General features: G+C 41.2%; 2 protein-coding genes across 4 annotated transcripts; one reads left to right on the forward strand and one right to left on the reverse strand.

Annotated features, from left to right (window-relative positions):
* Positions 1-500: 500 nt before the first annotated feature.
* KLF3 (KLF transcription factor 3) lies at positions 501-37,022 on the reverse strand. 3 transcript variants are annotated; one of them, XM_060148357.1, is made up of 7 exons: positions 36,895-36,961; positions 27,134-27,195; positions 21,204-21,299; positions 12,541-13,030; positions 11,706-11,856; positions 6,643-6,803; positions 501-4,486 (listed from the first exon to the last, which is right to left on the reverse strand). In XM_060148357.1, exons 3-7 carry the CDS (start codon positions 21,258-21,260, stop codon positions 4,305-4,307), a joined length of 1,041 nt encoding a protein of 346 aa, XP_060004340.1. In that variant the 5' UTR covers positions 21,261-21,299; positions 27,134-27,195; positions 36,895-36,961; the 3' UTR covers positions 501-4,304. The 3 variants fall into 3 exon arrangements, with proteins under 3 accessions (XP_060004340.1, XP_060004341.1, XP_060004339.1); XM_060148358.1 differs by lacking the exon at positions 36,895-36,961 and adding an exon at positions 27,735-27,749; XM_060148356.1 differs by lacking the exon at positions 27,134-27,195 and having other exon boundaries at positions 36,895-37,022.
* On the forward strand, positions 36,968-37,991 carry LOC132519099 (basic proline-rich protein-like). The gene is made up of 2 exons (XM_060147048.1): positions 36,968-37,159; positions 37,314-37,991. The coding sequence occupies exons 1-2, from the start codon at positions 36,968-36,970 to the stop codon at positions 37,989-37,991; spliced, it is 870 nt and encodes a 289-aa protein (XP_060003031.1).
* The last annotated feature ends 26,827 nt before the right edge of the window (positions 37,992-64,818 follow it).

Below are 64,818 nucleotides of genomic sequence, written 5' to 3' on the forward strand. Positions count from 1 at the left end.
TCCTGTGATGCTACGGACACAGCAGTGTCCAGGGACATGGCTTCCTGAAGGCTTGAAAAATCATGTTTTTATTTACCAGAATTATTTACCTTAATTCCTGATTCCCCACTGCCCAAGCTACGAATCCTGATCTTTATTTAAAAACTTAAAGTACTACACATAAGAAACTGAAAATTGTTTTTGGAAGCAGATAGGGTCATAAACAATAAAATATTGCAAGAATGCACTAGGTGAGTTTGTAGGTTTATGCTGGGTTGTCTACAAGTTTATGGTTTGTACTTAGAAAACTTCTTATCAGAAAACCAGGGACATAGCTTTAGGGCTGAGTTAACTCCTATAGTGCATTTTCCAGTTAGATCTGTTTTTCTTTCCTTCCATTAATGATTGCCTATCAAAGGGTGATTCACTTTGCAATTTCTAAGTAAGGGCCTCTTACATGTTACTTTGCTAAGGTTTGTTCCTAGTGATCACTGCATACATAGTAATCACATGAGCGCATGTAATATTCTGATGGTTTTATTAACAAGTATATAATACATATATTGCATACTGTATATAGTATATGAGGACTGTACAGTACAAATTTATGTTCACAGTTTGACATGACAAAATGTCATTACTGAATTCCCATTGGACTACCGAGTAGAAACAGAGAAAGAACATTAAACATTCACATCTTTAGTAAGAAAGATTACCAAAATGTTTCAGTATTTGCAAGTATACTAATGCATGCTAAAAACCTTTACCCATTCAGTCTTATTAGCTTATAAAATATATTACACTTTATTAAAAATTTCTGCATAGTTTATACAAGTATTAAAGTACTGTAAATGTAATAATCCTGCTATACTTGCAGGTATGGTTTAAGAGATGCTAAGCAGAAAGATTATTTTGACCCTCTAACACTAAGTACATAACAGCAAAAAAAAAAAAAAAAGTGCTAGTATTTGTAAAACATAATATTGTTGTAGCCCTCGTTTAATTCATGTAAAATGGCTTTGTAAATGTATTATTTAAGTGAATTTGCAATCATTTAGAACTTGTTAACCTTGACCAACAAGAGAATAAAGGCCACTCTGAGCAACTTCATGTATGACAGCAATTCCTTCAAGATGACTGTATATTTTCAAACCAATCAAATTATTTTAAAACATTAGAACTTTGAGATTGTCTTTAAAACAATCTAATCAGGAATGATGTGTAGATATACAGTATCAGCAATATAGTTTTTCAAATTCCACATTAGTGCAACACTGATAGTGCAGATGGGTATTTAATAAAATATACACATTCATATATAGTTCCCCTGTAAATCTGTTCTAAGGCTCTTGAAACTTCTGATATTTACCATTTCCTTAGTTGAACATAGCTATGCTAACACATTCTCAAAACCAGGCGATTTAGAATGTTAATGCCCATTTGCGATATAGATTCACACTTTAGAACTCTAAAATATGATGGTTACAGATTTAATTTTTCTGACTTCTCCCCCAAGATGACACTTGGATAATAATCAAAGAAATTCTATAATAAACAGAATTTACACAACACTAACTTCATGTTTACAAATCATTCTCATCAATTTAAAATATTGCAATTAAAATCACCATTGATAGTAACATGGCATATCATTAAAACCACACGTTCAAGGGTACCTTATCTTGTATTGGAGGTCTTCCACAATAACAGCTAAAAATTACTAAGAGACTAAATTTCTCAACTATCATAGTAAAATACAAATATATATAAAAAAGGAAAATTTGGTTAAGAGCCAATTGGTAACTAAAGTATATAGACCAGCATGGGAACAGAGACTAGCTTCCTGGGTTGCTTTTCTTTGAGTTGAAATGTATCTTTGTTAGTGAACTGTTAGTATAATCTAAGCAAGCTGAAGAGTAATGTACGTCTTCGCAGGGTATTGCTTGCTTTTCTGAAAAAAAAAAAGTCAATATGCCATAGCGCACACATCAAATTTCATGAGAACCCACGAAGCTTTCTATCAGCTGGACTTAGACTCACAGCTAATTATTCCAAGATCAATTCTATCCTTTCTTGCCCCTTTTCCCACCTTCAAGATGGGTTAGAACACACACAAACTGGTTATCTCCATTAAAACAAAAATGTTCTTTGCACTCCAACTTAATTCTTCGGTGCGTTGTGGAAGAACCATTTCAAGCAATAAACATTTTGGCATGAATGGGACTAAGCATCTACAATACAGACAATACCTACTTTTCCAAGAGCCATTCTTTTTTTATCCCTCGATTCATGTCATAGTTGCAAAAAAAAAAAAGCCTCATAAGGATGTTTTAATAGTCTAAACAAATTTTGCAGTGCTTAAAAAAAAAAAAGGAAAACCAAGTGCCCCCGTGACAAATTACTTTGCATTTCTCAACTACATCTCCTTTCAGTTGGATCCGAGGGCTTACGAGCGGGATCTCTTAGGTGTGCAGTCCTTACAACTAACTTTTATTAACACGGCGCCGTCGAAGTACGCTCCCCACACAATTCGCAGGCCTCCAGAATCACTCACGCACTGTCTTAAAAAAAAACAACTGAACAGTGTATTCCTCCCAGTTAAGGTCGTGTTGGATCCTGAGTTGTGGCTGGGATGAATCTTCAGGATTCCATTCTTCTCTCTGCTCCTCCATCCTTTATCGAGGGATGAAGGTGCATTTGCTTAAATGCACCCACACTACACCACCGTCGCCCACTTTCTTAAAATTTAGGACCAATGGCATTTCCACGCACAAATTATTTTTACTGGCATTTACACCATGGTGCTCAAAAGCCTGCTTTTGCAAAACTTCCCCTAAATAATGGTGCTATTAATCTTCAACATAAACACGAGTCATTTTCAGTTTGTTCTTCTGACAGGATACTTGATAGTGATAGGAGAGTGCCGGCTCCAACAGTAAACATCTGGGAATTTGAGCTACATTTATGAATCCCTGAACTGTGGTTTTCTAGATTTTTCAGAAATCTGTCCCCCAGGAAAGGTATGTGTGCTTCACAACTATTTATATTTACAAATAGTGTCTCTCAGGTCTTAAACTGAAGGAATCTACTAAAGCGTTAGCAGATGCTTATTTACGGTATGTGTCATGTACACAGATGACAGCCAATTTGGCACCTTACAGCTCACACAGAAAGTCTCCATATGAAGCCTCCATGATTAATTTGATAGGGGGATACAATTACCACTCAACGTTTCCCTGTTTGCAAAAAAAAGCTGTTAAGTAGGTGGGGTAAAAGAAGGCCATTAAAGAAAACCATTCATACCCTTATCCAAAAGATTTTTTCCCATTACTGAGCAAATAGTTTTGTGGCATCCCTATCAATGCTTGGTAATCGACATTAAGGACATTGTAGAAACAGAGACAGGTGCATGGAGAACCCCATCAGTATCTGGCTTTGCAGTAGGGTTCCGCACAGCTGAATGTGCATAGAGACTGAAGCTCTGGGAATGTACTGCCCAGCGAACCAAATGATGAATTGTCTCCAAAAAGCCCTAGGCGAGCAGGAACGGCTGGCTTCCTCCTTTGCCCGCCTTGCTCTGCCCCTGCTGCATGCCCCTTTGCTCCGACTCCACGCTAGCAAGTACAGTATCCACCCCCTCAATGGACAGACATCATCCACCTAAATCAGCAGCTCTGGCTCACCTCCCTGGTGGCAAAGACCTCCTTAGTAGCTGCAGGCACAAAGGAGGGTAACGGACATACATTTAGATGAAGTGCTAAATCCAAATTGACCAGCCAGATCTGTGAAGGACAATGGAAGAGTTGACTGTACTAGTCTGAAAGCCTGTTGCATGTCTAGCTAATCTGTGAAAGGTTCCACCCTTCTTTTTGCTGTGGAGCACCAAACTCGATCACAGAGCACAGAGGTCTGGATGCCTCTGGCAAGGACTAGCAGGCTGGATACTGTATTTCTAATACATTTACTTTGACATTCTTTTGAGGATTACATGGAGAAACAATTGGTTATGTTAGTTTACATGTTCCCTTGCTTTCATTACATTAAACGTATCTCTAAGAAGGGTTTGCTTAGCATCCCCGGAAAAAAAAAAAAAGAAAAAAAAAAACTGTTCACATTCTTTAGGTCTGACCCGTGGCAAGGAGAGGGAAGATTAGAGAATATTTACTACTGACCATATGGAAGTTTGAATGATATAAATTCAGAGATTCAGACCAGCTGAATCAAAATTAAAATGTACATGTAAAAAGATGAGTTAGATAATGGGAGGGAGGACAGAGAGAGAGCTGGGAGAGTGGGAGCCACGCTGAGGCGGGAGATAGAGGCATTCAAACGAGCATGTGGCGTTTCCTATGGAGGGCAAGGTGGTCGGAGCGGGAGAAGCTGCGGTCACAGTCTGGACACTGGAAGGGTTTGATTCCAGTATGTTTTCGGAAATGTCTCGTGAGTTCATCAGACCGAGCGAATTTCCATGTGCATCCTTCCCATGTACATTTGTAGGGTTTTTCTCCTGCAGAAAGGTGGGGAAAAAAGAGCTGATTTTTTCTAAGAGCAAAATGATATTAATCATTAAAGACAGTAAATATTTCTGAGCTACAGCTCTTGACAAACATTATTTCCAAGATAGGATCATACATTTGTCCCTTGAACCACTAGGTGACAAATGAGAAACACAGATTAATTGTCTTAATATGAAACTGGCTTTCTGCCCAAAAAAGGGGGGGAGGGGGATTTTAGGAGTTCCTAAAGCATATTTATGGCACTGAAATCCACTCTGAGGGGCTATCAAAGAATTTTGGTTTTGCCCTCAAAGGAGGCAATGAGCAAGTTTTTAATACCCGGTGATCCGTATTTGTTGACCTCCAAGGCGTAAACTTACTTAGGAGCTTAGCTACATGCAGCGCTATCCATTCAAAGAGAAGTCCAAACTGAAAGTTATGGGATTTGCTTATTCTTCTCAATAGTTTTCTAAAAATGTGAAGTCCCTAAGTCCCTAGCAACAAATATTCATCAGGGATTTCAACATTTTATTTTTTGTTTAGTCAAGAACAACAACGCCTAAGTATAATGCTTTAATTCAGACGTACGGAAAATATAGTAAACTCCTCCCCACTCTGTCAGAAGTCAGGTCTCTACAACCCTCTCCTGTGAGACGATAACTTACAGGTGAGAAAAAGAAGAACTTCGTGGGAAAGTCACGAGGACAGCAGTATGAAGGCCTTTACAAATAAAAAGGCAGTTAACGGTAATTTTACATGTTTAAATCAGTAATATTGGGTAATGGGCATGACAGATTCATTCCCATTTACTATCCCTTGTTTTCTAGAAACCTTAAAGGACTGTAATTCCTTGGCATTTCAATGACATATTCAGAATTTATACTCTCTGCTTTGTTGCACAGAATATACATGTTAAGAGTCCTTTTTCTTACATCTGAATCGTTACCCAAATATCCAATGTCTTTTTACTCTTAGGCTGGCCTTTGGTAACATCCACCTCTCAGGTCCCGTTCGTGCCCTGAGGAGGCTTTCATGAGTCTATCTGGCACTGCCCATTGGGTGGTCCTCTAACTGCAAGGCTGTCACCCTCAGCTCTCTCCGTGGCAACACTGTGAGGAGGCCAAGGAACACTGTATGCGGCTGGACCCCCTCGGCTTCCTTTGCCTCCTTCCCAGGATGCACGGCAAACCTTCACTTCCACTCTGCCAGACACTTTACTTCCTCTCCTCTTCCAAACCCCGGATTCTTCTCTTTGTAAATGTTCCTAACAAGAATGACTCACAAACCTCCAAATATTCTACATTCTGAGGTTAAGGAAATGTACAGAGAGGGAAATTGCTGTTACACTAGAATTTCACATCCAAGAGTATGAGGTCAGCTCAGATGAGGCTTTCCATAAACATTCATCACCAATACCAACTGCAATTCATCAGGTTTGTTTAAAACATTTTTGTACGAATTTCTTAAGATGTGTTGCTACAAAATGTTCTTGAGCACAGGGGACAATTTTATGTTTTCCTCACCTATTTAACAATTTTTATAAGACCTGTCTGTACCTGTCTGTCTATATGCAACGCCTGGCAAACTGGAAATATCCTACAACAAATATGGCAGGCAATCGCCTACAAGTTCCCTCAGTTTTAGAAGACGATAATTACCCAAATATCTTCACTTTTCTGTCCTTCGATGACTGTCTTCCGTTTGAATTCCATTTCTAGAAACTGCTGCATTTACTTGTTCTGTATAAAGAACTTTTTTCTTCTTTTTTTGCCATCGTGAATTTGATAACGTACATTTACTAAGTGACAGCCTATATGAAGGCCACATCTTTGATGAAACAGGCCCATGGTTAAGGGCAATTTCCCCCCCCTGTTCTCAGTGGAGGTTTCATGCCCTTCTCTCTCTCTTACTACAGAGACCACAGAACTGCAAGTGGTTGCAAGGGGCCTTGAACAGATAACCCTGAATCTATTCTATTATAAAAACCAATCATTATCGAAAACTTCATCTTTCACAACTGACAAGCGACATCTGTAGCTATGGTAACTTTCAAGATGCCTGAAAACATTTTATTACAATAATCTCTGAAAGCTAGAACGTTTGTCTTAACATTCCATGCTAGTACTTCTTAAGAAGAAAGATGAAGCGAGTCTTGTATTTCTAATACCTGTATGTGTTCTTCTGTGTGCTTTCAAGTGAGAGCTTTTAGTGTATACTTTGTTGCATCCATCATAATCACATCTGTGTATCCGCCGCTTCCTCTGGGTGTCTGGAGATTCCACAGGTAAAGGTCTCTTCCCGGGCTGCACGATGACTGAAGGGTGATTCCTAGGAAAGCCGATGCCAAATGCAAAATGGTGAGTGAAAGGCTCTTCCTTTCCTTCAGGGTACCAAAAGCATTAACAACACTGGGCAAAAACAAACAAACAAAAAACCCAACAAAATAAACAAAAAGAAATTAGCGGATCAACCCAAGAAGCACTGCTATATTCATTCAACAAACATGGAGTGAGCACCTACCATGAGCCAGGCACTGTGCTTGGCACCGGGACACAAAGATGAATAAAAACAGGGTTCCTGCCCTGGAGGAGCTCACACTCTAGGGGGAGACAGACATGTAGATAAGTAATGACAGTAAGAAGGGTTAGGGGCTACACTAGAGGGAGGTGCAAAGTGCTAGGAGAGTCTCTTTCCCTTAATAGAAATTTGCTTTCTTGTAGAATTCTGTGGCACTAGGCTGAACGCTATACTATGTTTTCTCACATTTATTATTCTTTAGGGGAAAATGTAAGAGGTCAAACTCCTAAGTCTCAGGCAACCACGCTGTCGGATGTATCTACAGTTTATCCTTTACATAATTGGCATTTAGTTTGAGTCTCTTAAAGAGGCTCAACTTACATTTGATTTTTATCTCCCCCCCCCAAAAAAAGTTGGCACTACTGTCTTCACAAACTCAAACCTTTCCTGTCACTATTATTCCTCCTCGAGAGAGAACTTCAGGCAGTGCTAGTGGCCAGGCGAGGAAGCCCCTCACTCAGGACTCAAGACCCAGGCTCCAGGTGCAGCACCGGCTCCCTCACTGGCTGCCCGCCATCCTCCCTACCTTCCTGGCTCCTCACCCAGACTCCCCTTCCTGCACCTGCACACCTTTCCGGGGGGAGGGGGGTTGAAATCAAATCAGGTTACACACCATTACTATGAACTTTCTCTTTTTCAGAAAGGAAGTTGGTGGAGAGAAATGGCAGGTGGGAAGAGCTAGGAAAAATCTGTAGTTTTTTCAGGCTTCCCCCGCTGATTGATGTAATTAACAAGTTCTAATCCATCCATTTGCTCTCCTAATAACTAATTCCTTGATACATTACAAGCTTATGTATCGACGGTTGGCCTCTAACTGCAATGAAAGACTTCTTTGTCTTTTAAATTTGAATCTAAAGTTCTTAAAATATTCCAAATAACATGTGAATGTTTTATACAAGAGTGTATGGGGGAAAAAAGATTGGTGAAAAGAATTTGATGAGGGTAAACAGTCTTGTGAGATAAAGAATAATAAAATTTAGACATAAAAATCAAGAGAGTCACTGAATGAAGCTTGTTTTTTATCTTGGTAAAAATGTAAATACATGTCCCTTATCAACAACTCTTTCAAGCACCCAAAGAAGTGACTAGGAAGAGAATAAAAAGGTGCATTTTATCTTGAGTGACTTCACTAATTTCTCACTTATGATTAGCAAAGAAAACTGTCAGTTTTGAGTATCACTTTACCTTCCTACCCTGATGCTTAGAGGGACGATATGAAAGAATAAAGTTTAGATACATGGAAAAGGGAACATGAACTAGTGGAGGGGGGAGAACAAGAACTTCAATTATATAAACGTACAAACAAATAGCAGAGAAAATGGAGAAGTGAGAGAGTTTTTATAAAGCTCGATTATTAAGACCCTTTAATAAAAAGAAAACAGTTTATCAGTTTATTTTAAACTTTCAACTTTCATGCCATTGACTGAAAATTTTCATCTGCATTAAGGGAACTTCAGGAAGTAAAATGTTGAGGGGAAAAAAAAATGAACAGTTCAATATATCTCATGTGCCTCTGGGACCCTGGGAGAGAATCCCAGATAACTTTAGAAGTCTCTCCCAGTTATTCCATTTTATGAGTTGGGATTCTAATGGTTTCTGTGTAGTAGTTATGACTGCTGTTCCAGCTGCTCATTTTGTGAAAATGTTACCCTAAAAAGAGGTACCCTAAAAGGCTGTGCGCTCCAGCTCTGTCCCGATAGTCCCTATAACCCTCGGCAAAGTATTCATGCTCTCCGGGCCTCAGTTTCTTCTCTGTAAAAGGGGATGATAGTCATGCGATCTCAGAAAGCTGTTGTGAGTAATGCACACAAAACGCTTAAGAACAACACCTGTTCCAGATGCAAATCTGCTAAACAGTAGCTGTTACTATTTCAAGGTGCAGAAACCCATGAGCAAACTTTGCCCCTACAGTGGTTGAATTTCATGAGGAGTTTTTTTGGGATGTCCTAACACCAGCTCAGGAAATCTCTACTCTAGCCAACGTCTCCCTTGGAAGGCAGCATCACTCTGAGAGGGGTCAGCAGTCTATCTCTAAAGAGCCGGATATTGGTACAGGCTGAGGTTCAGGATCTTGGGATCTCACTCACTCTTCTTGGTCTCCTCACTGCTCATTTTTTAGGAGGTTGTTTGGGATCATTATAACCAAGAAGTTAGAATGCCTAGTAAATATCAGAGACCTGGTCATTGTTTTGAGTTAAGCTGATCCCTCTTATGTTTGCTACAGTTTCCTGTTCACAACTCAATGGGGGAAATCTGATCCTCAAACTTTTTGTTCTAAATAAATTTTCACACATGTAAATAACAAAAGAAATCTGATGTACTTTTGAGTGCCTTTAAAAATAATCCTAAAGCTATAACTTTATGATCAAACAAATGGATTTCAAAGCTGTATCTTAAAGTCCGCCCCTGTAAAGGAAGGGTTTCCTAAGGCAAATATTATTGGGGCTGCCTCATGGACATGGTACCAGGTGCTTGGTATTCCAGTGATTCTTTCCTGGCTAGCTGGTTTCCTATGTGGGCTGCTACTGGGCACACTCCAAGACATTACTTAATCACATCTGTGAGAGAATTACTTGAAGGGTACATGTCCCAGTTGTGGCTAATCGGTTCAATTTTCTGAGAGGCAAATGCATTCTTAGGTCAGCATTAGAATAAGCACATTACTCATTAATCATTAAAAGCCACTGAGCTTGAGATCATCAAAAGAACGTTACTTAAAATAAGCAAGAAAAGAGAAAAGCTGTTTTCTTTCCAGCAGCATTCAGAGCACAGAATATTGCTTTCAATTATTCTTCCGTAATGTGTTACACTGTTAATTTATAATAACCTAGACTTTGGAATAACCCCTTTTCAGTCAATGGATCCCTTGCTATGTGGGCAGTTGGCTTTATAGCATCTTTTTCATCACCTGTGCAGGTACAAGCTATGTTGCCAGTTACCTCACCAAAGACATCTGACATCCTAAAAAAAAGGTAATTCAGCCTACAAGATGTGTCCATTTTGGTTAGTCTATTTTTCCTTTCCCTTAGTGCAGCAGCAGATGCAATCAGCTAGATAGGGCCTAAAAATAGCAGGAAGACCACTCGTCTGGAAGCAGGGGATCAGCCCAGGCCCCCTCTGCTGTTAATGGTGTGATTACAGGCAAGTTATTTATGTCTTGGCTCATCAGTTGTTTGCTCTGACTCCCACCTGCTTGTTTTGGGAGAATGAAATAACTCCTTTGAAAACACTTGGAAAAGTTCCTTTCTGGGGGTAAGGAGGCACTATGCAATTGTGAAGGGCAATAATGTACAAGACCATCAGACAGTCTGCCTACTGATGTGGCTGCGGAAGAAGATTGATTCTCTTCTTCAGCTATCAAGGAGTAGATGACGACCCCCCGCCGCCCCACCCCCCGCAAAAAAAGCGGACGGATTTGATGCAAATGACAATTGATACATGAGCTATTACGAAGGCACCTCCTTGGGTTGAATGTGGATACAACCAGAATACATGTTAAGATCCAGAAAATAGCTGTTCTAAAACCAGAGGATTCATATTCTGTTACAGAATTCATTACATAAGGGAGAAGAGTGCAGTAGATAAAGCAGAAAGGGCAGAAATGCTGGAGAAAAGGGTATGTGGGGAGGAAGGTGATAGAAGGGACCCTGAGGAGACAGTAATTGTTGAACTTCCTTTGTACTAGGAAGCTGGCCATTAAATCCAATGTTGTAAAGACCATAACACAAGAAAAATAATTACAACCAATAATGAAAATAAAGAGGAAGCAGGAGCAACGAGATTAAGTGACTAGGCCAAGGTCATACACATGGTGGAGAGCAGAGCTGGGATCCAAGATGTTGGATCCGAAGGCCACGTTTGTACCTACTGCAGACACAGCCTCCAGTGTAATCACTGGTAGAAGTCAAGGGCATCTCTAGTGGCAAATCTCAGTAATGATGTTATTTAGACTGTGTGTGACACCGCCACACACAGCAAGTTAAACCACCGTTCAGGTGCCTGGATGTCGACCAGTAGTGTAAACTTCCTACTGGATGGCGGTTCTAAAGCAAACCGAACATTCTAGGGCAGTCACAATTAGAAAGACAGGAGACTAAACAGTTCTTTCAACGCCAAGCTTCTCTGAGCAACATGGTTGCTTTCTGTTGCCATGGGACTGGTTTTGGAGTATCTTTCTTGGATTTGTGGTTGGCCCAGAAAATTCTGACTAAAAGCCATTCCCCACCACAGAAACACTATACTTTATGAGAACTGACAATGGGAAGGACGATATGTGATCCCATGAAGCATTTCCAGGATCCAACCTTAAGTAGAATATCTAGAACACCAAATTCAATCCATGTTGGGCTAAAGATGATGGGAGAACTATATACACATAGTCTGGAAGGATGGAAAAAAACAAGATAAAAATGATTTCTGGGGTAAAGTGGCAAAATCATGTGTGACCAAATCATTGAGAACGTGACATAACACGTGTAACAGAGCACATAGTTTTTGGAGAGATTCTCCCATCTGGCCCAGGGGCTGCCCCGAACGACAAGGCAGTCCCGGCTGGCAATCCACACCACATCCTGAGCGGGAAGCTCCAGCTTCCATTCCAGTTCCGAGATGCACGCCGCTACGTAAATGCCAGGCAGACCTCAATATACTTACTCTTGTAACAGTGCTTGCGGGGGGGACACTGAGTTCATTAAAGGGGGTGACATTTCTTCAGGATAATAATCTGTCCTCTGTGGTTCGATCCCAGGTTCTATTTTAATTTTTTTCTGTAATAGAGGCTTCTCATATGATTCAATTACAGGGACTACAAAATAAAAATAGAAAAGTTACTCTATGTACCATTTACCGATTTCAGCCTTTAAAAGCTCATTGCACGGCTTCTAGCTACCACACTGATGTGTATCTATTTGCCTTTGGCAAAATGACAGCAGAAATGAATCGGTGGGCCCTTCTTGTTCCTCCTAACGATTACTTTGTCAGCAAGCACCGTATGGAGGAAGCTGGACTTTTAAGACATCAGTCCCCAAAGGATTTCTTCCTTATGACATTTGGTTATCTCCTTGTTACCCCAGCCTTCTGCCTCTGACCAGTCAGTAAACAAGGTGGCTTTTAATAGCCATTAGTTATCACATGGTCTAAAGGTATTTCTTAAATGCCTTTTTGTACCTAAAACCATGTTGGTATTCAATAAAGCAAAATATAAAGTCAAGATTCTTATTATCCCCAAGTTGACAAGTATATAGTGAAACTAACCATTTCATGGCATTTAACAGCCTGATTCTTGGGAGATCTTCCAGTGTCAACACTTAAAAAAAAAAAAAAAAAAGCAAATGCCTTAGGCAGACTCTAACTCGAATATTTCCTTTTCAGAGTGCAACAGCTCTTGGCCCCTTGCCTCCTTTGCTCCCTCACCCAGACTATCTGGTGAAGACCCGGTAAGTCCGGACTAAGCAGGGGGGCGGCAGTGTGGGCGAGTGGCAGAATTTACCTTGCATGCTACTACTGGAATTTTCCATCTCGTCCGACAGGGAGACCATGAGCGGCTGCTGGAGGTGGCTGGTGTACATGAAGGGGACGGGCTGCACGACAACAGGCTGGATGACGGGCAGGATGCCGGGGCTCCGGATGCCGTGGCGGGAGAGGGCCGCAGCCATCACAGGCGGCATGGACAGCGGCACGCTGAAGGGCTGCACGCCGGGCGGCGGCGGCGGTGAGTACTTCTTCCCCGGTGGGCTGGACGAGGTCAGGCTCAGCCCTGGCGAGGCTCTCCGGTGCAAGGACTGGAATTTCAGGGAGGAGGGGGAGTTCCCGGCAGAGGGCGGCGAGCTCCGCTTGTTCACGGTGAGGTCCACCGGCTCCATCTGCATTCCATGCGACAGGCCTTCTGGGGTCTGGAAGAACTTATCAGATAACGGTGTGGAGTAGATGACGCCATACTTGTTGGGCTTCATCGACTCCATGTAATTAGACGGGTATGACTATTGGAAAAGAAAGACGGAAACGTGTCAATAGCCAAGTAAGTGTGTTTGCTTGAAACACGAACTAAGATGAAAAAATACAACAAGCACCTTCAATCACATGGACTTAATAAGTGGTTTGGGTTTAGATACATGCTTGACCCTAAAACAATGCTATGAAAGACAGCTGGTCTAATAAACGTAAGTACTAAAGTTAATGTGGTGAGCTTCCCTGGTGTCGCAGTGGTTGAAAGTCCGCCTGCCGATACAGGGGACACGGGTTCGTGCCCGGGTCCGGGAAGATCCCACATGCCGCGGAGCGGCTGCGCCCGTGAGCCATGGCCGCTGAGCCTGTGCATCCGGAGCCTGCGCTCCGCAACGGGAGAGGCCACAACAGTGAGAGGCCCGTGTACCGCAATCAATCAATCAATCAATCAATCAATAAAGTTAATGTGGTAACTGTGTCACACGAAAAATCTCAAATTTAATTCTACCGTTATGGCCATGTCCAATGTTAAGGCAGAGGATGGTACCTGGAAAAATTCTAAAATAGATTATGAAACAGAAGGCTTATGGGCGTTTATCATTAGGAGTTGGCATTGAGGTTCACCAAGAATCAGCCAAGCCAGCTAACCTTGTTGATTTTCTGCTGGGGTTTCCTACTTGGCAGGAAATACTCTCCCTGCCTTTAGTGTCCTCCAGCCCAGCAGAAAGACACTGACCGTTTCTCATATGCTGTGTATACCAGGGACAAGCAGAGCTGCATGGCAGTACCTTAGGATGGTCTTCAGCCACTGACACATCCATGCTACGAGTCCCGGCCTTAGCACTGAAAGTCCTACATCCCAGGAAATGCCTCAATCTCAGGCACGCCAGGATGGCCAGTCACCCTACACACCTATACACGGTAGAAGGCCACCCACAGGAGGGTGATTACGTTCTTGGCTCCAACTTGTGTGATGGACTTATTCACAGTTTGAATGAAACTGTAGAAGATGACTTAATCTCCAAATGTGTGGATGACACAGAACTGTGAGAATGAGCTAATGTAACAGGACTCAAAGACACGTGATGCTGGAAGGGACCTGCCCACGGGCCGAGGTCCTGCCTTGTCTCCTTTCCACCTTGCTACCTCCCTCATCAAAAGAGGCTGCAGGACAACCTAACAAGATACTGGAGGAGATACCAAGGGTTTTCCTCCCAAATCTAAGATCTGTTCCACAACTGACCTAATTTATCTTCAAGTTCATTTCTCTCTTATAATACCAAGGTAATCTAACTCATGTACCAGCTTTAAATATAAATCAATCATAATTGCACACTATGGGTTCTGTCCTTGGCCATGGAATTCCCTAAAATTACTTCTGTACCTTAACTAAAATTAAAAAATAGAGAACTCTGTTGTAGAATGCTTTAAAAAAATTAAACTCAACATAAGTCATTTTCTTTACTTGTAGGCATTTTAGGGAAACTGAAATTTTTAGTGGTAACATGTCAAGTCTGCCTGCAGAACATTACTTGTATTTGAATGTTTTACAGTGAAAGTGAAAAGTAACATACTGTGCCTCTCTTCCAGCTCTAAAATCCGATGTGTTTGTGATTCTGAGGCAACACTAGCTCATGATGCAAGTGAGAAAACCCACCAGTGGGGCCTTATAATGAAACAGCTTAAATGCACTATTAATTTCTGAGCCTCCCCAGCCCCTCCAATGGCCACTAATTTGAGTTATAAATAACTGTGGAATAGCAGTGTTTTTGACTGGGATTGCCACTGAGATCACACCCTTTTCCTCTCTGGGCCTCACTGGGTAAATCTCCACCTGACTATGCATCAGAATCAGCTGTGCTGCTTTAAAATTCCAGATGCCCGATTCCTTCTCTGGGCCAACTGAGCATCAGAGTATTGGAAAGTAAGGGGACAGGCAAGTACTTATCTTAATCTGGTTTTGATGTCAGTTTCTCATCGTTAAGATGCACTTTGTTCTTTTGTCCTTTCTTTCTTTACCTGTATCCTCATTCGTAACCTACATAACCACATGGAACAGTGACTCCTGCAGTCTGGTGTACATCTCTCTGACAGACACAGAGCTTTAGAATAGTTATGTGTTTATTTAAGTGCATTAAGAAAAAACTATGTTTCTCAGTAGTAGTGACAAAAAGTTCCCTTTTAAAATAACTTTTACAGTAGTGATACAAAGTTCCCTCTTAAAATAACTTTATTATGTTAAAAAGCAATTCTATCTCTAGGGCAAGAAAAATTACTAAATAAATATTAGGAGTGCAGGAGCCATGAGGATATGGCAAAATCTGTCAAGGTGGTATCGGATACCCACCTTCCAGGAGGTTGTGAGGTTATGATTAAAACTGGACTCAATGAGATACCTATGTGATGAACTTTAACACACACCGTCGTCCTGGGAGTCCCTTGTCTTCCTTCCTTATACAAGAGGTGTGCGCTGCAATGGGCTTTGATGCTCCCTATCAGGGCTTCTCAAACTTTACTGAGCACACAGATTCACCTGGGAATCTTGTTAAAAGGCAGGTTCTGAATTACTGGGGAGTGACCTAAGGTGCCACAGACCACCCTTGGAACAGCCTGGCTCTAAATGACAGAGATACAGAATAAAAATACTAATTTTTATTATTAAAATGGTATACTGTTTAAATGCAATTTAAAGACGGGGGCGGGGAGAATTTTCACTAATAATACTGCTTAAAAACAAGGACATGAGGATATAAAATCAGGAAACATGAATTTGTAAAAATATACAAATTGTTTTTTTAAAATAGCTTTGAATTACATATTAAGGATCAAATGAGGTAAAGACTGTTTCTACCTTTCTTTAGAACTAGACACACACAGGTGCAACACAAGGTGAGAGGCCCAAAATATACAGTAATATTAATATGAAATGGATTTAAATTTAAATATTGAAATAGGCAAAAGAAAAAGAGGCACAAGGTTTGCTAACAAAACATTACAAACTTTGTACAATGAGGGTTTAAGGAAGTAATTAACTATAGGACAAAAAAAAGATTTCTCCTGGTTCTAAAGTTTAACCATCTTGATATAATTTTCTAAAGGGCAAAAGTTCTGGTATGAGAAACAAAAACTCCAGGAAATGGGAGGCAGTATTCATTGTTTCTACTCATGGAATTGTAGCTTCTCCCTTATTTTCAGCCCTAGTCTTCAAAGACATTCCTATGACCTAGATTTTAATGCCAACTTATTGGCAGCTACATAGGATGCAAAATGAGGACATACTTTTATTGCTGTCATTGTTGGATTTTTCTATCTGTGGGGTGAGTTTAAGGAAAGCAGGAATTTAGAACCTGGGAGAGTTGCAAATTTAATAACAGTCTCAGGTTTCTCAAGCCATAAAGAAAGAAACATCCACACATAGAGCTAAGTTTTACAAACATTGTGCACAGTTCTGCAGAGAGCTTGCCCTCCCGTGAACACCCCCTGCCAGCTATACTGGACATGTGGTTTTTGTAAGACTCTAGGGCTAAAAGCAGGGGGACTGCTGGGACCTGGGCACACGACTGAGTACACTATTAACAACTTCCAGTCCGACTGCCTTGCTAAAGGGTGAAAAAATGTGGTTCTTCAAACTGTCTCACTAGCAAATTTCATAGCAATGTTTACCAGAACCTTCTATGAGACATGTTTATTTGGGTGGAGCATATAAGCCACTGCAATCAGCTTGCAACAGTCTGGTTCTCCACAGTGTAAGGACTGATACCGGGCTTGCTTCGGGTGTGTACCTTGGGTGGATACACCCTGGTAATAGTTGCTTCTTCTCTGTTCCAGACCATTCCTGTCTTCTAACAAAGCAATGCAGATAAGTGTGGCTGCACCAGTGAAATCCAAATCAGAGGCAAGTACTGATGAGGCAGAAAGAGGGCCTCCGGCCACCGCCAGGCATCCACTGGCTCGTATGCATACTGCTTACTCAAGGAGCCCTGTTCCCGGGAACAGAGCAGCCTGCAGACAAGACTCACGCAGGGCTTCCCCACTCCTGACCCCCACTAGCGGCAGCAATGGGTTTACTTTTCCAGAAGATCTGCTGTTAAGAAAAGTTCTCTCCCTCTGCTGTAACACGCATTCAAGTGTTCACACCTCCGCGCTGTGGGTTATTTCTTTGCTGGCGGCTTCCTGTCACTGGATTGGGAGATGAGGGTCCAGCCCAGGTGCTCAAAGAACACCGGATGAATGGATGATGTGAATCAACAGGCTCTCCCTGCAAGGTTTTACTACTGACAAGGCTCAGGATAATACCAATTCTTTGATTCTCAAAAACATGATTTTTTTAAGTGTGGTGAGGAAAAAGGCACAGGGGTTGGATAATTTTCCAGTGCTATCACTTCATATGAAAGTGAGAATTAATAGTTTCTCATTTTATTGGAAATAGTTTTGGTGGGTTTTCCACTACAAGATGGTTTAAGTGGATGGAGTGACTCCATGAAACGTGGACGAGTCTCTGTTTCACTGTTCATTCATATGAAAAACATGTGCCCTCCGTTACAGGGCGATGGCAGGTCAAAGGAATCTTCATACCAAGGGTGGGCTTCCAAGTGCAGGAAGGCATGGTGCATTTATAAACAAACTCGCTGGAAACAGCAAATGTCATGCCCCTCTATGCAAACAAAAGCAGAAAGCTCTCTTTCTACCAGGCTCAGAAAAGTCATGACAAGTTTCTGTCAGAACACAGCAGAGGGACTACTGATTTCTAAGTACTTCTCAATCTTTAAGGAGTCCGTTAGATGATAATTTTCATTAAAGGAAAAGAAAAAAATACACGTTCTTCAAAAGTAATCTTCCTGTAGGAAAAGAATATGAGGGAATACTTTTAAAAATTCTTTCTCACTTCCTGAATTAAGTTCTAATTTTCAAACTTCTTTGGCAGTATCGGTAAAAACAACTCCTTTATGGGCATATTTTATATACACCTGCCATTTCACATTTTACAAATAAAAAATCTCCAATTTCACAAATAAGAAAAAAAAAAATTGGAGGCTCAGGGAGCTGCTGATGGTTTTGCCAGCATCGCACTGATATTAGGTAACAGAGATCCATGGCACAGAGGCAGGTGTACTCTGCTCCCCATTCTTGCAAATCTTAACAGGACTGACAGTCCAAAGTCTAATGTGCCTCAAGGCACAAGGTTTAGTGGGAAGTATGAAGGCTTATACTTCAGCAAGAGAAAAATGACATTTCCTCACTTTCTCTAAACTATAGCAAAATACCAAATAGGCAGACTGCTTCTGCTCTTCTCACTTTTTAAGAAAAACGAGTGGGGGAGGGGAATAAGTCACTGTAAAACATTTTTATTCATATGTGGAATTAAAACAAAAAGAATCTTACACATGTCTACGGCTTAATGTTTAGAACACTGACTTGAATAAACAAAGACCTCAACCTTCAGGTCAAAGGCAGAATTAAAAAGGAAAAAGGAAAAAAGGCACAATAAATCAGGTTTCATATACTCCACCTATGAAGGCAGGAAAGATAAAATATGAAGATTTAAGAGTGGAAACAAAAGCTTTTAATTTTGTCATGTAAAATAATCACAATGCCCTACTCCCCAAATGTTTTAGTTAACTGAGGTTTTGCTGAATTAAGAAAAAGAAACTTTATTATAAGGACTGAAACTACCTTTTGGTGAGACAATGTAATTAAATCCTATAAGCATCTGCAGAAGTTGAAAACTAGAGCATGAAGGAGAAAAAGACCATTAATTGCAAAAATACTTCTACATATTTTAACTCCATATATTAATATAAGTTCCAGCATTACAAGTATAACCGGTACTTCAAATTAATCTTATTTCCATTTTTTCGGCAAAGTGTATTTCCTTGCACTTCACTGTATTGTGCCAACTTCATTTTAGCTTTAAATTAGGCTCTCGTGACACATTCTCATGCTTGATTACAAAATGCATCACTGATGGTCCTGCATCATTTATCAAATTAATCATATTCTTCAGTACTAAAAACCTATTCATATTTCAAGGATATAATTAACGGGGAAATTTTATACCTTCATATTCCTTCAATATGATCATGCAGTAGTTGGGGGAAGGGGTTGATGACAAAACGAGTAACATTAGAAGTCAATTTAGTTTTTGATTAATATAATTCTTATTGCTCTGTTATTATCATATTCAGACACGCAGTTATCCAGTTATCATGCAGGAAGGTGAATGTTATTTCCTGACAACTTTTCACTGTACACAGTGGTAAACACTTCACTGGCACAGGAATCTCCATGGCAACTCAGTTCCAAGGGCCTCGGAGTGACCCCTGTGTCTTGTATAAACAGTTTTGGCAGGAACCTCCACAGCCAGTGCATAAGGATGATCTAATTTTTGCAAGTGTGTCATTACCAACCTTCAGATACACAACTCAGGCCAAGTTTTTCCCTTTGTGAGTATTTTCCAAGCCCATGGAAGAAAAGAGCAGGACAGAATTGGGAGCGTGGCCTTGTTATATTCACTAAACCAGATCTCCTCAAGTCTCAGCCACTCCCTGCTTTGCAGTCATGGACACCTTTCTGTTGTCACCCATGTCTCACCTCCATAGCACTGGTGTTGCACCTCTATAAACACCTGGACTAATTACTTGTTCCCTGGTGGCCGAGAAGCATGTAGAGGCGCCTGGCTCACAGGAGGGGCTAGCTTAGCACTAAGGTGTTGAAAAAAACAGTGAACGTAATTCCCTCCCAGTCACAGACTTTTCTGAGTGATACGAAATTCCATCATCAGGGTCAAGTTCATTCTTTCCCTAGCTTCTCCCCTGTCACAGCTCCATATGGCTGCTAGAAGTTTAAGCAAATCACTTTATTCTTAATATATTTTTACATGCAAAAGGACCAAGGAGTTCCCCCATCCCCCAGTTTTCATCTTTTTAATCAGCTCCTTGAAGGACAGCCTAAACACTACATGAGATAAAATGGAGTACTTTTTTTTCTCCCAGTATTAAAAAAAACGACATTCACAAACATGTTTAAGAAACTCTTCTATATAGTCTGGGTGGTGATTTCAAGTGAAAAACACCTCTAAGTAAACGCTTCTTTTTTTTTAAACATCTTTATTGGAGTATAATTGCTTTACAATGGTGCGTTAGTTGCTGCTGTATAACAAAGTGAATCAGCTATACATATACATATATCCCCATATCCCCTCCCTCTTGCGTCTCCCTCCCACCCTCTCTATCCCACACCTCTGGGTGGTCACAAAGCACCGAGCTGATCTCCCTGTGCTATGCGGCTGCTTCCCACTAGCTATCTATTTCACATTTGGTAGTGTATATATGTCCATGCCACTCTCACTTCATCCCAGCTTACCTTCCCCCTCCCCGTGTCCTAAAGTCCGTTCTCCACGTCTGTGTTTTTATTCCTGTCCTGCCCCTAGGTTCTTCAGAACCATTTTTTTTTTTTTAAGATTCCATACATATGTGTTAGCATACAGTATTTGTTTTTCTCCTGACTTACTTCATTCTGTATGACAGACTCTGGGTCCATCCACCTCACTACAAATAACTCAATTTCGTTTCTTTTTATGGCTGAGTAATATTCCATTGTATCTATGTGCCACATCTTCTTTATCCATTCATCTGTCGATGGACACTTAGGTTGCCTCCGTGTCCTGGCTATTGTAAACAGAGCTGCAATGAACATTGCGGTACACGACTCCTTTTGAATTATGGGTAAACTCGTTCTTGATGCAGATTTCGTGTAGGTACATTTGGAAACTGCTTCCTAAACATGATAAACATTGCATACCAGTTTTTTTTTAATATCCCTAAATACACGTTAATTTAAAAAAATTAATCTGGCCAAACTTATTTTTGCCAAAACCAATAATCCTGAGAACTCAAACTAAAAAACTGGTAATGGAGGGGGTTTTGTAAAACTACTTCTATTGTGAGCAGATGCTCCTGTGGCCCAAGTTCTGCGCTGATCACATCTTGGGGGCTGGTGGGGGTTTGGGGCACAGGGCTTAAGGAAACATGGATCCCAGCACAGTTGCTAGGAGGGTATTTACCTCACTTACTACCAGGGGCTTTCAGAAAAGTTTGCCTATCAAATGCCTGTCCAGTAACGAGTGGCTTTAAGGAATAACACAACACACAGTAGAGTTATTACCACTTGGAATAAGTAAGAAGAGGTGTTCGGTTTTGGAAAACTTACCACCGAGACAGGATCCATGGCCTCTTGCTTGACAGGGACTGGGTCAAACATGAGCATTCTTTTAATTATGCTTTCTAGGGTGCTCTGGTGTTTGGCCTAGAAAACAAAACAAAGTGTTTCTCTGAATCCCAAGGTTACTTTCAATATAAATCAGTAAAAAGAAAAATATATATAATATTCCCCACCCTTCCCCCGTCTCTGCTCCTTCCCCTCCCCTGCCCCCGGAATGGCTGGAATTTGTTTCCCTTACCTATGAAAGATGCCATTTTATATAATTAAAACCAGACTCCATGGTCATAACCGGGTGAGAGCCAACGGGCATTTCTAACTCAAATACATAAACCCTGATGTTTCTGGAACAATAGGTACAGCCTCTTCTGAGCAGCCATGCTTGTTCAAGATTACTGTGCAGCTCACTAGAAGTTAACATCATATATGAATGTTAAACGCCTTTCCTTTCCCCCTTTTGTTTGTTACAGAAAAATCAGAAAAAACCAAGGCAGGCAAAAAGACAACTTAGAACCAACCATCGTGAATATATTTGTCTTTATCCCTCCAAACTCTCTTTTAAAGTGGATTGTAATATGCATACTACATAGTACCCGTAATTTCACTTAACAGTTTACTGGGAAAATGTTTCTTTTTCGGTAAGTGTGGTTCCATACCATCAAGTTCAGTGTGCCACTGTGTGAACCAATCAGATATTTGCGGCTTGCGGGATCTTAGTTCCCCCACCAGGGATGAAACCCAGGCCCCCGGTAGAGGAAGCACAGAGTCTTAACCACTGGACCGCCAGGGAAGTCCCCAATCAGATTTTTAAAAATTCCTTTTATTGGGCACTTAAGTTGCTTCTACATTTTCACCATTACAGATAGCAATGAGCACTTTTATACTTACATCCTCCTGCACATCCTTAATTTTTAGGATAAATTTTATGAAGGGGAATTCTAGAGTGAGAAGCATGTACTTTTACCAAAGCATTTGCTGTATCATCCAGCAAAGATACTCTATAATTTCCATCAGTAAAATAGAACCTGTTTCCCAAAATTCCTACCAGCAATGTGCATGATCATTTAAAAAAAATGAAAACTTTGCTAATTTGTTAATATCAAAATGACAAACGATTTTTATTCTCTATTGATTTAATTATTGAAGCTGAGTCTTTTTCATCTTTATTTACCATTTACATTTCTTCTTTTACAAGTTGATTTTTTTTTTTTTTTGGGCCGCGCTGCACGGCACGCAGGATCTTAGTTCCCTGACCAGGGATCGAAGCAGTACCCCCTGCGGTGAAAGCGCAGAGTCCTAACCACGGGACCACCAGGGAATTCCCCACATTTCTTCTTTTGAGAAATGCCTATATTCAGGTCTTGAGTTCCCGGTCCCTGCTTATGGCTTCCTAAGTACTTTTTTTTTTTTTTTTTTTTGCGGTACGCGGGCCTCTCACTGCTGTGGCCTCTCCCGTTGCGGAGCACAGGCTCCGGACGCGCAGGCTCAGCGGCCATGGCTCACGGGCCCAGCCGCTCCGCGGCATGTGGGATCTTCCCAGACCGGGGCACGAACCCGTGTCTCCTGCATCGGCAGGCGAACTCTCAACCACTGCGCCACCAGGGAAGCCCTCTAAGCACTTTTTTAATATGAAGACTATTACCTTGTATTTACTCTAATTTCTCCTCATAAGGAAATAAGCCAATCTTTAGCCTAATGTAAAGAAAATGTCCATCTTGATTCGCTGGATCTTTCTCTTCGTCTTTTGTGATGCTCGCGTTATCCCTTTCCTCCTGTGTTCTACACTGTCCACTTCTAGCACTAAAATACATCAAATCAATCACTTCCTCACAAGACAAAATATTCAGTCTGCTGAACATTTAACTGCGTTTCATACGTTATAGAACCACCACCCGCATACTACCCAGAACATCAACAACTTTCTTCAGGCACCTCCTATCCAAATTTGGTTAGAAGTGAGGTCTTTATGTATTACTTTGGTTTGGGTGGGAACGTAAACAAGTTCTAGATTGAGTTCTACCAGAAAAAGGTATAGAAATCCCTGGTTTAGATTACTTCCTGTATTTCAGTATTTAAACATCCCATCCCCACCTCCACGATAGCAATTCTGTAGCCAGTGGTGTCCATGCTCTATGGGTTAAACTAAGATATCATCACACACACTTATAAAAGTAATACTGTGTAGTTCTTGTGCTTCACTGCTTCATTGAAGAAAGACCGTCCTGGGTCTTGTGACAACACGTGAATATCATCATTAACTCAACATAAGGCCCTGACTTCAAAATTATATTTTCCTACATCACAGGACGTATTATAATCTGTGAACACAATTTGATACCAGGCTGCTCAAATCAATGGTGCTACCACCCTCTTCTGTATCCCAGCAAGAACAAACCCCACAGCCAGTGAAAAATGGATGATTTCATAATGAAGGATGAAAACCCCTTTTGTGTCTTTGGATCTATTATTAACCAGTTCCCAGGCTAGCAGCTGTACAGATGGATATGGTTCTAAGAATTGCTGTCCAGGGCCCTACAGCGGACCGTAAACAAAAGACGTGAGATAGCCTCCTTATATCAATGAGGTCAGATAATTCAGCAGCCTCGTCCCACAGCTGGTCATCCTCCCCCAAGCCTTTTAAATTTAATTTACTCTTACAGATTCATCCACTCCACTAGACAGTATCTTGCTGCAAATCCTTCTAAACAAAAGTACTCACATTCTCAGGAGTGTAAGCAAAGAGTCCTGATCTGTAGACTCAAGCAGGAGATCTGCACCTGACCCCTGACATGAGGGACAGGAGGAGGGAGACCCTTTTTCACATGTAAAATGCAGAGGACACCTCCTTTGCCTACTTCCTAAAACACTTACCTTCAAGGTTTTGGGAAAAATCAAATGAGATGAAAACAAAACAAAACAAAAAACCTCTTTTTGCCCTCTTAAGTCGTTTATATCACTGAATATGCACACAATTTTTGGATCTATATACTGTACAAACAGCACTAAATTTGTTAGTTCCGATTTCGGAAATGCCAGGTACTTGTCTCTTTGCCAAGATACCTAGCCTTAGAGGTCAATCCCCTCCACCCTTGAAAAACCCAGACTAAATTCAGTTTCAAAGGTAAGAGCTGCCTACACCCTGTATGAGATCTTACATAGGGCCTTGTCACTTACTTGACTGCTGTACCATCGCAATAGCTTCCTAGCATCTCCACACCTCGCCTTACCTGGAATCCTTTCCTACAAGCAGGAGCAGCGCGGTGGAATTAAGATGATGGGCTCTGTAGCTCATTTTGGCTCAAATTTTAACACCATCATTTAGCTCATAAAGCCTTCAATAACTTTTTCAAACGCCTATAGCCATAAGAACTGAACCCATTTAGAAATGAATTACACATTAACCTGCTATAGCTTGGGTCATTTTAAGACGTTACCTAAATTACTTTCATTCTTTAATTTTTGTGTTTTATCTAAATTTAGGGAAATTAGTGCTTTGAAAGACTTATAAGAGAAAAAATCGTCTAACATAAAGCATCCCTTCTAACAAAACCTGATTCATTTTTATTAAAAAAAAATTGTAAAGGTATGTTTATTTGTTCAGAACTGTACCTCAAAGAGTAACTCAATCACTGATGAAGGGATATTTCTCATACACAAGTATTAATAAATGAAGAAGCAAGATACAATTGAGAATACCTCATTTTGAAACTCCTAGCTAAATAATGTATCACTGGACAATAAAAAGTCTGTGCAAAATTCAAATATCACTATGAACAGAACCAAACTCACTGTCCACTCACATGCTTAACAGCACTTTGGTCTGAATTTGGTAGCTTCTAAAATGACTGATTATACTTTTAATGATAGTCACAGGATATGGAGGAGGTCACGTGGTGAAAAAAAAAAGAAAAGAAAAAGACACACCCTAACCCTTAACAAGAGCTTCTTGGGAGGGGTGGGGCAGCAGCTTTATACACACCTGTGTGCCCGTTTTTAAATTTATTACTTCTATAATTAAAACTTTTAATAAAAATAAGACGGAAGCTAAGCTAGAAAGAAACCAAATTTAGGAAGGGAATCAAACACATTAACACAAATCAGGCTTTTGTTAATTTACTGCAGAAAACGTCTAGACTCTGTACCTACTGTTTCCGTCTCTGAACAGACCACTTTTGGCCACGAGCATTGATCTTGTCTTTGGGTTCTGATCTAGAATCAGAAAAGAGTGACCGCAGTGTCTCCAAAGGGCCTTCCATATAACTGGGAAGTAACTCACGCACTGGAAGAACTGGGGTTCCTAAACTTAGTGGCTTTTGTGAACGCGTGGGCGACTCAGTGCTCTGGGGCTATTACCATCATGTTAAAAGAATGTTGAGTAAACTACAAATGCTGTAGAACTATTACTACACAACCCTGACAGCAGTCCCAAGTAGGACCATTAGGTGGCGCACTAAAACAAGTATAAAGACTAGGACAGAGGCGGTAAATTGAGTTTGCCAACATCAAGGTCTTTAAACGTGGTGGGGTTTTAAGTAGGCTCAGGAATTCTTATCACAGAGATGAGAAGGCCCCCCAAAATGGTTCTGTTTTTTCTTACAACTATTTCCCAAACATTAACACATTTACATCTTAGTTGTGTTTAACTAGCTTAGGAAACATACATTCTAAACTAGCAATCCCAGGATAACACAACTGCATTTACAAGAGGAAAAAAAGTGGCAAAACTGGTTTAAAAAAACTTCTAAGTTATCAAGTTGCTTAAAAGCAAAAATATAGGAACATCACCATTGCCAAAATAATCTTCCATCACTGGAACAAATGTCATCTTCCCCTAACCGTGTTCTTTTGCTGGGAAGGGCCAATACAACTGAATTTTCCTCCAAAAGGAAGAAACAGATTTCCCTTCACACTCTCTCTACTTATATTTCTGACTTCTCAGATGTCAAAAGAAGGCTCAGAATTTTGCCAAAATGCACAACCGCATGTTTACGTCTTAAAAAGCTTTGGTGAATCGCTTACATGAAGTTTCACAAGCAATATAGTTTCGTCTCCTTTCCAGCCCTCCAAGAGACCTACTCAACAATTGCTTTATGAGGGTACAAATAAGCCGCAGAGCTTAGAAATACAGACAGGCCCTAATGTAAGAGGAGGTTATGTTGCCAGCCTCCTTTGAAAGTAGCTCGTCTTGAAGCTACAGCTCATTTTATTACAGAAACAACCTTATAAATAACTGCCCCTTCCTTAGAAGCATGACACAGAGAGAGAGAGGTGTGAGGCGGGGGACGGAAGGGGGTCTGGAGAGAGAATGTGCGCATCTCAAGTCAATTTCTTGGTGATGTATCAGGATTTGCTTCTGACATTGTCTCTTCTCATCTCCTGTTTAATGCACTCAAAGGGTCCCTGTATTCTTCTCCCCCAGCCCAGCCTGACCCTAAGGCTCCAGATTACCTGCCTCCCTCAAAGCTAATCTGTTTCCTAGCCGACCTCAGCCAGGTGTAAGGAGAAAAACAGGATGGTCAAACCAACACACCGTCTGTAAGCGCCCCTTTCAATTCTCCCAAGTGTTTGGATGTTAAAGGAGGGAAGCATGTTGCCTTCCCTCACCCCTTCCTCCCCAAAGGAGCTTCAGGGAAAAAAATTAAGAAAAGAGTTCAAACAAACAAACAAAAAATGTGTGTGTGTGTGTAATTCTTGGTCAGGAGGAGGACCAGGGCAGGCAGGCAACATCCCTGTAGCTAAACTTCCTTTCCAAAGAAATTTTCTTTGTTTACTTTTGTACCCAAACTCTTCCAAGAGCTCCCAGGAGTTGAAAATTTAAAGGCAGCTGCTCTGGCCAGAAATACAAGAGGCCAGACAACAGATGTAAGCAGGCATTTCTAAGTCAGAGCCTCCTTTCAGGACAGCCAAATGCTGGCACCTACCTGGAAAGGCGTCTCGTTTTCACGTCACTCGGTGATCTGTCTCCTAGCTCAGTCTTCTATTGCTGGTGCGAAAGGAAAAACTCCATGGAACACTTCTGAATCTTTGCCCCTCATAAATTAGTTATTTTACATGAAAATGTTTTGTAAATGGGGAAGAAGTTAATTACTTAGTTTCAGATTAACTGTAATGACCCATGAGCAAACAATCCGCCCTCTCCCCTCTCGGCTAACGAGCCACCCAACTTTACTTTCCTGCATCCGCCCATCTGCTCCACCCTATGGAGAGTTGCCAAGGCAGTCTGACTTGTCCAAACAGGACATGGCTTCAGATAAGATTCTGCCCACACCCTGTACTTCGGAAAGACCAAGTGAAGCAATTGCCTTTGCATGTAAATAAGGACAGGTGCAAAGGTAACAACCAAGCAACCTCCCTACACATTTCCAGCTGGAGCCCAGCAGAGCAGGGGTGGGGGAGGGGAAACCCAAGCCCATACCCTTTAGTAAACTCTCAAGTTCAAGGCCACCTAGTTAGTGGCCTACAACATCTTTCTTAAAGAAATTTTAGCGAACACTCATCATTTTCCCTACTGAGGTTACATACTCAGTTTCGTCCTTCACGCTCTCGGACAATTTTGTATTTTAGTTTTAAGGGCGAGCCACCTCAACTCAATTGAAAAGCACCTCGAATGTGTACTCCTGCTGTGTACACATCTTACAAGGTCTGCCTCAGCCCTCAGTTTTCTTCTGTGAAGTGTTATATAATCAGACCCAGAAGGGCTGCGTGAGGCCACTGCCTCCGTCTGCCTCTCCGCTGGGTGCCCTATCACTGGAGACCCACCCAACTCCACCCTAAGGGGCCTCCACCCATGGGGCCCCGCCCTGCCGGGGGGGAGGGCACTGGGAGGGACCAATTGGCTCAGGTCAGCTGACAGTTCCTGGAAATTCCAGTCTGAGCGGAGATGGCTGGAACCTTGCAAATAACCAGAAAGAAGTGGTGGTATTTCCCCCGGCTCCTGAGGATGCTCCATTAAACGTTTATTTCAGAGCCACAGAACCTCTGGATGTGGAACTGAGCTAATACTGCCCTCTTCCTTCAAAAGTAAACAAACAAAAAAGCATTTTGCACCAGTGCTATGTAAGAGAATTCAACCCCTCCCAGACGGAAACGCTCCTCCTCCTTGCTCCCCTCCCCCATTTGCCTTATCTTCTCGTCACTCACCGTGGAAGCCTAGAGGTCATCTTTTAAGCCTTCCTCCCCAACTTTTCTCTCCACACCTACCGCTGCCGCCAGGGGGCCAGGCCCTCAGTACCTCAAGACTGTGTTACTGGGGTCTCACCTCCACTAGTCCATCCCAGGATGGAGAATCCATCCTGACGCCCCTGCCACCTACACTTCTCAAAGCCCTCTTCTCAGCTGGTCTTTCCCAAGCTCCCAAACCTTCCTCCGACGGGACCCCCAGGGCTTGCAGAGTCAGTTCAAGCACCACGCTCAGCGTCCCCTCTCCTACCAGCTGCCCCAGCTCCACCAGGAACCCTCCACGCTGGTTGCCCTGTCCCCCCACCCCCGCCTCCCTACCCCGCCTTTGTTCATTTTCGGCCCTGACGCTGGGCAACCAGGGTGGAATGCCCGTCCCCTTCCGGCTTATCTAAATCCTCCTAATTCTTCAAAGACCAGCTCAAGGCCCTCGCCGCTTGGCGCAGCCAGCTGATCGCTCCCTGACCAATCTGAGGCCACCTCTTCTTACCTAGATAGGCTGCGCCTTTCTACTTTACAAATGGTCTGCCCAGGACCACCACCCGGACTGGCAGCACCTGAGGACAGGAGTGCTTTACATCCCCTTAGAGGGGCTCCCTCCCTGCTCCCCAGAGGAGATCGGGAACGTCCACTAAGTTTTTTGCCAGGCCCAAAGGAGTGAATATAAAAGCACTGAGCCGGTATGAGGAGTCCCACAGTCACTTCCCTTTCCCTTCGAATGCACTTGAAATCTCCCTTAAATAAAAACAAACCAACCAACCTCCCTTAAATAAGTAATAGGAGTAAGGGGACCTAACCTAAAGGAAACCTATTAAACCAAACTTCCTCAAAAAAAAGGTATGCTCCTAACCTTAACCTTGCCTGTTCCGGGTCCTCCAGAGACCTTATCAGCATCATCCTGATTTTTTTTTTTTACCCACCCACAGATCTTCTAAACAAGTCTAGTGTCAAGGTCTCTATTCTGTTTTAAAACCTAAGATAGGTTGGGGCTTCCCTGGTGGCGCAGTGGTTGAGAGTCTGCCTGCCGATGCAGGGGACACGGGTTCATGCCCCCGTCTGGGAAGATCCCACATGCCACGGAGCGGCTGGGCCCGTGAGCCATGGCCGCTGAGCCTGCGCGTCCGGAGCCTGTGCCCCGCAACGGGAGAGGCCACAGCAGTGAGAGGCCCGCGTACCGCAAAACGAACAAACAAACAAAAAAAACACCTAATATAAGGGAAAAAAAAAAATGACAGCAAGAGAGAAGAGAAAGAGGCGACTTCAAGGTGTGTGTGTGTGTGTGTGTGTGTAACGGGGAAAAAAAATGACAGCAAGAGAGAAGAGAAAGAGGCGACTTCAAGGTGTGTGTGTAACAAACACTCGGTTTGTTTTGTTTTAAGCCTCTTCTATTGACCAAGGAAAGCCAGGGGCTCAGTGATGTCACAGGTTTCCTACTGGCACTCTCTGGGTGCTGTTCTTTACATGGACTGTGTCATTTCATTCCTATGAGGTGGGGAGGTACTACCTTCCCATTTTACTGATAACACCGAAACAGAGAGGTAAATTAATCTGCCCAAGATGACACAGCTGGTAAAGTGGTAGAGCTGGGATTTGAACCCCAAGTAGTCAGACTTCAAGGCTGGTGGTGGACCTGGCACTCCACCCTGCTGTCTCCCTGGCAGGGGACAACACACATCAAGAGTGGGATGGAGAGTTCTGCAGACAGGTCTGTCATTAGGGGATCTGGAACCAGGGGCAGTGTATTTACAGCAGTGGTGACTGCAACTCCTTCCCGCTGGTCCCTGATGCCTCTCCTGTCTCAGCGCATGCCTGGACGCAACATCAAAAGACACACTCTGAAGGCCCCAAATTAGCCGATTATTAGGCAGTGCATCCATAAAACTGTTCAGAAAAAACTGGCAGCTTCACCCAAGTAAATACGGAAATCCTCATAATAACTGTACAAAGGTGGAAGGGTCAGGTCCTCGTCCCCATTTTAGAAATGAGGAAATGGAGGAACAGAGGTGAAAAGACTCGCCCAAATTCACAGAGCTGGCTGGAGCTGCAGCCAGAAGCCAAGTCTGTCCACTGCAGACTCGCGGCTCTTGCTGTTCTGCTCTACTCTGTGCTATGGGACTCACTCTCAAGGAGAATCATCTTATAGTTGGGGCACTCCCCTGGGGCCACGGGCGTGGGGGGGGGGTGTGCCACACTGGCCCATGGAAGGCAGTGCCATGGGGAGGTTCCAGCAGACAATTACGATTTCCAAGTGACTTTTCAGGTTAGATCACTCTGGACCTACTCCATTTTGTGGCATAACTGAGAAAAATGACTGCAATCTTAGATTAGCTCTAATGAGTAGGTGCTCAGTAAATACTTGTGAGATGAATACATGAATGGATGTCAAACTACCCTTCTTACATGCTAGGATAAAATGAAGGGCAAGGGCCTCAGAGTGACTGTACACAAGGGGTTCACACAAGGAAAATCTGCCCAGGGGCCAGTGCAGCGAGCCTTAAAATCATCTTCTAAAACCCGAAACGCAAAGTAAATGTGAAAACTTTACTCAGGAGGCTTGGGAGACAAAACACCCTTGTCTGGAGAACTAAGTGGAACAGGAACTTGAACTTCCTAATGTTAGCGGTTTGGAGGTGCAAAGCTTTGGAAGGTACCAGGGTGTAAAGTGCAAGAACAAACAGAAGAGTGGATTTCAGTGATTAGACTCGGAGAACAGTAGTTAGAATGAAGAGCATATGGGACAAAGGAGAAAAACCCCACACTGGATCACAGGTCGCTCTCCAGGGTAGAAGGCGCTGACCTCAGTGTCTGCTGGACCTCTTCTGTCTAGATTTGACCAAACTCCACTGATCTGGGTTGAGACTAGCTCCAGGCCATCTCTGGAGAGCCCCAGGCCTTCTAGAGATTGGCAACCATCTTAAGCATGTCCCAGGTTAAGCTGGGCTCCTTCAGGGTCCTCTTGGAAGGGGGCTGTCTCAGGAGGCACCCCCTTCCGGGAAGAGGGTAAGAGCTAGACCCAGGGTTACACGGAATGCACGGGCTGAAGGGCCACTTAGCTTACTACATTCAGTCTCCAGCTCCCCTTAATAATGAGATGGGGGAAGTGATAATGTATTCGGCCTGCCAACACAAAGGAATGAGTTTCCAATAGCTCTAGGAATCTGCTTTGCTAGAGAAAGAAACTTACTATTAAATACTCTGACCAATAGATACAAAATACACTGATAATTTTTTCTAATGTGCCATTTAACTATGGTGATATTCTAGAAAACACACAGAGCCAGTTAAAAGGATATACATAGAGACGTACATGTGTGTGTGTGTGTGTGTGTGTGTGTGTGTGTGTGTGTATATATGTATGCGTATATATGTATATACATACATATATTTGCTGTGGGAAAAAACAGTCCTAGTTCTGGTTCAAAACCTGTGTCTATAGCATTGTGTCTCTTATTACTACTAAATTTCAAGGAAGGAGAGTTGAGGAGGGGAAAGCAGGGCTACCTTCCTTAGACAATGCCCTCTCTTATCAGGGCAGACTGCTGTCTGGTTTCCTGTCTCGAGCTCTGGCATTACTGCTTCAGATGAGAAACGGGGTCTAAGAAAGGGACAGATCAGGCTTGAAAATGAGAATGCTAAAAGCCATCCTAATCCTTCCCTTCCAACTCACTCCATCATGAGTTTTGGCTGGAATACTACATATTAGCAAACCAGATATCAATTGTTTTATGTCTCTAGGATTTTTTTTTTAAAGCTATAACCAATGATAACTGAGGCACTTCAGAAAGAAACCCAATTTCCAGAAAAATGTAATTCCTGATACTTAAAGGATGAGGTTGCCTGTATTTATTTTTCTTAAACACAACTGGGTGTGAAAACAGAGTAAGAACCACTTAAGAAAGCTGTTCATTTTATAGCAGAAATGTTGATTTGGACAAATTAAGAAAGCAAGTATCTAAAAAGGGGGGGGATGGAGATAAATGATTTACATGGTTTAGAGATGAAACTATTGTGTTCACCTCCCTCACTTTTTTGGTAATTATAATAACTATCAGACTGGTACAATTTTTCCCAACTGTTTAGCTTACATTTAAAAGCTTGCAGAATTTTTCCTGACAGAACATATTAGATCCTAATCACCTCTATTAACCAACTCCCTCTCCCAACAAATAGGGAGGAAAGAATGATTTGGGGTAAGCCAAATAAAGACTCAGTCTACCAAATCTAGTTGAATTGTTCACAACTTTGGAACTAAACCAAAAAAACTTACTTCAATTTGTGTTACTTATGAATTTAGTTTAAAGGCCTCTTGTCCTACAAGCAGCTTAGTATTTCAAGTTTGCTTCCTCCAAAGAAGAAAGGAAAAATCTTATTGAAACTTTCCAAACTCCCATCTTTTTTCTTGGAAGGTTGTCAATATCCTACTATTTGACTCTAGTAGCTTTCTTAATAGCATATTGTGCATTTCTCTTTTATCTATCAAAGAAAAACGTGATGGGAAGAGATGTTAAAACCAAAGCATTATTATTATTATTATTATTATTATTACCGATTTGGGGAAGAATAGGTAGGGCCTGATGTGCTTCCTCAGCAACTCATTCCATTAATTCCATTAGAGAACACTGCAGATAATTCCTTTAGATTTTAGAGAAAATCCCCAAATAAGATATTTAAGGGGGAAACTTGTCAAAAGTTTTCTTTTCCAACCTTGTTTTTAAAACTTCATTTCTAGAGAACAGAAAAATAGTTTGTTAAAGTCGGTTTTAAATGGTTAACCCAGAAATTTGCTAACTCACAACTGACAGAATATACCAAAAAAAAGGGGGGGGGTGGATTATGAGAAAGTTGTTACTGTAAAACAATAAAAACAAGAGCATTCTCCTTCTGTCTTCAAAATATAAGGTTAAAAATTTCCAAACTATCATTAAATGAACTTATTCCAGTTCTCCTTTTTTTTGAGCTTTTTATTCTTAGAACAGTTTGGAAATCAGATGTAGCATACAGTCAAATCTTTGTCCTTAAAAAGAAATAATCCTGTAGTACTCTCAATACATCTTATGTTTTGCTTCAATAGAAGATTTCTCCCTTAAAACATAAGCAAGACTTCCAAGTCTGTCCAAGCTGCCAAGGCTGCTTGAGTTCTCCATCCCATGAAGCCTCCTGTGCCTTGAATGTCCTGTGTGAAATGCAAGGGTGAGCCACATCCTCAGATCATGCTAGATCTTCTTAAACTGTAAGGTGGTAACCCCATCCAAAATTGACAGCTTCAGGGCAAAATGCCTATCTCAAAACAAGAATGAAAAACAAACAAACAAAACAACCTCCTTTAGATTTCTAGCCAACATGCACACACATTTCTTAAAATCACAAGCTGGCAATGATAAACTAAAAAAGGTAAAAGCATTTATTCACCCATACAAACACATGGGAGCAAAGGGTGTATGTGAAAAGGTTAACTGACTTCTCATTATGACATAACACAGGCGTCTTAGGCAATCGTAAGTGTGTAGAGACATGATAACTCCCTGGGTGGGGATAGGGAGTTTAGGGGCAGGGACCATGGCCTGGTCTGGGCTACTGATCTACCAGAAAACAGCCTGAAACAGGAAAGAGCACACATATGCCACTTGGAATGTATGACGCAAACCCCAGCCTTGAAACAAAGAACAGGAAACAGCTCTGCTGGCTGTGCTGGAGAGAAAGCACAGAGAAACATTTAGCCGGCCCTCCCTGACCCTATATTCATGAGCAGCTGGAGTTTTTTAAGACAACAACAGGGGGGTGGAGGTGTTTGTTCTATGGGTGTGAATAATAACACCAGCTTTATACAGGGGACCTGCCCTATTTACAAATAGGAGCTTACACATACAGTAAACACCGTAAGTGAACACGTGATTTTATCATATTCAAGCAGCAGAAACCTTCCTAATTAACACCAGCCTCCCTACCAATTTCTTTTGTCTCTTTCTCCCCCATCCTAATGGATGGTCTCTAGTCACGATCAAATTCTGGGTTAAGGTAATAGGGTAATGATCACTGTTCAGCCTCAGAGCATCAAGAGGAAAATGAGACAGCACAGCTGCTGAGAATTCAGTTGACACTGGGGTCATCCCGCATAACCGAAGTGGGACCAACTGTAAGTGTCCCTGAGCCACAGAACTAAATTCTAAGATGAAGAGTGTGGGACATCTAGAGTCACCCCAAATTTTCACTGTCTTTTTCAACTGCATAGTTACAAAGATACTTCCACACAGCTGCACATCTGTTCTACATGTACACACATTTACAAAAATCCACCTTTTGAGAATCTGATTCTGTTCCTGATATTTCATTTAATCCAAAATTGTTATACAATCTGCAGAATAGAGTATCAATTTGTATAAGATATCCTAAAATGTCTATTTTTCCTTTAGGTATTTTTAAGGTAGCAAAATCCACTCACTAGTCCTTTTCTGATTTTTTTCTTTATTTTGTTAGCCAGTACTGTTTAACTCAGGTTTCTATTAGCAGAGATTTAAGAATCTGTGTGCAGACATAACTACAGGTAAAAAAAAAAAAAAAAGAAAAAAAGAAGAAAAAAAAGGCATCACTGTGTCCATAGCAACCAGAAGATTGGGTTTTAATTTAGAAACTTTGCAGTGAAAAAAACAATAGCTCTCTCCAAAGCTATGTTGTCATGTTTTACCTCTGACAAGGTTCTGTGGTCTAAGCAGTTACTTTTGTTGTTCTCACGTTAGGATTTTCATACTTGCATTCCTCATGCAAACAGAATGCTCCTTACAGCCTATCTTCACTGACCTCACCCACAGTACATTAGGCTGCTTTCTTCTAACAGTTTTGCAGCAAACCCCACTGACTGTAGAAACTGAGATATCAGTTTCTCTAGGGAGCTAAATGAAATTAATCAAACATCCCATTTCAGGTTCTGTTACCAGAATAAGGGCAACTCCCATAATCCATGTTTCAAGTCAGAAGAAACTCATCCACTCTTTTAAAGATACTACTAACTCTTTTAAAGATACTAACTCACAAAATTTTGAAGATGTTAGTGTTATTAAATTGTTTTTTCCCTAGAAGCAAGTCTTCTCTTGGGCTAGACAGATTATCATCCAGATGGATTTCTCTCTTAAAAATGCTCCTCAAATTCATACATAAAGCACTCAGCAAAGGACAGCACAAAATTGTTCTGTGGAATAACCTATAGTGAACAACTGCCCTATTCCCCACTTGATTTTGCTTAATAATTACAGATACTAAATCTAAATGAACTCAGAATACTACTTCATACTTTTCTCCATATACTAGATTCTTGTGAGAATATAAATACATTTAAGTGTCTTGGATGACATTAATGGAAAAATACATTCTGAGTAAAAAAAAAATTCAGTGTAAAATGTTTATTTTAGTGAAATACAAGAAGGTGAGCAATTACCAATTTCCGTTTAACCTGACTTTAAAAATAGTCCCATTCACACGTTCTTCATCTAGTATTATTGTATATTGCTGTAAAATTTAAAGCAGCGTAGAGTGTTCTCTCTTTTATCTGCCAAAGAAGTAGCTATGACAATTCCAGGTATTGTCTGCCATCTCCAAAAAAGCCACTCGGAAAGGTAGGTCCCAAGGGTGCGGGTCCAGGGATCCGTCCCTCAGTCCCCACCCGGCTCGGGTCCCTAACACTGCGTGCAGTTGCCTAAGGCGTTCTCCGCCTCCAGCCACGCTGCAATCCTTGCTCCAGACACTGCGGCAGGTTCTCCTTGCACCGGAGGAGGACTCTCCAAACCCGGCCAGCTCTTTCTCCTGCCCTCGGGAATCCAGACGCCCTGGCAGCTCCTGGGCTCCAGCACCGAGACTGGGATGTTTGCCTTCACTCCCAATCGCCCCAAGTTTCTTCCCAGAAGGCCCGCGAAGCTGCTCCAAGTTTGCTCCGCCGGCGGGTGAGCGACAGCACGCCCCGTCCGAGGAGGGGGGCTGCTGGGGGCGCAGGCGGAGGGCGGGGAGGGGGAGGGGGAGAGCGCGGGGGGTGGGGGAACAGGAGGGGGAGGAGCGGGAGCGCGCGGCCTCTGCGCTACCTTTCTCCAAACAACGTTGCCACACGCGGAGGGAACTGAGATTTCTGGAGCTTTGGAGGGAATCGCGGGCGGGCGGGCGGGCGGCTGTCGGGGGACCACACAGGTGAGCCCCCGCCCGCGCCCTAACTGGGGCCGCGGCAGGCGCCGCCAGCCTCGCTCCCCGCACCCGCCGATCCGCACGGTGGCTCTCCCCAATCCCACACTTTCCACCGCTGAACCCGGGGGCCCCCTCCTCCTCGCCTCCTCCTCCACCCCAACCCCCGGCTGCCTGGAGCTGTTGCACTTTCCCAAGCCCAGGAGCGCCCCAACCTCCGCGCTGCACCCCCAACCCATTCACTGCGCGCCCCCCCTTGGGGGGAAAAAAAAGGAAACCGGACGAGCCGGAAAGGGGGGCAGCGGGAGTCGGGGCGAGAAGGAAAGGTGAGGGAGAGGGGACTTACTTTTCGAGGCGCGGTGCTGAGCGCTGCAGGCGAGAAATAAAGGCCCGGATCCGGGCTGCCTGGAAACCCGCGGATGCAGTGGTGTCAGCGCTCCAGTCCCGGCGGCGTTGGCGGTGGCGGCCGCAGGGGACGGGGACTGGCGCGCGTGCGGCGGGCGCGGCTCGGCTCGGTTCGGCGGGCGCTCGCGCTGCGCTCCAGCTCGGGCCCCGGCTCCGCGCGGCTCCGCTCCTGGCTCCCCTCTGGCTCCTGGCACCAACTCCGGGCAGTCACATGACGCCGGCGCCGCTCGCTCTGCGAGCCTCCCAGGGCTGGCGGGGTAAGTAGAGGCTGGGACCCGGGGTGGGAGGGTCAGGGAGGGGAGAGGGAGCCGCCGCGGCCGCCCGGGCTGGGCGGGTCCCCACCCACTTGGGTGGAGGCAGCCGCCGGAGGGGTCGGCCGAGTCACTAGCGCAAACACGCACCCCGCCCTGCGCCCTTCCCCCGCCACCCTCGCCTCCCGCGCCGCCTCCGCCCCGCCCCGCCCAGTCACCCGGGGACGGCCTGACAGACACTCATTATTCCCCGGAGCCGGGCGCCGCCCCGCCTGCCCAACCTGTCCCGCGAAGCGCGGTGCAGCCGTGGGGCTGGGCGTGCGCGGCCTCCGCCCTCCGCCCGGCCCCGCGCCCCCGCCCTGGAGCCCCCGCCCCGAAGTCCCCTCCCTGTAGCCCTCCGCCCGGGAGCCCGCGGCCCCGCCCGGCCCGGACCCGCCGCCGCGCCGCCGCCCGAGCCCGGGGGGAAGGAAGGGCGGCGCTGGCCGCTCCGGGCGTCACAGCGCTGCAGCCCGCTGCGCCGCTTCCAAAACACACAGCCGGGCTCGCGGGCGAGCCGAGGCGGGGGACCCGGGACGGTCGGGGCCATCAATCAGCCGACTCCGGCGGGAAGGGCGGCCCCGGGGCGTGGCGGGAAGGGCTGGGCCCCGCGCCCAGCGCGGCCCCTCCTGGGCCCAGCGCAGACAACTCTCTTAAAGAAAAAGCAGAAAAAGGCACCGCTGGTGAAGCAGCGGGTGGACGGGGGCGGATTCGGGAGAGAAAGAGCGGCGAGGAAAGGGAGGGCAGTTAGGGTGACTTAAACCCTAAAATGGTCCGGAGTTTCCAAGGTCGTTAGCCATCCTCTGGCGCGCTTTCTTTGTGCCCGGGGGCGCCGGGGCCCCCTTGTCGCCCGCTACACGGGGGTGCGGCCCGGCAGGGTGGTGCCCCCAACTCCCGGGACTTTTCTTTGAAGGCCGGGAGACCCTCGAACAAACTTCTCACGGCCGGGCCTGCCGCTGGAGCGTAACGGCGACGGGCGCAGCGGCATTTGCTCAGCCAGGCCTGTCGGAAAACTTGGCAAAGTTCGGTCCAGATCCTCCCGCCCAGAGGGAGAACTCGGGTCGAGCTGAGGGCTCGGAGCGGCGACCTTTCCTTTCGTGTCGCCTCCCTGGGACCGAGCGCGAGCGTCCTCGGGGGAGTTCACAGGAGCCGGGAGGCGGAAACTCGCTTTCTGTCCCAGCCAGGCCCCTGGAAGGACTTTGGAGAGCTTGGTACCCAAGTTTAAATGCTTTTCGAGTTTCTTTTTCAGCAGTACTAATGTAATAAAGAATGCAATAAAGAGAACAAAGGACAAATTGGTTCAATTGTTTTAGTCTTGTGCACTGTTTTAAAATGCCCCAGCTGCAGTCTATGGCTTGTTATTGCTTCAAGATGTTTTAAAGTCCCTTTAAGTTCACTATTCTCTCTTTGATGCTTCATCCAGGCATGGTACTACTTAAAACGTAGAGATAGAGTATATTCGGAGCCCCGGCATGTAACTACACAGTATTATAAAATTAGTACCGGGAAACCTCAAATAGTGAAATTGCTTGTTGTAAAAAAAAATGCGTATACATAAAAGACCACGTGGAAAACACCCAGAATGGACACCGGTTTATGTGCCATCATACTGTCCCATAAGATTAATCTTTAAAATGTCAAGGGATGAAGTTGTTTGTTTGTTTGTTTGTTTTAGTGAATAAAGACAAATACAAGGGAAAAAGTTGGATTCGGGTCAATTACTAATTGCAACCCATTGATCACTGACACCGTTAAATGTCTGTTTAGACGACTTAGCTGAGAAAAAACGACAACATATTAGTGATGACTGGTGAAATTGTTTTGCATTTCTGTGCCTCGCTCATAGTGGGGTCTCAAAAACTACAGGCTTCACTCAGGGGACACAGAGTAATGAAAACCTGAAGAGAAGATTGAAGTAGGTCTATCTGATAGGGAGGGGCTTTGATATGAAAGATGCGGGAGGGAGGAGAGAAGTCATAAAAAAGATTAATTAATGAACACAACTGTGTTCAGTGCCCTGTGGGAGACAGCTCAACATAACTTGTCCAAAAATGAATCCATCCAGTGAAGGACACCACCATCCCTCCAGGTGCCCCAACCAGAACTGCCTGAAGTCATCCTTAACTCCTCCCCCCTCCCTCGGTGGTCACAGTCCTGTGGTTCACTGAATCCCTGACCTCCTCAATCAACACCCACTCCTTGGCCACCACCCTGGCCCAGCCTATTGCCACAGTGTCTTGTTGGTCATCCTGTTTGCAGCGTGGCTGAAGTGTGGGTAAGGGATTGGAGCAAAGGATTAAGAATGCCTTTTTCTAAAATGCAAACCTAAACGTGTCAAACCCTTCAATGGCTTCTCTCTGGACAAAGTCCAAGAGTTTAGCCCCAATGTTGACCTGACCTTCACCTGTCATAAACTCATCTCTACCTGGGCTCCCCTCCCACTCTTTTCTCCAGCAACAATGAGCTTCTTTCCTTTGCTTTCCTCCAACTCTCTGTCTCCACCTCTGGCCCTTTGCACACGCTCATTTTTCTAGATGGACTAGCCTCCTTGGCTTTCTCCCCAACTCCTGACCTCCACTCTCATTTCCCTAAATTCTATTCATCCTTTAAATGACATCTTCAATGAAATTTATCTTTTCTTACTACCATCCCTCACCCCACCTTTGGATGAGTGGAGGTGCTCCTTCTTGGTACCCTGATAGCACCCAGGCTTCACCTCTTTTTATTCTTTCTTGTAATTGACTCTTTACCTCTCTATGTCACTGAAATAGAAACTCTGTGAAGGCACGGACCTTGTCTTTTTAGCAAAATTGTATCCTTATGGCTCAGATGTTCAATGAATGTTTGTAAAATGAGTAAGTGTGAACTATGAATTGAGAAGAAGTCATTCAGACCAAAAAGATAAGAGGGGGCTTCAGGGTGGCAAGTGGCCATGAACTGTACCTTTGAAATAGTGAGGGAGAGGGAAGAAGGAGTTCCCCTCACTGTTTTTAAGGAGATGGTACAAAGTGGTGTCTAGGTCTTCTTTTTATTCCTAATACTAGTACAGTGCCTGGCACAAGCTTTGGTACTGGATAAATCCATATATCCTGGGTAAATGAAATATCTCAAGCTTGGTCCTTCCAGTAGCTGCTTCACTGCTGCTCTTTGAGGATAGCAGGCTAGTCTGGTTTAGGTTTGGGGCAGCATGTGCTCAGGGAAGGGTACCCCTCCCTGGAGCCAGCATCATTCCTCCCAACCAATCATTGCAATCGTTTTTGCTGGTGAGTGGAGAGAACCATATCTATGTGACCTGGTTCTGGCCAGTGGGACCTGTAGGGAAGTGTGCTGGGGCTTATGGAAAATGTTTCTTCTGATGAATGGAAACTCTTGTAAGGATAAACCCCCAGACCTGCTTTGGAAGTTATGTGAGGGTGTGATGCTTGAAGCTATGGCAGCCATCTTGTAGTCATGAGGGGAAAGCAAGATTTCAGATTTCCATACAGATAGTTCTTTTTTTCAACATTAGTTTTCAGATCGAATATTACATCTTTAGGAATGACCACACAATCTAAAATATCCCTCCCTTCCTCATTCAATGTCTAGTTCTCCTTGCTTTTTTTTTTTTTAACCTTTTCTCCCCATTATAACCTGGGCTCCATGAGAGCAAGGACACTGTCTTCTTCACTCCTTTTTGAATTATGGCTTTTTCCGGGTATATGCCCAGGAGTGGGATTGCTGGCTCATATGATAGTTCCATTTTTAGTTTTCGAAGGAACCTCCATACTGTTCTCCATAGTGGCTCCACCAATTTACATTCCCACCAATAGTGTAGGAGGGTTTCCTTTTCTCTGCACCCTCTTGTCTTCTTCAATGCTGTTTCCCAAACTCCTGGAACAGTGTCTGGCAAATATAAGTTGTTCCAAAAATATTTGTTGATTAACAGATGACAACTAAACAATAATACTATGTTGAGATTGATTCAGAGCCTAGTGGATACAAGCCACTATAAACCTCCACTTTCTCTTTCAGGGCTTATATCACAGTTAATTCCGTTTCAGGCAATCTCCTTCTGATACACAGACACATATTCTTGAGATTCTTTCTCCCTCCTCCACTCTCTTTCAGAGTTTTTCCATTCTTTCCCCAGGAAAGTTTCTCCTCCTTGTGTGATGATGGACTGAGTTATGAAGGCAGAAAATTTTCACGTGCTTGTGAAATTATGATCAACACAGACACATCTACCCTAAAGGAAAATGTATGTTTTTTTTCTCCTTTCTTTTTCTTCCAGCTTTATTGAGATGTTATTGATCTATAACATATGTAATTTTAAGGTGTACAATATGATGATTAGATACACATATATACTGCAAAATGATAACCACAATAAAGTTAGTTAACACCTCCATCCCCTCACGTAATTACTTTTTTTTTTTCTGGTGGTAATAAAATTTAAGATCTACTCTTAACAACTTCTTTCAAGTATAGAATACAATTTGTTTATTATATACATGATGCTGTACATTAGATTCCCAGACCTTATTCATCTTCTAGCTGGAAGTTTGTATCCTTTGACCAGCTTCTCCCCATTTCCCTCACCTCCCAGTTTCAGGCCACCACCATTCTACTGTTTCTATGAATTTGGCTTTTTCAGATTTCACATGTAAGTGAGACCATACAGTATTTGTCTTTCTCTGTCTGACATTTCACTTAGGATAATGCCCTTGAAGTCCATCCATGTTGTTGCAAAAGGCAGGATTTCCTTCTTTTTTAATGGCTGAGTGATAGTCCAGTGTGTGCGTGTGTGTGAGTGTGTGTGTATCACATTTTCTTTACCCATTCATCTGTTGATGGACACTTGGGTTGTTTCCATACCTTGCCTATTATAAATAATGCAGCAATGAACATGGGAGTACAAATACCTCTTTGAGATAGTGATTTCATTTCCTTTGGATATGTACCCAGAAATGAGATTGCTGTATAATACAGTCGTTCTATCTTTAGTTTTCTGAGGAACCTCCACACTGATTTCCATAGTGGCTGTATCAATTTATATTCTCAAGAAGAGTACACAAGGGTTCCCTTTTCTCTAATCCTCACCAACACTTGTTATTCTTGTGTTTTTGAGGATAGCCATTCTAACAGGTGTGAGGTGGTATCTCACTGTGATTTTGATTTGCAGTTCCCTGATGATTAGTGATGTCAAGCACCTTTTCATGCACTTGTTGGCCATTTGTATGTCCTCTTTGGAAAAAATGTTTATTTGAGTACTTTGCCCATTTTTAAAACTATTTTTTGTTTGTTTTTGTTTTTTACTGTCGAGTTATATGAGTTCCTTATTCAATTTGGATATTAATCCCTTATCAAATAGATGATTTGCAAATATTTTCTCCCCTTCCATAGGTTGCTTTTCATTTTGTTGATGGTTTCCTTTGCTGTGCGGAAGCCTTTTAGTTTGATCTAATCCCACTTGTTAATTTTTTCTTTTGTTCTTTGTGCTTTTGGTGTCATAGCCAAAAAATTGTTGCCAAGACCAACGTCAAGGAGATTTTTCCTTATGTTTTCTTCTAGTAGTTTTATGTTTTTATGTCTTACATTTAAGTCTTTAATACATTCAGAGTTAACTTTTGTGTGTATTGTAAGATAGGGGTCCAGTCTATTCTTTTGCATGTGAATATCCAGTTTTCCTAATACCATTTTTATTAAAGAGACTGTCATTTTCCCACTGAGTATTCTTGACTCCTTTATCAAATATCACTGTCTATCTACATGTGGATTTATTTCTGGGCTCTCAATTCTGTTCCATTGTTCTATGTGTCTGTTTCTATGCTGGTAGCATACTGTTTTGATTATTATAGCTTTGTAACGTAGTTTTGAAATCAGGAATTGTGATGCCTCCAACTTTACTCTTTCTCAGAATTGCAAAGCCACATGTTTTGAAGTAAAATTAGAAATGCTAGACTAAGGGTCACCCATCTCAAAAGCATTACAAAGGGTGCAGAGATTCTCTTTAGCATCTCTACAAGTTTTCACTAATATTATCCATCCATCCATCCAACCAACCATCCAATTTAGGATTGCCAGGAAATACTGAGGTTGAGTTAGGTGACCATGACTTTTAATAAAGATCAAAATGGTATGTGTCCTGCACACCCAACCCAGGAACTCTCATTATTTCTAATGCAGGTGGACAATTGAAATTGTCCTGGATTATGTTTGAGAGAACAATGCAATTGAAGGACAGTAGTACAAAAATAGTTGAAATGTTGGATATTGGAATCTGAGCTGGAGAGCTAAAACAGATGGACACTGTAGAGACCTGGGCAAAGGATCAGTGACCTGGACATTTCAAGTAGGTCGGAGAATGGGTGTGTTGGGAATAATGTAATGAATGACCTGGAAGGTTAGAAGGTGAGTTCCCAGAGAGTGGGGATATATGAGTTTAACATTTAAAGGAGATGCATGCTATCCCCAGGGGTAGCATGGTTCAGGGTGTGCCTGTGGGAGTGGGAGAAGAGATGGGTGGAGAATATCCCTGAAAATGAGGAGACAAAGGAACAGAACGAATGGGGTATTAAATGTGGTTCCATGTGGATGCTGAAATTACTCATAATTTTGTCCAGATTGGGGAATCAAGAGTAAGACCTAGGTCCTCAGGCCACATCTTGATTTCCCAAGAGACTGGTGAATGATAGCAACCAGGAGAGAATGATTAGATATATCCTCCTTTTTGTATAGTGAAATCTGCTTTCCTTGAATCATGATTATTCAAGTTAAAAATAATCACTTGTATTTGGTTGTTTTTATTGGTTATTGTACTAGTAAAATATATCAATAGTTTTATTTTCTACTTTTTATTGCAAATATACTATTTCTCCTTCACTGAGTGTTCAGATTGGCTTTGGGGGACTTATCAGGGATCTTAAACATTACTTATAACATTTATTTCAAAGGGAAATGAATTGTAATTCCCAAATCAATGACCTACACACATAAAAATGGAGAATGTAACTTATTTCTAAGTTGTAACTTATTTCTAAGAGAATGGGAGACCCACAAAGTAAGATAAAGTACTTCCCATCTTTCAGCTTGTTTTGGAATGAGCCTTACTCGTTATGTTTCCAAACCTCTCCTCTATATTATGGAAAATGTATTGGCATTTAGATCCTGGATTTGGGTTAGTTTGGTAAGTACTGGTTGAATATTTGCTATAGGTCTGGGGTGGGTGTAGGAGTGCAAGAAATATGTATATGATCCCTGTGTTCAAGAGATTTGAAAGAATATATATATTTGCTTAATTAATTATTACACAATGCAGAATATAATGAGCCAAATTTAGAAAAGAACCCTTATATGGGTGTTAAAAGGATAAAAAGGTAAACTGGTTCATTCGAAAACTACGAGTATTCTTGTGCAGTTTGGGCCTTGTCTTCAAGGAGCTTATAGGTTTGCAAAAGAAATCACGTTGGTTAGGAAAATCCCCAAAATCTTCATGGAGGAGGTGATAAACAGTGACAGAACTTCACTGCTGGAGGGAGAGGGGGCTCCACACTGCATTTTGGAGTCTGGAGAGGCGCCCAGGGACCCAGGATTTGGTGGTGGAGGGGTGGTGGGTGGGGTGGACGAACCACATGGTGTAAGGCAAGCTAGGAAAGGTCAGCTGAGGCTGTGCTGGGGGGAAAATGCAATGCCAAAGAGATGCAATTTTTTCCAGCAGACTTTGGGAAACCGTGGAAGGTTTCTGAACAAGTGAGATGCATGATAGCATATAAAATGACATTAAATATAAATACCTCTAATGGAAAGTTCCACCAGTGCAGTGCAGGAGGCAGCGACTATGGCGCATGTGCCATGGGGAGAAATACATATATATGTGTGTGTGCGCACACCATCTCTTTCACTCTAAACACACACACACACACACACACACACACACACACACACACACACACACACACACACACACTCACACATCTTCCCTCTTCAGTAACTAAGCCAGCAGAGGGATGTTGTGCGAATTATACTCTAGGGAAGTGGCCTCGCTGCCTTCCTTTTTCAGCTGATTCCAAGTGTGTTGCATGCTTACCTCCAAATCCTGAACTGTGACATGTGAAGCGTTTCCCTCTGTGTAAAAGCCCAGTTGCACCAGTTTCCCTGGTACTTACTGGGGAAGAAGGCTTCAACTTTCATTCCTTAGCTTCCCAATCTGGCAAGCCTGTCCACACTCACAAGTGCCTTACAAGTTTGCTGATACGTCTAGAAAAATAATAAGCATATGGTGGGATCACATGAACAGTAGAGAATTCTTCATTGCCCTTGTAATAGGAAAAGATTTGCTAACAACAGACAATATCGAAATCATAATAATGTAATAGCAAAGTGATAAGAGTGAAGGTGATTTTTTTTTTTTTTGCCATTCAGTGCTCTTATGTGCCTTTTTTTCTTTAGTGGGCCTATATTACTTTTGTTATAAGAAGTGTGCTTCTTTAAATAGCTAAGAAAGTAATGTGCACGCTGTGTGTAATTAAATGTAGGGCCTGAAGCACAGTTTTACAAGGTGGCCCCTTGAAGGCACCCGGAGTAGAGGTGTGGTTCTGCGCCTGTGAGTTTTGAGGTGGGGGGGCGTATGGGGGGCTGTGGGTGGAAAGGGAGGGGCTCTAGGAGGTGAGGTCGCGGGAGGGTGACCATCTTCCTTTATTGACTGTTTGGCTTTTTAACTGCTGCTTGAATCTGTGCACGTTCTTGGAACTGAGATTCTTCCTCAAAATAGCGTGTATTTGCTTTAAAAGCGACTCCAAAGAGAAAAAGTTAAAAAACAAAACAAAACCGAAAAACCAGAAAACCCAGCACACTGGGCTGAATAGAGCCAAAGTTCCTATTTCTCAAGAGACAGAAATATACTTCCCCGAGCACAAGGTCCGCCCACCCTCTCCCCGTGGTCTTTCGCCAGGATCTGTTGATTCAACGGGGAACAGGAGTGTCAGCAGTTGTGCTGAATGTGACTATGTGGGAGATTACCTTCGCCTCCCCAAGCACCATTAATACAGGGGGGCTTGTCGTCCCAGCCAGCAGGGGCTAGCTTCTCTCAGGTTTCTTTAAGCTACATTTGTTTGTCTGTTATTATTCTTAAAGTTTTCTGGGTAACTATAAGCAACAGACCTTGTTAGTTCCTCTTCAGATTGCCCACTACTCCCCACCCTTATTTCTCACCTCCTGGCATCCTGTTTGTCTCCCTGACTCTGTCCCCCAGCCCATCCCCACCCCAACTCAGCTACCGGCCCTTTTAGCCATGTTTTTCTTCCCTTGGTTAGTTACTTTTAAATTTCTATTTTTATGTGTTCTCATACCAAAAAAGGCACGGCATATATTCAATTTTTAATTCACTGACTTGTGCTTTCTTCTATCATGAACACCTCTAAATTATGTCTCAGTGTGTATTCCAGTGTTTGCCTCCCTCCACCCCTTTTCTTGAAGACACTGTATTTTCAGGAGGGGATAAAAAGGAAATATGGGGGAACTTTGAACTATGTACAGTACTTTTTGGGTGATCTTTGCCTATTTAAAGTTACTCAGTTATGATATGGACAAGAAAGATCTACAATGTATACTGTGTTTATGCTATCAGTATAATCTTTAGTTTATTAGATTTTAAAGAATATTTTAGCCAGTCAGCAGTTTTACATGAGCTGTTTAGACTTACATTTCAATTTTGTTCATTATCGTTGCAAATGGATCTATTACTTAATGAACATTATGGATTCTAGCACCTCTTAAGTTTAGCAGGTTTATGAGAAATATTTAAAAAATTTTTTGGAATACCATCATAAAAGAAGTCATCAGTACCACTGAATATACAATTCTGCCTAGTAGTCACAGTATCTTCATAGAAAATTCACTTTCTAAAAAAAAGAGGGAAACACTTTCAAAACTCATTGAATACAATTTTTGCTACACAGTAATTTATGTAACCAATTTCCTTTTCTGTGCTGGAGATAAGAAATATAAAGATTCAAAAGAAGCTGAAATTAACAGTGGTGGAATCCTAAACTCATTTCTCTTAGTATTTTGTGGCTGTCAGAAAAATGAAGATTTCCCCCAGATTCACACAAGTTTTTCTCCTTTCCCATATGTGTGTTTACTTGGCACAATTTTCAAATAAAATTCACTGTATTTCACTTAGTCCTGAGAATATGAGGGCATTTTAGAGAAGTTCCCAAGATTCAGGAGGACACAGGAAAGGCCTTTTTTTTATATATATGTAATTTTGGCTGCTTTGGGTCTTCCTTGCTCCGCGGGGGCTTTCTCTAGTTGCAGTGAGCAGGGGCTACTCTTCGTTTGGTGTGCGGGCTTCTCATTGCGGTGGCTTCTCTTGTTGCCCAGGCTCCAGGCATGTGGGCTTCAGTAGTCGCAGCACATGGGCTCAGTAGTTGCGGCATGCGGGCCCTAGAGCGTGCGGGCTTCAGTAGTTGTGTAGTGTGGGCTCAGTAGTTTTGGCACACGGGCTTAGTTGCTCCGCGGCATGTGGGCTCTTCCCGGACCAGGGATCGAACCCTTGTCCTCTGACTAGGCAGGCAGATTCTTAACCACTGCGCCACCAGAAATTCCCAGGAAATGTCTTGATGAGGATTTATTTACCATGTTTCAGGAGAGATACTGTTGGTAGAATCTGTTTGCTTTCCCTCACCAAATATCTCGAGGTGTTCCCCATTCTGCTGCATTTGAAAGAACCTTTCCAAAGTCCAGTCCTTGATACTTTGCGGTTTTGATTAGGTGGTAGTGCTATCAAATGAGTAGTGCTATTTGTATGACAAAATTTGTCATACTTCTTAATGTATTTCCTTTGACTTTCTTCTGTACTTGAAGCAAAAGTACCTTTAGATTCTTTAAAAAAAAAAGAGTTAATTTAATCTAGACCATTTGGTACAGATGACCCGACAAAGATGTATTGTCTAATTCAGACACAGTGATTGCTATGCCTGATGCCCTCCCTAATAACACTGTTGATTATGTTATTTCAATTCTAGATAGCAATCTTTCTATTCTATAGTCTTTAGAAACTAAAGAAGGAAGGCAAAGTTTGTTTATCTTATTTTAAAGAAAACCTTTCCTGTATCATTTTTTTTAAATAAAATGTGTATAATTCAAATTTTCTTTTTGAATCTAAAAAAGGCATCTTTCAAAAATTAAAGAAAAATTGCTTTTATCAGTAGAATTACCTCCCTCCTCAGCTCCCCGTGCAGTTTATACTTCTAGTTAGCTTGCACTCCAGTAGTTATTTGTAAGCTGATTGGGGTAAGGGCTTTATCTTTTTATAGTTCCTGTCTCAACTCTTTATACTTAATGGACAATTCTATATTATTCCAACAACTAATTTCCTTGACCACGTAAATTATCTTTTCCATTTGAATTTATTTATCTATAAAAGGATGTCCACAGTCTGATTTATGTAGTATTGATTTGTATTTTGATATTTTATACCTTATTCCGTATCACTTGCTTTAGTATTTCTGAGTTATACTCCTGAAAATATAAACTTTACTCAAAATAGTGTTATTAGAGTCTAATTTCCCAAGGGGAATATTATAATTAAATATTTTATTCAAACTATTATCAATAAAAATTCCATTCAACATGTCCTCTTACATCACATAAAAATGGAGAGAAAGTTAGACTGGGGATTCAATGAGGAGCACATTAAAATAGTCAAAGACGGTGATATCCACACTTACCTGTGAGGTTAGGACCCTCCTTTCTCCAGTTATCTTGTTTATCATTATTGTTTGGATCCAATTAAATGAAAAGAAACATAACAACAGGATTTTTTTAAAGGTCATATGAAGATGAGATCAAATGGTCAGAAAACAAACTGAGGAATATCACACTTATTTTTCCTAAAGTTTTTGCATTAAATCAAGAGGAAAGACTTTTCCTTACACTGGGTCATGTTTCATATCAGGAAAATCAGAAAAAGGACTGATAGTAAAAAAAAAAGAGTAATTAATTCTATGCAGTATTTCTTTTGCCTATGATTGCATAAACACACTCTAGCTTGTTTGCCAAGCCCACAGAGGCAGAGATCAAACGTATTTCCGCACCCTGCTGCTGATTTGGTTATCTGCGGTGTCTAGTCAATCAAAAAAATAAAACAAAAACCAAAAAACCAGCCAAAGGAAAGAATAGTAAGAATCCTTGGAAAGGAAACTCCCAGCATTAGTCAAATAGACATTATTCAAAAATAGGGCCTGATGCATGTTTATTAGAGTGATGTTAATGGCGACATTAACAGCACCATGGCTCTGTAATTGCAGTTCTCCATTTACCACTTTTAGTAGGACTTGTGCCCAAGTTGTTAAAGAGATTTGGATTTGCCAGTGCCTTTCCTGACTCTTTGGACTCAGGGCTGGGGTTCGGCATAACTGCTGACTATGCCGTTTTCCAATGACATAATTTTATAATCTACAATATTTGCTGGACCTCTACTTAGATAGGGGTAGAATTAAGTAATTTACACCATCCCTGTCCTCAGAGACCTTTCAATCTAAAATGGAAACCAGAAAGATATCTTCACCCAAAGATAACTGATGGTATGAGGAAGTAGATGATATGTTTTTTTAAAAAGTAGTCCAAATAAATAAATAAATATCTGAAGCCAAATAAGCCTTGGCTTCAGAGGGTCAGAAAAGGCTTCATGTGGGAGGAGGGATTTGAGTTGAGCCTGGTATATCTGGAACAGATGCAGAGACCACAGTGGTTCCAGCAAAGTGTGGAAGACTTGGAGAAAAGAGGTTGGAAAAGCAAGTGAGAGCTGTATGTACGGTGCTTCAATTTAGGTCAAGGGGTAGGGACATCAAACAGTTGGCAACTTATTCTACCAAAGCTGGATTTTCCCAGACCAGCTTGAATTTCATGACATTTGCCCTCTTCAATTGAGGTGATTGTCAAGTGTGATTTAATATTGAAAGTTTTACACTGCTTACATAAATATACTTACAGAAGTTTTTTTTCAACCTATGTCCTGATTTGGTATTTGGGAAATAGAATCATTTATTCAGTCTTCAAATATTTGCTACATATCTTGTGCCAAGTACAGGACTGGACATTTATGTAATAGTTCAACAATTACTAGGTGCTTGCTCTGTGTCAGGCTCTGTTCTAAGCACTCAGGGTACATCACTGAACAAAAAGAAAAGAAAAATCTCTGCTTTCATGGAGGTTTCATTCCAGTGGTATATTAGTTTGCTAGGAATGCCACAGACTAAGTGTCTTAAACAACAGAAGTTTATTTTTTCACATATCTGGAGGCTAGAAATCTGGGATGAAGTGGTCCGCAGAATTGGTTCCTTGTTAGGGCCGTGACGGCAGGATCTGTTCCAGACCTGGATCCTTGGCTTGTAAGATGGTCTCTCCCTATGTCTTCACATTGTCTTCCCTCTGTACTTGTCTGTGTCCAGATTTCCTCTTCTTATAAGGACACCAGACATATTGGATTAGGGCCTACCCTAATCCTCATTTTAACTTAATTACTTCATTAAAGACCCTATCTCCAAATATGGTCATATTCTGAGGTATTGGATGTTAGGACTTCAACATATGGATTTGGCCAAGGGGGTGGGCATGGGACACAATTCAGCCCATAATAGGTGGGCATCGATGACACAGCAGTGAATGAAGCCTAGAACTCAGGTGGTCCTGGTTACAGTGTGCCAGGCACTGTACCTGGCACACTCATAGGCATCATTGCATTCAGTGCTATAACCAGCCTGTGAAGTAAGTATTGCTGACCCTACTTTATAATGAGGAAACTGAGGGCAGACCACATTTAGTTCGTATGGGGGTTTGCTTTAGTGATACTGTGTTTAATGTTTTCACTGGATTGAAACCTTGGAAATGGAAAGTGAGCCACAGCTAAATGTATAGAGCATATATTTAGGGCTAATTCAGATTTAGAACTGACAATTTCTAGTTGTTAGTATAGAGGGTGGAGGTTTTTTTTTTTACATTTGGTTCTAAGAATAAAACAAAAGATAGGAGTAATCTTTGATAATTTTCTCTCTGAAGATAGTTCAATATGTTGTATTATGTGATAACATTATATATAATAATATATTTATTATAAATAAATGTAATTATTTATAATGAATATATAATTATCTAGTATATAAATTCTACAGTTTACATAGCAATGATCATTTTCCTTTTGATTATATAGGTTTAAATGAAGTTATAGATCCTTTCTAACCTTTACCCTTGATTTATGTCCAGACTAGCAAACCTGCCTTGGCACTGCCTCTATGGAGGGAATCCTCCTCATATTATCTGTTTTGCCTGTTGAACTAACCTTGCTGCTCCTCTGGTGGACAGATTCAGGTTCAACAAAATTACGGAGGACCAACCATCATGTGGGAGGCCACTTCACATAAATCCATGCTTCTCATAAATATGGAAAACCAAAGGATAATAATACAGGGCATTTTTTATGAGCATCCATTTTGTTCAATTATTTTATGGGAAAAAATTTAAGTAAATTAGCAGTGAACAATTTAAAACATAATTTAAATACTGAAACAATATAGGTATATACTATAGTATAAAATACAAACTTTTCATAAACTTTCAAGATGAAACCTATTTCAAAAAAGTTGCTTTTGTTTTGAGTGTGCCTTCAGTTCAACAGAGATGTGAACTACAACCCCCACCCCACTTTCCTGAGGGGTTCTTGGGAGAAAACCTTTGAGAAGTTCTGAATAATTTCTTCATTTAAGCTTCATAACAACCATGTGAGGTGTATTATCCTCATTTGAGAGATCAGAAGCTTGGATAAGTTATCTTGCCCTAATTAAGACAACAAGTAAACAACAGAGGCAGGTGTTAAACTCAGACTTTACGATTCCAATTCCAAGGCATTTTTAAAATTTTTATTTTATTTTTCAATTTAAAGTATAATTGATTTACAATTCTGTGTTAGTTTCAGGTGTACAGTAATATATATATATATATATATATATATATATTCTTTTTCAGGTTCTTTTCCATTATAGGTTATTACAAGATATTAAATATAGTTCCCTGTGCTATACAGTAGGTCCTTGTTAGTTATCTATTTTATATATAGTAGTGTGTATCTGTTAATCCCAAACTCCTAATTTATCCTCCCCCCTTCCCATTTGGTAACCATAAGTTTGTCTTCTATGTCTGTGAGTTTGTTTCTGTTTTGTAAATAAATTCACTTGTATCAGTTTTTTTAGATTCCATGTATAAGTGATATCATATGGTATTTATCCTTCTCTGTCTGATTTCACTTAGTATGGTAATCTCTAGGTCTATCCATGTTGCTGCAAATGGCATTATTTCATTCTCTTTATGGCTAAGTAATATTCCATTGTATGTATGTATCACATCTTTAGCCATTCATCTGTCGATGTACATGTAGGTTGCTTCTGTGTCTTGGCTATTTCCAGGGCATTTTATATTGCACTACAGCCATTCCTTGAATTAATAGGCCTCAATCCTCATGAGGCTGGATAAGCCTCACAGCTTTGCATTTCCCCATGTCCCAACCTCATTCGCTCATGGATTCATGCACTTATTTGTGCATTTAGTCAACAAATATTTATTGGGAGCTTAACATGTGCCAAGCTTTATGCTGGGCCCTAAAGACAAAGTAGTTAGCAAAAAAAGGCATAGTTCTTTCCCTCAGGGAGCCTATAGTCTAGTGGGGAACAGATATTAAACAAATAATTGCCAAAAATATTGTTTACAAACTGTGGTAAGTGTTATAAAGGAAAAATATAGAGTGCCAAGAGAGGAAAAAACGGATGAATTAATTTAGATTAATAGTCAGAAAAGCCCTCTTTAAGAAAGTGACCTTTAACTTGTGGTCTGACACATGAGTTAGCTAGAGGAAAACTTATCTGCACTTTAAATAGTTACAAATTGACATCCTACAAAATCCAACACTATAATTCCCTCTATCTTCATTATTCCTTCTTTGTCTGTAATAAGACTGAATTCTCACCCTCAGCCATCAATTTATCCCTTTCTATTATATTCTTCTGACTGTCCATCCATCCATCCATCATCCATCCATCCATCCATCCATCCACCCATCCATCCATCCACCCAAACTTCATTGAACATCTACAATGTCCCCGGCACTATTGTGCCCCCAATCCTTTACTTTTCCATCTTCTCTCTCCTCTCCTTTTCTCTCCTTTGACCGCTTTAACCTTCTGCCCCTTTATTTGATTCTTGGATAGCCTATTTTTGACCTACATCTTCAGTGTTACACCCTTCCCAGTCCTTTCTGTCACTCCTCTTCCCTTTGGCTAAACTATCTTGATAGTTTATTCATCTCTGGAATTATTCATCTCTGGAATCTTGTTCATCCTTCTCATCTTATTTTCAACAAATAGATTGTTTCCCCACATTTTTCTGAAAATTTTCTAATCAGGTACAAAAAAATTGTACCTAATTTTCTAATCAGGTACAAAAAAATTAATCATACATTCTTTTTGTGTGTTTGTGGCCAGCTAATTAGAATTTCATCCCTTAATAAAGAGATGCTGCTAATATAAAACAACCCCCTTTTTTCATCTATCTATATATCTATCTACATCTATCACCTATTTATATTTTGGATCATTTCTTTCTTTTTAATTATAAACTCCCGGAGATAGTTATATCTGTTTAATTTAATACAGCATCTGGAACTTATGGTAATAACTTCTTAAACTTTTAAGAGTCACATCTTTGGGGGTCTACTAATGTGTCTGTTGTACCTCTGATATAAATGTAGAAATGAATTCAGAAATGTACAGCCCAAGATTAACCTGCTTTCAGATTCTCCTATAAAATTATCTGTGTCCTTTCTGTCACAACCTGGACATGCGAAATCCAGGTCAGCAAAAATATAGTGTATCATCAACTACTTAGGCAAATCCACCAGGAAAGGATCTACCTTACCCCTCTGTTTCCACACAAGTCAGTTAAATCCAACAAATGTCCTTTGGAAAGTCTGAAGGGCTAGGGTACACTATCTAGAAAATTCCACCTATCAAAAGGTAAGTAGAGGGGATTTCCCCTTCAAGGCATGGTGGAATAACAATGACCAGACTTAACTGCCCACCATAAATAATTAGAAAGTTAGATAAAATATGAAACACTGACTTTCAGACATTGGACAACAGTCTGCATAGGACTGTGATCCTTGAGAGAAGAGAACCATAGTGAGCTTGATAATTGCCCTGGCTTTCTGCCTGGAAGCAATTTCTAGACTGTAGATCCAAACAGATCCTGGCAGCCTTGCTGAGTTGACGAGATGGAGGTTGGAGTTTTGGGAGTCTGTAGTAAGGCAGAATTTTGGGAAGGAGGGAGCTATGCAGAAAAAGAGCTCCAGGAACATGTAGTGTAGGGATGTCTTGTGTTTTTGTTGAATACCATGACACAAATGTATAGAATGACACTCCACAAGGCTGGGCAGAAAAGACTGATGAATTTTAAACTGAATAAATCCCAGGGCACACATGAAGTGAGAAAATGTTTGGGGTTTGACTAGCCAAAGGGGTGAGTCCTTGTTCATCCTTGGAACATCCAGTGGAGACTCTAAAGTAATCATACATTAGTAGTGAGTCTGAACTATCCTTGGAGGGAAAGACCATCTAGAACAGTGTTGGAAATATTTTCTTAAATTTACAGATAGCAAATATATTTGGCTTGTGGGTCATATGGTCTCCATCACAGCTAGTCAGTTCTGTCACTATTGTGTGAAGGCAGCCACAGACAATACGTAAGTGAATGGGTGTGGCTGTGTTCCAATAAAACTTTATTAACAAAAACAGGTGACCAGCCTATGGGCTGTAGTTTGACCACTGCTCTAGACTAGCACTGACCAATAGAAATATAATGCAAACCATATATGTAATTTTAAATGTCTGGTAGCCACAATAAAAAAAGTAAAAATAAATAGGTAAAATTAATTTTAATAATATATTTTATTTAACCCAGTATATCTAAAATATTATCAATTCAACATGTAATCAATATAAAAATTATTAATGAAAATGTTTGCATTCTTTTTTTCATACTAAATCTTCAAAATCTGTTGTGTATTTTATACCTATATCACATATTAATTCAGATTAGTAATATTTCAGTAGCCACATAGTGATTACCATTGGATAGCACAACTCCAACCTCTTAAAAACAGGTCTTGATGGAATCAAACTGATGAGCAATTAACTTCACCACCCACCAAAATAAAGTCCAATGTTCTTTAAAAGAAGACAACACAGGGTAGCCAAAATAGGTCAGTTGGGAGAGCATTAGACTGAAGATCCAAAGAAGACAACACAATGCAGACACTTGTCAATATCAAATAAAAAATAACTAGACATGCTAAAAAGTGGACAAAAAAAAAAAACCTACAACAGGGAGAAGAATTAGTTAAGAGAAACAGACCTAGAAATGACAAGGTAATAGAATTAGTGGACAAGGGTGTTAAAACAGACTTTATTATTATGTATAAGTATCTAAAGGAAAACAATAAAAGAATCAGAAGAAAAGTGAAAGGTATAAAAAGAACCAAATGAAACTTCTAGAGATGAAAACTACAATATCTGAACTGAAGATTTTGCTGGATAGGATTAACAGCAGACTAGGCACTGCAGAAGAAAAGGTTAGTAAACCTAGCAATTGAATTGATCCAAGATGAACCACAGAGAGAAAAAAAAGACTGAAAAAAATAAAGGAGAAGAGGTTCAGTGATCTGTGGGATAATATAAAATTATCTACTGTAAATGGGGAAAGGAAGAGGGGGCAGAAAAAATATTTGAAGAAATAATGGCTGAAATACTTTAAGATTTGATGAAAACTATATTTCATAAATCCAAAACCTTAAAAGCTCATAAAGAAATTAAGGCACATAATAGTCAAATTGCTGAAAACCAGCATTGAAGAGAACCTTAAAAGCAGTTAGAGAAAAATACAGATTCCACAAAGAGGAACAAACATAAGAGAGACAATACATTTCACCTCAGAAACTTTTCTAGCCAGAAAACAATGAAATAACATCTTTAGAGTGCTGAAGAAATAAAGTCACTTTAGAATTCTGTATCCATTGAAAATGTCCTTCAAAAACGAAAGTGAAATAAAAGCTTTATCAGATAAACAAAACGAGGGAATTTTTTTGCCAGCAGATACATACTACAAGAGTGTTAAAGAAAATTATTCAGGGTAAAACAAAATGATACCAGATGAAAACTTGGAGTATAGTGTGCCAGAAGTGCTAAATATGTGGACAAATATACAAGATTTTGTTTCTTTAAAAAGTTAATTTCACTGTATTAAAAAAATATTATAATGTATTTTTGAGAATTATCAAATATTAGAAGTAAAATGTATGACAATAACTTGAAGGACAGGGTGAGGAAAATAGCAGTTCATAGTTGTAAGGGTTTTATGTTGTATACAAAGTGATATAATATTATTTGAATATATATTATGAGTTAAAAATACATATCGTAAAGGGTAACACAATCACTAAAAGTTTAATAAGTTAAGAAAAAATATGTATCACCGACAGTGCTATGTATAAATGGAATACTAAGAAGTATCAATTAATTCAAAAGAAGCAGGAAAGGAAGAAAAAAGTAACAAGAAAAGATGAGACAAGTAGAACACAAATAGTAAATGGCAGATTTAAACTTAACCATATTGATAATTATACTAAATATAAATGGTCTAAAAACTCCAATTAAAAGTCAGAGATTGTCAATCTAGATTTAAAAGGTAAGATTATATTACATGCTTTGTGTAAGAAAACCACTTTAGGGCTTCCCTGGTGGCGCAATGGTTGAGAGTCCGCCTGCCGATGCAGGGGACACGGGTTCGTGCCCCAGTCCAGGAAGATCCCACATGCCGCGGAGCGGCTGGGCCCATGAGCCATGGCCACTGAACTTGTGCTCCACAATGGGAGAGGTCACAACAGTGAGAAGCCCACGTACCGCAAAAAAAAAAAAAAAAAAAGAAAACCACTTTAAATATATAGACCAGATACGTTAAAATAAAGAGGATGGAAAAAGATATACTATGCAAACGCTAATTACAAGAAAGCTGGAGTAGCTATATTAACATTAGACAAAGCAGACAACTAGGAACAAGAAAAGAGCTTTCATAATGATAAAGGAGTCAATTCATCAGGAAGATATGACAATATTAAATGTAATAGAGCTTCAAAATACATGAAACAAAACCTGACAGAATGAGTCAGAAGTCTGGGAATCACTTAAATTCTTTGAAATTAATAAGTTGTGTGGCATTGGGGAAATCATTTAATTAACCAAAAGAGACCATATGTTAGTCATAAAACAAGTGCTAACAAATTTAAAAGTATTGAAATCATAGAATTTGTCCTTTGACCATAGTGAAATTAAATTAGAATTGAATAAGAGCTATTTGGGAAATCTCCATATATTTAGGAATTAAACAACACACTTCTAAGCAACATATGGATTGGGAATTCCCTGGCAGTCCAGTGGTTAGGACTCTGTGCTTCCATTGCAGGGGGCACGGGTTCGACCCCTGGTTGGGGAACTAAGTTCCTGCATGCTGTCTGGCGTGGCCAAGGGGAAAAAAAAAACAACACATGGGTGGTCAAAGAAGAAATCACAAGGAAATTTAGAAAACATTTTGAACGAAAATGAAAATAAAAACATGTATCAAATTTATGAGTTGTTAACGCAGAATCCCAAGGGAGATGTATAGTTAAATATTTATATTAGAAAAGAAAAAAGGTCTAAAATCAATAATCTAAGACTATACCTTAAAAAGAAAGAAAGAACAAATTAAACCTGAAGAAAATAGAAGGGAGAAAATAAAGACGAAAGCAGAAATTAATGACATATAAAAAAAAATAACAGAGTCAACGAAACTGAAAGCTGGTTGGTAAATTTCAACAAAATGTATAAACCTCTAGCTAGATTCATTAAGAAAAAAGAAAGGTCAAAGACACAAACTGTCAATATCAGGAATGAAAGTGGGATGTGCTACAGATGCTATAGACATCACAAGGATGATAAATGAACATATGAATAATTTTACATAGATAAATTTAACAACTTAAATGAATGGGCAAATTCTATAGAAGATACAACTTACCAAATATGACTGAAGAAGAAGTAGAAAACCTGAATATCCTTAAATCTAGTAAAGAAATTAAATGTATAAATTAAAAAAATTTCCCACAAAGAAAACATGGATTCACTTGTGAATTCTATCAAATATTTAAGAAAGAAGCATACCAATGTTTCACAAACTCTTTCAGAAAATAGGAGGATGAAATACTTCCAAACTCATTTCAAGAGGCCAGCATCACCTTGATATGAAAATCTGACAGTAACATTACATGAGAGAAAAAAAGAAAAACAACTATAGATCAGTATGCCTCATGAACATAGTCACAAAAACCCTTAGCAAAATACTAGCAAATTGAGCCTAGCAATCTCTTAAAGAAATAATGCATCATGACCAAAGGGGTAAGGGTTATTTCAGGAATGTAAGAAAATCTAGAGGAAGACCATTGAAGGTAGGGGTGTATGCCAACGAGAAGTAAAGATAAAGAGGGAACAATAGTCTTGATTTCCATTCTTGTTTAGAGCAGCTGACATTTCTGAGCATTTACCACATTCCAGGAAGCATGTTCAGAGTGGTATGTGAATTATCTCATTTAGCCTCTGCAAGAACCCTGTGAGGTAGGCACCATTTATAAATAAGTAAACTAAAGCACAGAAAAACTTAAAAGCCTGTCCACAGTCCCATAGCTATTAAGATTTGGACCTTTGTTGTCTGTCTCCAGATCCTGCACTCTTTACTAATGTACTCTCTACACAGAACAGCTCATTTTCTGTGCTTTTGCCTAGCAAGACTTATTTCATCACTTCTAAACATTTATCCACTTTTTGAGTCCATAATTAAGAACTGCCATCTGAGTCAAAATATTAAGCAGTTCCAAATGCAAAATACTTCTAAATAAAAATATGTTTATTAAACTATAAAACTCATAATACTAGAGTGGGAGATGTGCTGCATTATACCCTTCTAGGTTTTTATGTGGCTACGAATGTTGCCATCTCCAAGAAGTGGAAAGAATACTTCCCCTTCTTTATGTGTAGGACAAAATGCTTTTACTTTTTCCCATGTGTAGACCTAGATTTCAATGCTGGCACTATGACTTGGGCAAGGTCTTTAAGCTCTCTGGGCTTTAGTTCTCAGATTTGTAAGATGGAATGGTTCTGCCTCTCGAAAGGGATAGTGTGAGGATGAGGAAGGCATCCAGGTATTCTTTTCTTCTCTCTGCTTCTCCCTAGCTTTTCTCCTCCATGATGCTTCTTCAGAGTTTCAAAAGTTTGACCTTCTCCAGAAAAGCTGTTTTCAGACTTTTCTGGACCATTGTCCCCGGTAAGAAATAACTTTACTTCACAAACCAGTAGACACATTATACACATACGTATATATAATGAAAATGATCTCTTAGTTTATTGTACAAACTAGGAAAGTTATTATTTTTTTAAAGTAACTATGCTGAGCCAACAGGAATAAACTGGGGATGTTATGGGAAAATTGGGCCACATGTCACAAAACCACTTACCCTTATTCATTTTGATGCACTCTTATTTTATCAAGTATTCTAGTTAATTAAAAATATTTAAGTTGAAATATAGTTGATATAGTTAATTTTAAAAATGCTTTTCAGACCTACTAAATAGATTTTGTAACTGACAAATGAGCCCCTACCCAAGCATTTTTATTCGCTTTAGAGAATAACTTATCTGACCATTCCAATATTCCTGGGATCCAGAAGTGTTGAAGAACAGCATACACAAATATGGAGAATCTCTAGAGAACTCAGGTGCAGGACAAGATGCGTTCTGATTGTCATAGCCACACTCATTCCAACTCTGTTTCTGTTCATTCATTCATTTATTATCCATTCTTTCATCCCCTCATTTATCAAATACTTTGAGCACTTTTTTTTTTTTTTTTTTTTTTTTTTTTGCGTTACGCGGGCCTCTCACTGTTGTGGCCTCTCCCGTTACGGAGCACAGGCTCCGGACGCACAGGCTCAGCAGCCATGGCTCACGGGCCCAGCCGCTCCGCGGCATGTGGGATCCTCCCGGACCGGGGCATGAACCTGTGTCCTGTGCATCGGCAGGCGGACTCTCAACCACTGCGCCACCAGGGAGGCCCCTTTGAGCATTTTCTATTGGGTTGGCCAAAAGTTTCCTTTGGTTTTTAGGTAAAAATAAAAGACACATTTTTCATTTTCACCAAGAACTTTATTGAACAATGTATTCACCATTTTCTTCCACTACCTTCTGCCATTTTTCTGGCAACTTCATAACTCCATCTTCCCAAAACTTTTTATCTTTTTGAGCAAAGAACTGTTCCAGGTGCCTTTTATAGTCTTCCAGGGAATTGAAATTTTTTTCATTAAGAGAATTTTGTAAAGACCGAAATAAATGGAAATCCAAAGGTGCAATGTCTGGTGAATATGGAGGATGAATCAGAACCTCCCAGCCAAGCTGTAACAGTTTTTGCCTAGTCATCAAAGAAACATGCGGTCTTGCATTATCCTCATGGAAGATTATGTGTTTTCTGTTGACTAATTCCAGACGCTTTTCGACGAGTGCTGCTTTCAATTGGTCTAATTGGGAGCAGTACTTTTTGGAATTAATCATTTGGTTTTCCGGAAGGAGCTCATAATAGAGGACTCCCTTCCAATCCCACCATATACACAACATCACCTTCTTTGGATGAAGACCAGCCTTTGGTGTGGTTGGTGATGGTTCATTTCACTTGCCCCACAATCTCTTCTGTTCCACATTATTGTACAGTATCCACTTTTCATTGCCGGTCACAATTTGTTTTAAAAACAGAACGTTTTCATTACGTTTCAGTAGAGAATAGTATGCAGAAATATGGTCAGGAAGGTTTATTCGCTTAACTTATGTGGAACCCAAACATCAAAGTGATGAACATAACCAAGCTGGTGCAAATAATTTTTCAGTGCTTGATTTGGATATTTTGAGTATGTTGGCTATCTCCCGCGTGGTATAACATTGATTGTTCTCAATTAATGTCTCAGTTTGATTGCTATCAACTTCAGTTGGTCTGCCCTACCATGGAGCATCATCCAGTAAGAAAGCTCCAACACGGAACTTTGCAAACCACTTTTGACACGTTCGATCAGTCACAGAACCTTCTCCATACACTGCACAAATCTTTTGGTGCGTTTCAGTTGTGTTTTTACCTTTCTTGAAATAATAAAGCATAATACATTGAAAATGTTGTCTTTTTCTTCCATCTTCAGTATTAAAATGGCTACCCAAAAATTCACTAATTTTGATAAGATTGTTTTTTAATGCACGCTGATATGACAGCTGTCACAATACAATCTAACAAAATTGTTTCGAATGAAGTTAAAGACAACTGAGTGCTACTAGAGCCATCTTACAGGAAAAACCGAATGAATCTTTTGGCCAACCCAATATATCACCAAGTGCTGGAACCAATCAGATACTGGGTGCTGGGACTTGGTCCCCTCTCTTAAGGAGTTTCTGTAGTTCAGTAGGGCTGGCACATGCGTGGACAGATCGTTACAGGACAAGGAGATGAGTGACGTCGTACAGAGATGATCTAAAGGTTGTAGGAACGTGGAAGAAAGCTCCACCAACTTTGCGGGGGAGGAACAGAGGGTTCAGAGGAAAAGAGTAACATTTAGAAGTACTATGACGTTCTTGAGAAGGACGGTGAAGCACAGAAGGTGGGAGGAGCTACTGCAATCTGGCGGCCATGCCCTCAATGCAGCTCACGCACAGGCATACATGATACCGGGGTTGATGTGTGGCTGTATTTACTTCCCTTGTGTTTCTCAAATTTATTTTAGACTTCATGAGAGTACTCACACCCTTTCTATTTCGGTCTCCCTATTTTTTTTTAACACACAGTGAACGGGTGCTAGCTCCCCCTTCTCTTTCTCTTTTCCTATCCAACTCACCCGGCTTTATATTTCTCCAAGACACTTTTCACCTTCTAAGTATCCCTATAATTTACTTATCTATTATGTTTACTCTCTGTTTCCTCTTCCTAGAATGTAAGCTCAGAAAGGAGAAGATTGGTCTATTTTGTTCACTGTGGTGTCCCCCTGCTCCTGGAAAAGTGCCTAGTACACATACAGTGGGTCCCTGAGAAGTAATGGGAATGACCTGAAATAGCCAATTTCTGTATCGAGGACATAATTATTATCCGCTCATATTTGAAGGAAAATGTATAGGAAAATAAAAGCCTACAAGGGACCATTGACAATAGCATCATTTTTCTCCCTCCCTTCAACAGTATTTATTGATCACCTGCTCTGTGTCAACCCTACTCTGAGCACTGGGATTTCAGAGCTGAACAGAACAGATCCTATTTCTATCTTTATGGCGCTCACCTGCCAGAGGGAAGCAGATGTTAATGAACTATGTAATTGCAAATTTGGGATAAGTGCTTAGAAAAAAAGTAGAGGGTGCTATGAAAGCATGAGACAGCAGCACATGACTTGGCCTGGATGATCCAGGAAGTTATTTTTAAGCTGAGTAGAAGTTCACTCAAGGAAAGAGGGGGAGAGAAAGCATTGGAGCAGAAGAAACAGAATAACAAAGATTGCAGAGTGGGAGAGAGAGTGCCTCTAGTCTTCCAGGTATGGCTATAGCCAGAGGGAGGGAGGAGGGACTTAGCGTAAGAGAAGAGGTAGATGAGCAGACCAGGTAGCTCCAGGTAGCTGCATATGTCAAGTGGCTGGCTTTTTAGTTCAAGAGCAAAGGGGAGCCTTGAGTGGGGTGTAAGCTGGTGGATGTTGAAATGAAAAGATAGCTCAGGTTAAAGTGCAGACAGGGGATAAGGGAGGAGGGCAGATAGGATGTGGGGAGGCAAGTTGGGAGGGTGCTGCAGTGGTCAAAGCAAGATGTGATGGTTGGAGTGGAAATGAAGAGACATGCGTAGAGTAGAGAAATATTTATGAGATAAAATTGAAGTCAGTGGCTTTTCCATGGTCTCAAATAAATAAATTACGGCTTGTATGTGTAAGGTTTTTGGATGTTTTGATGAACCAAAATGTAAATAAAGAAGCGTCTTGAGTGGTTTGTCAGCATTCTCTGTGATATGTGTCCAAATATTAGTAAGAAGTGAGCCCCATCTACAATGATCTAGTACCCCCTATGTGGCTGGGGGTCCTTCTGGGGAGGGAAACGAGGGAGTGTTATTGGGAAAGTTAATATTGATGAGGGTAAGATAAGAAAAGATGTATGTGTGTGTGTGTGTGTGTGTACATGCATATAACTAAACACGGAACCCTGCCCTCACCCCTTTCACATCCTTCCTTCTATTCCTGCTTCTTTCTTTTCACATGTTCCTCTCAGCTTACAGAGTTTAAGATCAGTGGTTCTCAATATTTCTGGGACCTTATCCTGAGAATAAGGCACATCCAATACACACAGAAAATTTCATACCATATATCAGGGGCTCTGGAACCCCAGATTTAAGAATCTCTGACCTGTAGAGTTTGTAAAAAGTCAATTCATAGACAAAAATAAATATATTTATCCAATAAATATATGAAAGATGATCAAGCTTACTAACAATCAGTTGAGCCAACCATGAGATAACATCTCTCATCTATCAGATGGGTAAAGGTTCAAAACTTGATAATACCAAGCTTGGCCATAGTTGGGGGAAATGAACACTCTTGTATACTCTGGATGAAAACAAAATGAAACAACTTCTTAGGTCCTTTAACCTAGTAATTCCAATCCTAAGAAAACATCCTTTAAGAAAACAAACATAGGTGTGCAATAGTCAAGGACGTACACTGCAGCAATGACAGAAAATTAGGAACTGCCTAAATGACCACCAACAGGGAAATGGATAAATACATGTGAAACATACCCTTACCGTATAGTGGAATACTATGCAGTCCAAAAGAATGAGATCAATCTGGACTGACGATATATTAAGCGAAAAAGTCAAGTTGCAGACCAAGATATGTAGCACAATGCATTCTCTATTAGAGAACTCACAAAAAGATCTGTGTTATATGTAAATGCTTTTGTATATATTTAGAACATATATACATGGATTTACATGAAACTCTTCATAGTGATTAACCCTGGGGAGTAAGATTTGGTTGAGGGGATGGGGAGAAGTCAGGCTTGAAATGAAATTTTCCTCTTTTATTTTATGTACTTCTCTACTGTTTGAATTTATTTTAACGAGCCTGTATTACATGATCTTAATTCTTAAAAAATAAAGGTAACATAGGAATTTCTCACCTTGAGCTTCTTTTCAACTGTACAGCTCTCCTTTAAACTTTGAGATGGAAGAAGAGACAAGCCATAGATGTAGCTCAGTCTCTTCCTCTGATTATGATATTTTTGTGACATCCCATTGTGCTGGGGATTGAGTCCAAACTCCTTAACTTAGCACTGCAGGTTTTCCTGGATTTGGCCCCTTGCCAGCCTCCCCAGTGTCTTCAGCCATCTGCCAACACGTAGACTCTGCCCTCACTG

The sequence above is a fragment of the Lagenorhynchus albirostris genome, chromosome 4 (assembly GCF_949774975.1).
Source record: "Lagenorhynchus albirostris chromosome 4, mLagAlb1.1, whole genome shotgun sequence".
Classification (NCBI taxonomy): Eukaryota; Metazoa; Chordata; class Mammalia; order Artiodactyla; family Delphinidae; genus Lagenorhynchus; species Lagenorhynchus albirostris.

Excerpts from the sequence above, each read along its gene's own strand:
- KLF3 (XM_060148356.1), bottom strand. The coding sequence starts at position 21,260 with ATGCTCATGTTTGACCCAGTCCCTGTCAAGCAAGAGGCCATGGATCCT. Across the intron at positions 11,857-12,540 it reads TTCCAGTAGTAGCATGCAAG|TCCCTGTAATTGAATCATAT; the intron begins GTAAATTCTGCC and ends TTTATTTTGTAG. Across the intron at positions 4,487-6,642 it reads ACACAGAAGAACACATACAG|GAGAAAAACCCTACAAATGT; the intron begins GTATTAGAAATA and ends ACCTTTCTGCAG.
- LOC132519099 (XM_060147048.1), top strand. The coding sequence starts at position 36,968 with ATGCAGTGGTGTCAGCGCTCCAGTCCCGGCGGCGTTGGCGGTGGCGGC. Across the intron at positions 37,160-37,313 it reads CCTGGCACCAACTCCGGGCA|CCGCCGGAGGGGTCGGCCGA; the intron begins GTCACATGACGC and ends GGGTGGAGGCAG.